Source organism: Aythya fuligula, chromosome 2 (genome assembly GCF_009819795.1).
Source record: "Aythya fuligula isolate bAytFul2 chromosome 2, bAytFul2.pri, whole genome shotgun sequence".
Classification (NCBI taxonomy): Eukaryota; Metazoa; Chordata; class Aves; order Anseriformes; family Anatidae; genus Aythya; species Aythya fuligula.
Genome location: NC_045560.1, coordinates 80,429,317 through 80,482,562, shown reverse-complemented (window position 1 = coordinate 80,482,562; position 53,246 = coordinate 80,429,317). Strand labels below are relative to the sequence as shown.

The window sequence follows — 53,246 nt, the reverse complement described above, 5'->3', positions numbered from 1 at the left end:
AGGAATTCCTTTGCTGATCCTGCTTAGTTTATGTGTTTAAAATCAAATGTGCTGAAATCAAAACTTAGCATGCTTTATGTATAACTTCTGATCATCTTTTGCTATTCTGCTACAAATATTATATCCCCACTAAATGAAGGATGTGGCTCTGCTGACCTCTCTGAGAGGAGAGGTGCCAGAAAGGTACTAAATCCCCTCCTAAAGGTTTACTTACTACAGATTTTTTTATTATACTGAATCTTTTTTTTTCAAATATGTTATATTCACTGAACAATGATTTCTGCTTTATATCATTTGCAGTATTTGACAGTTCTTAAAAACTTTAAATTCAGATACCTAACTCAATTTGTAAATGAAGATTTCATTTTTTAGGGAGGGAGGAAAACTGATACTGAGCTCCTTGCATCTTTCTTGTGCTGCATGTGTGATACAACCCAGCCACCTGCTGGCTGGCTACCTGGTACACACGAGTTGCAGACACTTCTTGACAGTTGAGGTATTTGGTGCTGTATGAAGCTTAGATCAAAAGGGATGCCACGACTGTACATCTGGAGTTCGTTCAGAGCAGCTTTTGCAGACCAGGAGGTTTGTGGTCTGAAGATGTGGTTCCAAGTCAGGAAGCTAACTTTCCTGGAGGAGGAAATCCAGCTGATTGCTCCTATGTTTTAAGATACTTCGCTGGACTCTAGCCTGGATGAAAGTTTTTCAGTACACAACCCAAAAAATCTTTGCTAACAGTTCATGGAAAAAAAATATTACTGTCTTTCCTTGACCAAATGTTACTTGTATTGAAATTGATTTTATTCTGAGGTTCCCAGCCTGGAGGTAGTCATATTAAGTTGTACTCCACGAACAAAGCATAGAACTTAAGCTAAGGATTACAGTAATATAAATGTTTCTGAAATTAAACTGATTAAATGGGTGTTTACTGTTAGAGGATTTGAGTCAGATTCTTTATGCACTTCTATGTGTTCTTACTCAGATAAGTACCTGTATTCATCACAATGGGATGGTTTAGTAGGGTAGAAAATACTTCTGTGAATTTGTCTCTGCCCTTTCAAGATATTTAGATAAATGGGAACAAAGACAAAAACATGGAGAATATGTAAATTCTCTAGAAACTGCAGGATTTTTTGTTTGTTTGTTTAGGTGAGACTTATGAAGGTAATGAAATATTCTTTACCAATAGATGTATGATGTGATGTATGGGGATGGAGATGTGGGGATTGACTTTCATGTAATTTTATAGACAAGTTATGCACTAATAGAAATTTCAGAAGATGGTTCTGTTAAATGCCGACAAAGGATCAATCCTTATTCCTGATATCACAAAGAAAATACTGTAAGTGTAAACCGTGAGCTGTTCAGGTGTCTAGCAGGGACTTTGCATTTTATCTGTTGGAAAACAATGCAGGTGAGTGAAATCATAATATGACAACATTTCTTAATGGATAATTATAGTGTCTGTCCCATAATAAAGAGTAACAACCTTTGGGAAAAAAAACAGATTAAAACATTCAGGGTAGTATTATAATGATAAAATGTATGGGACCAGATGTAGTACTTGAAGGGGAGAAATTTTTCATACTTTGAAAAATCTTTCCATGAGCATTCTTGATATATGTGATAGCCAGAAAATAATTAGCTCTCAACTTCAATGTGAAGTGACTGACCAGGTGCATACACATACTAATGCAGGATGTAAGGCTTGCCATATCTGTGAGGATTTAGATATTAGCATTTACGTTGTTACATGCATGTGAGAAGTGTCATGGTGTAGAACATTATATATTGGTTAGTTAAACATCCATTAGTAGATTTTTATTTCTTTGAGATCGGTTTAACTCAATATTTACTTGAATATGAATGATGAAGACAGTTACAAAAACACAGTTGTGTTTTTCTCTGCTAGGTTAGTATTTGGAAGACGTGTTGCTATTTGGGTCAAATACTAGAGGGTATTCCTGGTGCATGCTTCTGGAGTATGCTGGGCAGGGGATTTAGGGATGAAGAATACCAGTAAAGGGTGAATACAGGTTTAGAATTACTAGGAAGACGTTTTAGACTCATTCCTAGTAATGTTAGTTTTTGTGTATTGCAAGAAGTTGAAACTACCAAAATAATTCAACTTTAAGTCAGGTTTTGGCCAGAGGTTTTGGTCAACAACCTCCCTGTCTGGTCTGAACAGTGGGTTACGAAACTGTCAGTAGGCTGACAGGAGGCCTGAGAAATCTTTGCAGGCCTCAGATGAGGCCTGGAAGTGAATAATGCTGATAGTATGCAAAAGCTTTGAGCAAAATTCTTCCTAAAGACAAGGAAGTCTTCTGACAAGCTTAATTTGCTTGAATTTGCATGGTGGTTTTTCTTTTTTAACCCATCACTTGATTGTTTTTGTGGCTTGGTTTAGGACTTGTTGCTTGGAGTAGTGTACCCGTGAGTGTGGAAGTGGCAGAGGCAATGGGAGAATGCCAGTAGCTCACCTGTTATTTGAGGAGGATGCACACTGTTATTTTTACTTATGACAGAGTGTGCTGTGTGTGCTGGGCGGGATGAGTTGAACCCATCTCTTTCCTCTCCTCCTCTCTTTCCTTGGTTGTCTCTTCCTAGGTCCCTGTTTCAGAACAGGGTTAGTCAGGGTATAGTTTCCAGTGCTGGAGTAGGTCTAAGCAGCATTGTGTTCACCTTCAGGGGGCAGCACAGCTTGGCAAAATGGTCAGAGGTGCTTCTTCAGTATTTCCTCAGTGGGTTTTTCTGTCAGTGCTGCAGGAAAGGAGCTCCTCAGGACAGCTCCAGCAAACATTGATGTCTAGTGGCCTACTAAAATGCTGGCACCAACAATTTAGTTTCAAAGCTGCCATGCCTCATGGCTTCTTTTTCAGCAAAATATTATCTTTTCTCTTCTTCCCTGTGGTAATTAGTGTGATCCTACACTGTAAACAGAGTTGCTTTACTTTGCGCTCTCCCTCCCCATGATGCATATCTCTTACAGCCATTCCCTCTAAATAGGGTCACCTCCACTGTTTGAAGAACTCTGTCCTCTGTTAAGAAATCTTTCAGGACCAGATGTATTCATAAATGGACACTTCACACCATTTTCTCTCTCTCTTAAATGAACCAAAGATAAAATGTCCATTTTCTCTCAGGATGATCTATAAAGTGTTTAATTAGGATTGATACTGCTGTCAACAAGCAGAGACCAAACTCCTACTGAGATTAATTTCAAACTTTCTCCTTATGTTTTAGAATTAAAAAAAAAAAAGTATATTTCTTCATTTTGTGGCTTTTGAGTCCCTTAGGCTTAGCTTTTGAAGCTTGCTCAAGGGCAAGAATAGTCTTCTTAGAAAACACATGCTGATAGACTGGTGTATTTCTTTACCTTCACAGTGTAGAACTCTAAGGAAATACCAATTTCCCCAAAAAATTGATGATTTGTGATCTGAGGTGAAAGTTGCTTCCACTGTGAGGAACTCTATCAAAATATTTTATTTATATTATAACCTAATATTTTAGGTTGGATATTAGGAAGAACTTCTTTACTGAAAGGATTGTTAGGTATTGGAATGGGCTGCCCAGGGAAGTGGTTGAGTCACCATCCCTGGAGATCTTTAAAAGACGTTTAGATGTAGTGCTTAGTGATATGATTTAGTGGAGGACTAGTTAGTGTTAGGTCAGAGGTTGGACTAGGTGATCTTGAAGGTCTCTTCCAACCTAGACAATTCCGTGATTCTGTGAAAATCTGATACCAAGATCTCCTTTTTTCTTTATATCAGTTGTTCCACAAAGAACTGGTGCAGACCACAAGAAAGGTGCTGTAGACCGAGTTTGGGAATTCAGTACATTAGAGAAATAGCTTGTACCAGTACAACTTTTAAAATAGTCAAATTCCCCAATAGTAATATATCAATGTCAGATACAAATAGCAAGACCAGATACAGTGTCTAAATATGTCCTGAATTAGTTACATCGTAGTGTTTTGTTTTGTTTTTAAATAATGTAGTGAATATTGCTTCCATTATTTAACTACTTCAACTCTCATGTATGAAAAACATGAATTAGTAGTTAGTAAGGAGTTGTCCTTGCTTTTACGCTAAATATTAATATGAAATTATTTACTCCTACTTAATTTTTTGTATTATTTTCCATGCACAAAGATTTTAAATCCTCAGTTAACCCTGGGCTGCACTTTCCCTTCTCTGATTTTTCTCTCATGTTGAAAGAAAGGTTCTTCGCCAAAGAGACTGTCTGCCACTTTCCATAACATGGCTTACAAAGAAGCAATTACACAAACTGGTTGTTTCAAGTTCTATTTAACCTGAAAATGCATCATTTTCTGGTTAACGTGAGGAATTTGAGAAGAGGTTGCCTACAGAACTGCCAATAGCCGCTGCACATGTTCAGTGTGTTTCCAGACAGACAGTGCTGCAGGACTTTGGCTGTATTTGCTGTTTTCTGTTATTAAGTAGTGAGGGATTGTATAGGTCCCTTAATGAATATGGATAGGAATATGTATTTAGTTTGTGCCACAAGATGGCATGACGAAGCTAGACAGGTTTGCTAAGAAATAAGAAAAGAAAACAACTAAAAACCAATTTCTGATTTCAATTGCACCTTTTTATCTCTGTAGTCTCAAATGGATTGCAGTTGCTGTATTTCTGTCTAGCCAAGCCACATTGGGGGGAGAAAAAAAAAAAAAACAAAAAACAAAAACAAGCCAAAGATCTGAGGATTTGATCAGGTTTATGTGCTTTACCAGCTTTTTGTTCATGTATAAGTATGTAAAAGATTTAATAATGAAAGTCTGACTAAACATGCTCTGTATAAATTTATCTCTAAGGTAAGGGGACTTAAAACCGAGATGTAGCTCTCTACTTTATCCAGGATACGATATTTACTTTAAAAGAAGAGCAACTTAGATTCTATGAATCAGATAGCAGCCCAATGGTAGAGGGGTTTTGTTTTTATCTTTTTTAATTACTGAGATTAAAGGGTTATCATAAAGAGTCTATGTGAACAGTAATACAAGTCAGTCTTACTCATCACATCGCAGTGAACATATATTGCTCTGAATTTTGAATTGGTATAAAGAACACTGTGCTTAGGGAGAGAACAAAATGGAGGGTGCAGTTTACCTTTTGTAATTCTCTTTTCCGTTGGAGAAGAAACTTGTATGTTGTCTTCATAAATTAGTAGCCCCTTGCAAATTGGTTTTGAACAGGGAAGTTCTTTCCTATGTATTTATCAATCCCCTCCTAGGAAATTCATCTGCAGTCAGTCTGATTTTTTCCTCTTGAATATTACATTTCCTTGGGTTAATATAAAGAAACTTCATATGGAAGTTGTTCTTGTATATTATGCATGCAGAGTTATGATTGCTACTGAAAAACTATAGTTAGGTTCCTGGTTTTTGTGTGGAGACTTATGATATGGCATTTATCTTTTATGTTTTATCTCTGTTTTATCTTTAGCTCATTAAAGTTACAATTTATTCTTTAGCCTTCAGTTAAAGCATACTGAAAGTTACCAGGCTTTGAATGCAGTGAAGCCTGAATTCATTCAGTAGTTCTAAAGCTAAAGTGCATTGTGTGAGCTAGTTGTAGCAGCATTTTTCAATTTATTTTTTGGCCATGTGAATATAATTGATATTCCACTTTTCCCTTATACAGTCAGTCCTTGTCACTTGTTCTGAGGAGCATGTAAAAACACCCACCACTCTGTTATTGTGGGGCATAAAATACAGGAGGAAATTACCAGTTCATAGATTTGCTGGCTCTTTTAAAAATGGCCACATGTGAAGAAAAATGTACTGACATTTATTGAAATTCTTATTGCTGTGATTTGATTTTCTGTAGCCTGCCTGTAGAAAGCCAAATTTGTCTCTGTGTAATACTTCAGCTACTGAATTCTGAAACCAAAGTAATAAATTAAGGTCTCTACATAAAACCTTGCGTGATAGTACGAAGCGGTGTAACTTTGTCTACTTTAATCTCCTGGTACACTCACCTTCAGAGGTCATGTGCTGACTGAGTTGACTGGGTTTAAACAGATTAAGATAAGGATGTAATATAAGTGAGTTTATGGTCCGTCCTTGATCAAAAATCTGTCTGTGGCAGATTTATTTGCCTGGCGGCTACAACCAAAGGCCCAGAAACCTAGAACTAATGCAACACCAAACAGTTTCAAATTTTTACATGGGTTTTGAGCTGGTGTTTTTACCCACTTACAAGACTTTTTACAGGCTTGGTGCAGAGTGGCTTGAAAACTGTGCGGAGGAAAAGGATCTGGGGATGTTGATTGATGCTCACCTGAACATGAGCCAGCAGTGTGCCCAGGTGGCCAAGAAGGCCAATGGCATCCTGGCTTGTATCAGGAATCAGGAACAGGGATTGAGCCCTGTACTCAGCTCTGCTGAGGCTGCACCTTGAGTGTTGTGTTCAGCTTTGGGCCCCTCACTACAAGAAGGACATGGAGGCCCTGGAGCATGTCCAGAGAAGGGCTACGAAGCTGGTGAAGGGCCTGGGACACAAGTCCTGTGAGGAGCAGCTGAGGGAGCTGCGGGTGTTTGGTCTGGAGAAGGAGGCTCAGGGGAGGCCTTATTGCTCTCTACAGCTACCTGAAAGGAAGCTGTGGGGAGCTGGGGGTTAACCTCTTCTCACAAGTAACGAGCAACAGGACTAGAGGGAATGGCCATGTTTACCAATGTGCTCATGTCATTTCACATAAACTGTTATTTTCTTCCTGTTCCTTGTGCTAGCAGATGGTCATTACAATTACAGGGGAAGCAAATGCTTCAGTTATTAATCTATTTTCCAGAGCCAAGGTTGTTTTTTCAATATTTCCACCTACTCTGAACAGGCCAAAAACTTCATATAGCTAAACATGCCTACTGGGCCAGCAATCTTCTTTGGAGCTAGCCTTCCAGCCACATAGATGGTTACTTTTGTACTCTGAAATAATAAGCTGTGTACAAAAATTTCCATTTTGAACACACACTTATAAAGTCTTTATTGGTTACTTAAAGACAAAATTATTATGCAGTTTGCAATTATGTAAGTGATTGTGTGCGCCCCACTTAGAGCTGAGGTTGTAAAGGTAAACATTAGAAACGGTACCCAGCATATACACGAAACAGGTAAATAATATCCAGAAATAAACACAATGTTAACAGTGTAATTACAGTGGTTACCCAGCAAAAGGCTGTTGCACAGTATAAAGAATTAATTAATAAAGAGGTAGTGGAATTGAGAGCTCAATAACTGTTGAATCCTTGTACATAAAGAATAAATGAAGTAACATCGGGTATGTGCTGCAGATTATTGGTAGTCATCCTCTGGAAAGCTGAGGAAGAGTTTTTTCTTTTGGAGATCACACAGGTTCTGGAGAGAAGCTATACTGTACTGAAAGCTTGCAGGAAGGTACCCTTTACCTCCAAGCATTTAAAGCTTCCTAACCCTGACAGGTGTTCACACGTCTTTCAATAACAAAAATGGCACCAAACTATGTATTTGAAAAATTGCCTTTATGTCGCCTGAAGCTATTACTTGTTTCTCCTCCTCCTCCACATTTAAAAGCTGTATTATAAGTTTTCTGGGTAATGTCTGAAAGGGGTTGCTTTTGTTTAAATAGCTTAATCCTTTCTCTATTAATAGATGTCTCCAAACAAATGTCATCTGACCTTCTACTCCGTGACAGAACTGGGTAAACTCAGCTGTTCACGAGCATGCCTTTTGGTGCCTAGAAGTATTTTATTAATGCATCTCTGAAAAGCAAGACTTTAGGCAAGACATAGCTTTTCATGTACATGTGCATAAAGAATGACTGGACAAGTCAACAATGAAGTCAGGGGTTTGTCAGCCTTAAGAGCAAACACAGAAAAACCCATGGAAAGAGAGAGACAGGGTGAATGGGTGTCTTAAAAGTCACAAATTTCTTCTAATAATATTTCTATTTCTCATCCGATTTCAAAAGAAGATTTCTTCTGCCTATGGTTAAGTTTGTCTCAGTTATTTCCTAGTGACTAATGATGTTCTGAATCTCCAGAAGAAGAAAAAAGAAAAAAAAATTACGAATCAGGTTCTCTGGGATTGTTTTCACAGGAAATGCAGAACCTCTATGACAGTTACTAAAAACAAGATAGGAGCCTCAACTTTCTGTGTCAAAATCCAGCTCATTCATGAGCAAAGTATCTGTCAATTGCTGCAGGAATGACTCTGCAAATGATAGGTTATCTTTCACGGAGAAGCATATTTGCCAAAGAAAAGTATGCTTCGAGTTGGGTTGTGGCGAATAAAGAAAAGGAAAGGATGGTCAGCATTGAAATCCTCTTCCATAACCATGCAGAGCATAGCAATGCCAGCAGTGGCAGCTGCAGCTTCTGTGCCTTCCTCATTCACTTCTACAAAAGCCTTGTGGACGATTTTAGAGAGGAAAAGGTCACGTGCCCCTGACATTCCTGACAAGTCAGCCTTGGCACTCTCAAATACATCCAACAAACCCATAGCAACTAAATCCGATCTAAGGTCGTAGCTTTCTTCTAGCTTAAATTTTGGCAAGTGGACGTGAACATCAGTTGAATATAGATGCTCTGGACGCGTCCATTCTTGGAGCTTCTCTAAGGTGAGCTCCTTTTCCAGCTAGAATTAAGAACACAGAAATCATTACCTATCACCAGGGTAGAAATGTGTCACTTTCATTTAAAGCATTTAAAGGGCTTTATATAGTACTATACAACTACAAAATAACTATATAAAAATGACCATACCCTCATTTTTGATAGCTCCACATAGATCAAATGAATGCTAATAAAATTAAGTGGAGTCAGTGCGGTTTTTAGTTGATAAAGTAAAACAAATATTTGCTTCTTGCTGCTATGCAGAGAAGGGAAAAGCATAAAGCATACACTGATGGCAACCAAAACTAATCATTCTTCCTGTTTAATCTAACTGAGTGGAATTACATAGCTAAAATCAGTAACAAAACTAATCATCAGAGAGATTGAAGATGCTGATATGTTACTGGTTATTTAATGGAAAACAGCTTAACTGTCATAAGGCTAAGAAAATAAAGACTTTCAAAGGTAGCAAAAGGAGGGTTCTGTCAGAACAAAACAAACAAACAAACAAACAAACAAAAAGCAAAGCAAGTTAATTTTGTTTTCATAATCTCCCTTGTGGTTCTGTTCAGCAAGCTAAAGGACACAGAAACACAAGCTACAAAACCAGACCACAATTTCTCTCCCTGATTCAGTGTGTGCATGTGTTCCATATTGCAGTGTTAGCAGAGCATTATCTAAACAAAAATGCTTGATAGATTTGGGGCTCTAAGAACTCATTAAGGCTTTAATTTTGAATGGCTGACCTTATCCATTAAATAACTTTAGCTTAGCTTAGGTGGGTCACCTTTTGCAGTCCAGTGGAGTCATCTTCAATATCATCAGGCAACAGGATGATCATACTAAGTTCTCTTCCCTCATAAGGCAGCTCCAAAACACGGATCTTCACGTCAGAGATGTACCCAAAACGAAATTTCTTTTTCTGATACATCATTTTCACTGTTTTTCTTTCATTCTGGATTGTTAAAAGGTACAGAAAATGTTAAAATACTAATTTAAAGATCTGATAGGATACTGACAAGAATTGCATGCTTGCAAAAACCCTCCCTCAAAAAACGCCTCAAAAACCCAACCCCTCCCTCTTCCACCATATCAGGCAATTATAAAACAACCTTCATCAGACTCCTGGCTGCATGTTTAATAACATTTTTTTTCTAAAGATGTAATGAATTTTTGGTTTTCCTTTGGCTTTTATGCCATAGTCATTGCAGAAACTGAAAAAATAAATAAATAAATAAAAGAAAAAAAAAAAGATTTCTTCAAGTTGCTGGACCTTTACATTGCTCTAGCAGCAAAAATGACTGGGGAGAGTGTTAAAAGTCAAAAAAGATCAACCCCGTTCAACATAAATCAGCTGATAGTATCTTGTAGATATAGCATCTATAGCATCTTGTAAAGCTGTTAACATAAGCAGAACATAGAACAAGAAAATGGGGCTCAAACAATATGTGCAATGACTTGAATGCCAGGCACAGTCAGGGTCCTAGCCTACACATAAGAATCACTTCTAATTTTATTCCAATAAGTGATAGAACAAAAAGTTTGCTGAATACAGAAAAATGCTAAAATCCACAAAGAACCTCTTTCAGGTAAACTGAAAACAATCACTATTTGCATTCTTTTATTAAATTACTTGTGAGTAAATCTTGTAAAGCTTCAATTTGAGACCTATATTTTTGGACCGTGTCATTAGATATATAATGCTAAAATGCATCTGTTTTACCTTATTCAATCGAAATGGCATCTCAACGGTGTTGGCTTCTTCGAATTTCTCTGCCCAATTTCCCTTGAAATAAATAGCATTCACCAGAACAAGCTTGGTTGTGCTATCAACTGAGCCTTCAGACAGCAGATCAGGGATTTTACCTTCAGAGGGGACAACAAAAGGAAAGTCACAATAAAACCTCGTAATACATTGATTGCGTACAAATCATCCATAAAATTACAGATGCTATAGAAATACTACAAGTATAAAACTCTAGCCCATTCCCATGATAAACCATTTTTTATTTCAGCACCTGTTGCTTTACTTCACACCATGCTTGTTACTAGTACACACTACTATAACTTTTGATATACCGTTACAAGAAAATGTAATATTTTAGCTTAAACCGTCACATATGACTCAGTATATCTCTCATGATTTGATTCTAGCTACCTAGATGAAAAGAACCCGAAGCAAACCAAGCCACAGAGAGCTCCAGCACATTGCTTCAGAGTCAAATTCCTCTGCAGTACCTGCAGTCAATTCTGCAAGGACTAGAAAATACACAGATTTACCCTTATTGGATTTAGAAATATAGAAGATATGGACTAGGGTGTCATTTTAGTCAAATTTAGACTAATTCACCAATTCATTATTACAAATTTATGTTTATACAACTATCCAGCACCTGCCTGAACACAAAAAATGAAAATTACTTTGGATTTATGTAACTGTCGAAGTACCCTGCTTAGGTATTCTCTGGTTCTGTCAATGAATCAACTGAATACCCTGGGGCAAAACTAATTTACTCCGTAGGTGGCAGGAAACAAAGCCTACTCCTGCTCCTAAAGTATGAAAAAAAAATGTTTGTTACTTTATTAATGAAAGTAGTTTACCTTCAGTTTTCTCCTCTACCCACTGGTTAATTTCCTTCCGGGCTTCATCACATGCCTGAAGAAAATCAACTGTAGCCAGATCAGCTCCATATAATTTCTGAACATTATTCAGGAAATCCTAGATTTTGGAATGATAAGGACAGCTTTTATTTCATGTAGATAAGAAAACATCTCTTTATGGTATAGACAACATGCAAATTGAACGTTATCACCTGCTCTGAGGTGGGGCTCTGACAGTGCACTGTCTGTTTTTTTTTTATTTGTTTGTTTTTTATTGCCATTTCTGATTGAAACACCACTGAGTAAGCCTCGTGGAACATCTGCCACGTATACATCTGTAGTGCTTACTACAGGTGTTCCAGTATTCGTCTGTCATTCTCTTGAAACAGGCTCAAGCATGACTGGGGTGGGAAAAAAAAAAAAAAAAAAAAAAAAAAAAAAAAAAAAAAGTCCCAGAAAGGGATAAAAATAGCAATACCTGGCCATACACGAAGAGGCGTGTTGTTTAGACACACAGGGAATCCCCGTTAAATGTTTTCAAAAATATTTTAAGTAATGTGGTTCTCCTGAACAATGAAAATCCTAAAAAGCTGGTAGCAAAAGACATAGGAGAGGGATGTTGTTATAATTACTGTAAACAACCTAGACTTTTTGACTTTTTGCCTTGAGCCCAAAATGCAGCAGAAGTGAACAAGCAAACAAAAGGCTTGGCTGCCTAATGTCCTGTAGGCGCATCCTTCAGATTGTGCAGATGCCGACATATATGAAAATGCATACACATGTATGCAACACTTTCATTGACTGCCCAGTAACTTTTAGAAATATGCCAAGAAATATTTTTACCCCAAATTCTCAACTGGCTACATTTTCAGTGAAGACAGCAATGCCTACGTTGCACTGCTTACTAAAGCAGAAAGTCACAGGTTTTACATTTGGACTTACTCTAGTGGTGTTTTTGCCATAGGGCATTCTGAAAAGACAGGAAAGCAACTGATGACTGAGTTTCCACCACACAGTTATGATCTGCATAAACGTACCGGCAAAAAGCTGTAGGACTTCTCTCCAAAAAGCCGATTGGCAATCCGTAGGAGATAGAAAGCATCCCTTCTGTTTATATCTGCGGTCAGTCTCCGAAATCCGGAGTGAATGTCTTCAACTTCATCAAAATGAAGTGTCTGAAATAAAAGACACCAACTGCTGCTAATACTGTCTCTAAACAATATGCAAAGTATCTGTACAGTCTGCCTGGTTTGTTGAATTGAAGAAAGAAAGCAAAAGAAGCTTGAAGCTGCTTAAGAGACTTCTGTAGACTCCAAAGAATGAATGAAACTATTGCCTTGGGGCTATGTTGGCCGTGTCAGTCACTTGTGTTAAGCTACTGCTTTATATTTAGCCCCGGATGAAGCTGTTGACTGTAATCCAGAGTCCTACTCAAGTGATGTCTGTGTATTTCCCCTCCCTGGGCCACTGGGTGATAGGCCTTATTCCCAGGTGGGAAACTGAAAAGAAAAATGATGCCACAAAGACACTTTAGGTTTCTTGCCTCTGTCTTTGGCCATAGGGAGCTTGGGTTTTTGGTTTTCAAAAGATATAGTGAAAACTAGGACAGGGCTCATATGAACTCTTGAGGAAGGCGAGGTCTGGAGAAAATTTAGAACAATTATTTTTGATGGTTTCATGAAAATATAAGCACTTTCAAAAAATAACTATCATATTTAAATTAAAAGCAGTTATACTTTATATTATATATATAAACATATACACACACATGTGCATATATGTGTGTGTACGCACATACAGCTACCCCATATGCAAGTATATACCATATTATACACCAGTACATCCTTTCCTAGAGGGAAGCTGGCTAGCCAAGTCTTATAACAGGATCACAAGAGCTACCAGACCTCACTGACAGCAAAGACTAGACCAAAGCAGGGACATCTCACCCGCACTTAAATCAAGTATTTCTCAGTAGGGAAGACTACTGTGGAACAGCCACTGAATCCAAAGCAAAGCCTTATTTCACTTCACTGGGTTTTGGGTCAGGCCTTGCTGCCCGCATGAATTCAAGCTGCATTGCACATACAGACAGATCAGGAAGACCAGTACAAAGACAAATCACAATAGGATTATGACCACAGAAGCAAATTCCTATATGCTTGTAAACCGCCCTTCGTGCTTATCAGTCACTGTCTCCTTAATTAGCTGTGTTTTGATAAATAAAGCATTATGCTATGGGAACATGCATTACTGAAGGTTAGTGTGCCGAAACACACACAAGCTTCTTTTGCGTTATTTCTGATCTCAGTAGATTTATCCTGGGTGGGGCCGACAGTTGAATCATAAGAAATATATGTTCAAAGTCTGTTTGTACAAGTAGTGATTCAATTTTACTGTCTTATTCAGTAAGCACAGCACTGGTTAATAGTATAAAACAGTTCTTCCTAAAGTTCAGAATACAAAGGTGAAATTAATCATAAGCAAATACGTTACGAGGACTGCAGTGGCAATTCTCATACGCCCATTTGCACTAGCAGACATTTGCCTAACAAAGAGAGAAACAGCAGCAACCGAATCCCTTTTGTGCAGGAGACCCAGGGGAAGTTGGTACACTCCTACCTACACCAGCTTTTGTAACTTGCACTCAGAGTTGTGAAACCACCAGCTCTGGAAGACTAACTTAAAATGCAGAAGCTGCTTGCCCCAGCTTTCATGGGGCAGGCTGTCCGACGTGGAAGGGCTGATGAGCTGGGTCTGCAGCAAAACCCAAGGTGAACATGCCAGACCACTGTCTTTTGAGCTCTCCTACCTAACCTAAGGTTACAGTACAAGTAGGCACATGGCCTCAGCTCCTCACAGATATCTGGGTGTCTAGCTGCTACTACGATATTGATGTTTAGGTAGCAGTGTCATGCATTATCATAGTTGTCATGCTTGAAATATAAAACTATATTATTATGTCTTACTTGCAAAATACACTTGGTATTATTAAGCATGCTGTTAGTAGCCATGTATTACAAAGCAGTAGTTCTTGTGGAAATGTCTCATGAAAACTAGCAAGTACTTGCTGCTGGAAACTCCAGTCAATTTAAATGATGACTGATAAATTAGTGCAATTAGTTTACCACCTCAACAATTAACTTAAGTGGAATTAAGTGAGAGAAAGGGGTGATGGCAAAGATGGAAAGACAGCGCTGGAAAAGGACAGACAGATAGCAGAAAGAGACCCAATGAGTGTGACAAAAATTTTGCCCCACGCTCATAAAAATAACGCCCTCCTTTAATTTTTCCTGCCTTTAAAACTTAATGACTTTTGACGTTAATAAAATATAAAACAAGAGAGAAAATGTTGCTAACCTTCAGCACCTGTGCCTCAGTATTACCTTTGGCCCCTAAAAGGACCATAGCCAGGGCTGCAGAAACACTGACGGGTGAGAAGAAAACATTTGCTGTTGGGTTGGTCTCATTAACCCTCCTGAAGAGATCGAGTGCGAATCTGCTGTTTGCATTACTCAGGCTCTCCATGGCTATAGCTGAAAAATAAAGCATTTGGTAAGGGCTCCAGGAAGCACTCCTGAAGGACCTAACGCGACTTGGTGAGTCACAAAGGCTGGATTCATCTGGGTGCATCTGGGTGCAGAACCAGCAAAAAGTTCACTCTCAATTCACCTTAATAAAAAAAAAAAAAGAAAAAAAAAAAAAAAAGAAATGGAATCTGTCACATTGAAAAAGCATTTTTTTCTCCCCTATTTGCATTTGTACACCCCACCCTTCCTCAGCATGCCAACTTTAAGGACACTATTTAACAACGTGAGAAGAGCTGCATGCCTCGGTAGCACAAATTACGCTGCAAAAAGGTGCCGAGCCCACCAGAGGCATACTCACGCTTACCTCCTGGGACGTGTACAGCACCACTGCTTTCACCTGCTGGCTCTGCCGAGGCCAAGCTCGCACCGGGGCACAGAAGTACCTGAGCAGCCCCACGGGTGCAGGCGGGGAGCCCGGGACTGCTGTGAGCTGCTGAGAGCAGGAGCAACCCACAGAAGAGGTGCAGCTCCAGGGCGGGCACTGCACGGCCGGAGCCGTGACTCGTTTTAGCTACATCCCCACCAGGAGCCCTTAGGAAGCGGGGTGAAAGGTGTGAGGGCTGGGTCAGGTGTGAAAACGTGTTGAAAGGCAGGTGGTGGTACCGGTTAGTACTGTAAAACCTTCCTGCTGGAGCAGGAAGACTTCTCCTTCTCTTTGATTTTAGATTTGGTGGTTTCTAGCTTCTCTTTTCTATCAGGTTTCACTTCGCCGTGAGCATGTTGTGCTCCTTCCCCCCCACATCCAGGGCAGCAGCGCTACCGCCCAGACCCAGCTACGTGGAAAAGCTCGAGCTGAAATCTGGGGATTTCTAGCCCAGGTTTTCTGTACAAATTCTAAAAAAAAAAAAAAAAAAAAGAAAAAAAAGAAAATACTGCTTCAGCTGCCAGACAGTCATGATTTTATTTTATTTTTTTTTAAGAAAAAGCCTAGATAAAAGGCAGACGGAAAAGCGTACTTTTACTTTCACTTAACAGCACCACACAGCGACCGTGCTTCAGTGGCGCCGAGTGTCTGCAGCCCACCAGCAGCACCCTACAGGGCGAAGCAAAAATTCCTCTTTTCCTTCCGTTATGGCCCTGTTCCTGCAGAAAACACCCTGGGGTGGGGGCTGCCCCGTCCCCCTCCTGCTGCCTGCCCACCTACCTGCGCCGAAGCCCCGCTGTGGTCCAGCAGCCTCAGGGCGGGGAGAGAGCAAAGGCCAGGGCTGCAAGCAGCGATGTGCAGCCCACGCCTGCTGGTGGCTGCTGCTTCCCCCAGACACTAAATTATGGTTTCGTCCTCATCACCTGACGTGGCTGATGCACTGTGCCCACCCTGACAAGCAAGCACCCTTTAAATGCACTCCAAGGTACACGCAGCACTAGTATCCTGGCCAGAAATGACTGCTTGGCTTCGGAGCCCCTGCCTTAAAAGCTCTTTATAATGAATCCCAAGGCTGACCCCAAACTTGGCAGTAATTCCAGTCAGCACCTAGGGTTTGCAGCATTTGGCAAAGCCCATGGTAAGGAATGAGTTCCTAATGTTAGGTGAAAGCTGATTGCCCTCCATCAAGCAGTAGTTGTTTTCTTCCTACTACAGGTGAAAAGAATTGCGTAACTTATGGTCACAAAAGAAAGGAACTCCCACGGCACTCACAAATTCATTTATTATTTCAGGAATAGCAAAACAAATCACTGTTAGCAAAGTCACTTCAGTTTTTGTCTTTGGCATTCAGTTAAAGTAAGAGGTTTAACAAACCATGAAGAGGAAAAATATATAGATAGAAAAAAATAAAACTTTAGCATTTAAATACCACAGAGGAACCATATGCTTTTTTATTACATTCTTTGTTAAAGGACTGATAAACTAGGTGATAGCTAATATACCCATCTGTCACATAGTGGTAAGACAACAATCTTTACCCCATGAAAACTTGCAAGGTCACTTGTTACAGAGACATACTTTTATTCCCACTCTTGTATAAGAGATATCCAGTTATCATCCAAAAAAACAAATCTAGTCAGGATGCTTAACAACATATAAAAGGTTGCCAAAGCCTCCTTTCACCTCCCTTCACCTTTATGAAAGTGTTAAATGTTCTGGAAGAACGATAAAAGACAAAAAATACTGGGGATTGGAAAAAAAAAAAGAACACACACAACAGGGAACACAGCATGAGATGTCTTCCAATCTGTCAAACAAAATCTACTTCTTCCTTTTCTATGAGATGTCACTATCTGATTACTGTCTGGTGGCCACAAAAAGGAAAGTGTGATGGGAACTGTAAGCACAGATTCAAGTGTTCACTGAGCTTATTTCTTGTCAGTAAGAAGTTACAAAACTCTCTACTCAGGTGCACAGGATAGCAAACCTGTTTTAAACAGCAGCTGCTGTGTATGTCTAAGTGTCTCTGGTACTCTATTGAAGCTCAAATGAATGACCAGAGAAGCAGATTCAGGCACAGTTGAAAGAGGCAGTTAGTGCAAAAGAGTAATCCTATCCTAAAGGAACAAAGTTACTGTGTTAATGGCAGCACTTCTGTCGAGACATCTTTTTAGGGAGAGCAGTATCTGCCACAAAACAGAATGCTGGAAGTTTTGTTGTGCCGGATGAAGAAGAGGAATGGATGATCAGCAGTGAAATCTGGAACGATCATAGCACAGCGCATTAACATCACTCCTGCTGTGGCAGCTGCTGCTTCAGTGCCTTCTTCATTGACTTCCACAAAGGACTTGTGAACCACTTCAGAAAGCACTAGCTCGTTACCAGCTGAGATGGCTGAGAAGTTTGCCTTCCTTACGTCAAACGCATCAGGCATTCCCATGTTGCTCAAAAGAGGTTTGAGAGTGTAGTTTTCTTCCAATTTAAATCTGGGTAAAGACACTCTCACCTCTGTTATATCCATCATTTCTGGATTAATCCACTCTGACAGCTTCTCAGATGTAAGTTCTCTTTCCAGCTAAAAAAAAAACAAACAAACAAGTTACATAATTAAAATAAGAAGAATCACAATTTTATGCAGGCATAAGTGATGATTACTCTATCTGTTTATATAATGCATAACATGCATCTTTTTCTGGAGCTTACAGGGTCTTAAGCCAAAATACAAGCTTTATTACCTACCAGAGACTATGGCTTCAGCTGAGATCAATCCTGTATGCTCTCTGTGGTAGATACATTACTATGAGATAGTATCTCAAAGTTTACTTTTATAAAACACATTAGACTGTAAAAAACATTTTTACATATGAGAAGTAAAAGCACAGAAGAACTGACGACAAGGTCCCAAAGAAACCAAACCCAGTTCTTCCTTTTAACCAAAAGATCCTATTTCAGTATCTTCCAGCTGACAGGCTGGTGAAAAAGCCTGCTTACAACACACTTTGTAGTCAGTGTTAGAAAAACTTATTAATTGCTTGGCTAGAGCAAGAAGCAACCAAAACTTGTATCTCTACGACAGAAGAGACCACAGACTTCCCTGTGAGCATGCTTCTAAGTAGAGGGCCAGTGACAATGTGCCAGCTGTTCAGTAAGGAAGACCTATGGGACAAGCTATAGGAAGTCATAATTGCTCCCCCAAATCTCTCATCCGCTGCTTCCCCTACTAGGGCTTCACCATAACCACAGCTAACTCCTGCTCCTGATGAGGGCTACATCTTCTTCCAGAGCCTCTGACTTCGGGGGCAGGTGAAAAGAATACATGCCACTTTGGGGGCAGGGAGATATGGGACGTATTTCAGCCAATCCTGAGCACCAGTGGTATCCTAGCTTTGGGACTGAACTGCAGGTTCGCATGCAGTACCAAGCTCGCTTCCCTGGCCAGATACAAACTGTCTGGATTTAGCTCAACAGCTTACCTTTTCCAAGCCAGTAGATTCATCCTGGATTGCATCAGGGAGCAGGATGATCATGCTGAGTTCATTGCCAACATATGGGAGCTCAAGGACTTTGGTCTCCAGGTCTCCAATATAGGTCATTGGAAATTTATCTTTTTTGAACATCATCTGCACAGGTTTGGTCTCATTCTGAAATAAAGACATCAACGGTTACTACTGAGCTAGTATGCTGGTCTTAAAATACAAAGCAGGTAACCAGTTACTTAAAGCTTTTTAGAATTTGACTGTACAGAAACCTGAGCACACTGCAGTGTACAGCCTTGTCACTCTTCCATAAAGAGAAAGATAAAAATTAAATCTCAGGACTCCTTAATTTCTAATGGGGAAATATATGTGAAATTTGCTTTAAGGCAAAGAAGCAAGAACACATATTTGTTCACTAAGCAGAGCTGGCAAGAAGCAGGACCTAGGTTCCTTGCTTTAAATTAATAAAAAATAATTTCCATTTAGGTATTTTCATTTCACTCCATGTGGCTCTAGGCACTATAACAAAACAACTGAAATATCTTAATATGCTACTAAAATGCTAAGGCACTGAGAACATCGTTTTGAATTCTTAAAAGTCACAGGGGTAGTAAGAAGGTGTAAGATTTTTCTGTTTTATTTTTCACCATCTCCATTTACATACGGAGCAGCTACTTTTGCTTACATTTTCCTCCTTTTTAGTTAAATTTAATCACTTTTCCCCTTGCCTTCACAAGATAACCATGCAATGTGTTGCTTTCTTTTTTTTTTTTAAAAAAAAAAAAGGAAAGTCCATTGAAACAATGCCCTTAGATTATGCCAGAAGTGATTTTGCAACAGCAATCAATGACGCATGAAAAGGATGAATAAGCAAAGAAAAGGCCACACAGCATGCCAAAAATGATCCAGCAAGTCATAAGAAGTGCAAAAGTCCAAGATTTACTATCATAGGATTCTGAGAAGACTACTGGGATGTTAAAGTAACTCTAATCCTGGACAGACTGTAAAATAACTAGCTTAAAGCTTCAGGTTAGCACCTGGGATTTCCAACTGCTCATTTGAGCCTACTCATTGACTTCTGCAGACCATCAGCAGCAAGTCATTATCAGGATAAAATTATAAATTTAAGCCATTTGTTTGTAACAAGGGAAGAGGTTTGCAGTTGTTTGCATATCTAAAAGTGAGTTCCTTGTCTGAGCCAAGGCAGCAATACTCAATCTCACTGTTACTTGGAAAAAGTTGTATCTCGATCTCAAAGACTAGAATCTTCAAAACCAAGCAAATAAAACTGTTTGCAAAGAAAAAGGTAATCTAAGAGCTAGGCTGGGCCTCACCCCCAGATACATCACTGGATCTGTCTTTGCAGAAGGGAGAGGAAAGAGCCCTAAGCAAATACATAAGCTTGGGCTTTGTTTCGTCTCTGGGGGGAAACTGATGGCAAGCCTTCCTTCCAAACAGGAACCAAGTCAGTCTGGTGGTTTCTAAAATGCTACAGTATGTAAATTGGGAGAGTAATATAATGCCCTATATGAGAAGTGGAGCAGTTTCAAGCATTTTTGGATACATTTCATCACTGTGAGAGTAACGGTTTGAAATCAAGCATGAGGGCTTTAATTAAACATAGTGCTTGTTTTAAGCAGGTGATTTCTTACAGAATTCACATTACCAGTTCATTTTCATCCTGGAGAAATACTTGCGTGACACTAAAAATCCTAGTAATTACACAAAACTTAACAGAAACTATGAAAGTTCTTTGCCTATCAAGGGGACAGGCAGTAAGAAGCTCCATGCAGCCAGGTAACACTGCCTGAATGATTTTTTTTCCTTCTAAGTTAGATGTATCATTGTATTGTCAGCATGTTAGTACATCATACCTTGTTAATTTTAAATAGCCTCTCGTTTGTATTCTCTTTGTCAAACCTTTTTTCCCAGTTGCCTTTGAAATAGATGGCATTCACCAACACAAGTCTGGTCATTGAATCAATAATTCCCTCTGCCAGCAGGTTTTTAATTTTACCTTTAGGATACATTGAAAGAAAACACAATTATATACACGTCAATGTTAAAAATTATCACATAATATCCAATGTGTATTAATTACTGGCTAATTAAAGGAATTACGTACCAATCAGAGAGAGTTCAATAATTGTGATTTTTTTTTTTTTTAAAAGCATCACAATATGACATCTTGAAGTAGCTGTTTATGCAAGTCCTGACTGCCACTAAACACAGCAGGGAGCTCTGCAAAACACTCACCTTCAGTCTTTTCTTCTACCCAGCCATTTATTTGCTTTCTGGAATCCTCTGAAGCATTCTTGAAGTCAGTCTGTTCTAGTCCAGCGTGATAGAATTTCTGACTTGATTCTACAAATGACTGCCAGAAACATTCAAAACAGCTTTTCACCACTATACTTTTACTGACATTCAGTCACAGATTATTTTTAAATACACAGAATAATCTATTCCCTCTCCTCCCCCAGCTTCACATAAAGCCATTAATGTTTTGTATGACATATTCCTATTAATTGTTGTATCACCTGTTGGAGCTAGCAATTATTTCCCCATTTAAGTCAAATGGCTTCTTTTATATGCTACAAAGTTCTACAGACTCAACTGAGAAACGATGTGCCTAAGATGTCTGTTCTTTTTGCTTGAGTGAGAAAACATATTATAAGCTTGTCTCTACATAAACTTCATTGTCAGACTTCCCAGGCTAATGAAAACTTTTAGGGTAGAGGGGAAACAGATTTTTCTTAGAGAATAGAAAAATTCTCTCAGAGTTAAATAGTTAGATCTTTATTCACAGATGCAAAATTCAGAGTATAATCCACGTAATTCTAATCTGATATAGAACAAAACTAACATTCTTCATTAAAAAACACCTGTAAATTAGGAAGTACTATAGTGACAACATAACAGCATTTGTTTTTCTGCAGAAGTTCTTAGACATAGAACTTCATCACTCCCAGGAAAAAAAAAAAAAAAAAAACACACAAAAAAACTAGATGCATACCTTTATTTCTAGGAAAGCACCTAAAGAACCATACATAACAGTACCTATTATTCTTATTTACATATTCTGATAAGAAAAATATTAAGTCATGTACTCCTTTTAGTATGTTCTCTGGATGACTTACTTATCAGAGAAAAGAAACTCCAAATACTTTCCATGCTGGACAGCAGTAACAGTTATTTTTCACCATATTTACATATGATCAAAGGAAAAGAGATTCATAAACCATTTGGCCCATAGCACCCCCAAAAAGAATGGATGATGAAATCCAGAAGATTTAGAGTCTGCTGGATTTTATAGTGCTTTGCATCAGTTATGCATTCAGATCACAGGGTCACCTAAAAGGATCTGCTCCACCTAGTTCAGAACCCAGTCTTCTGCATTAACTTTCAGGTTGGTAGGTCTCAACCTAGAAAAACTTTAATTTAATGTTTACTTACTGAGAGAAACTCAAATGTCTTCTCTCCATAAAGTCGGTTAGCGGTTCTGAGAATATATTTGGTGTCTGGATCGTTAATTTCAGAGAGAAGTGACTGATACCCATTGTGAGCATCCTCAGCTCTGTTCAGAGAAAGCACCTGTAGAAAGACAAATATCCTCGGTGTGGTCCATGTCTTCTTTGAAGCAATTTCTTCACCACAACTGCGTTGTGGTGTGTTTTTTGTTGTTGTTGTTTTTTTTAAATGAGTTTTGGGCTTAAACACTGTGACTTGAAAACAGGTTTTTCATCGTATCTCCTATTTGGAGTTCATCATTGAAGTCACATATGATGTACCCACTCAAAAGTTGTGCAAGTAATAAATAAGGTTGCAGAAAAGAGGGCAGCATTAGGTTCCTTCACTCCGTCCGAGCATTAGAAGACCACTGAGTGGTTGAGGTTGGAAGGGACCTCTGGAGGCCATCTGGTCCAACCTCCCTGCTTTCTAAGGAATCCACCCAGTCCCCAAAGAAGTCTGAGTCTAGATACATCCTGCCTTTTTCTTAATGCTGCACAAAGTTCTTCTTGGAAAAATGGGTATTTATAATCCCTATCCTAGAAAACCTAGCAAAAACTCTGTTAAAATCCAGAGACCAAATGAACCTGAAGTTAAAACAAAGCAAAACTTTTTCTTTTTTTTTTTTTTTTTTTTTTTTTTTAAATGCCTGGCTACATGTTTGAAACATGCACAGTCTGATAGTCTGATATTAAGCCCAAAAAAAGATGATAGAGGAAAAAAATATTTTATGTAGCTGGAGATTCACCTTTAGCTATACAAATATAAACCTACAAGAAAAAAAAATCCCAGATACCTCTTAATGACATATTAAGGAAGATTTCTATCTCCAAAACAAAACCCCACACACAACATAAGAACAGGAACCTCTTAATCTGCCCCCCTAGTACACAAGCACAATAAAACACATGTACTGATTACGTACATACCAAAGGATGACCTCTGCTCTCCAAGACCAGAATGATTATAACAATTTAACGTAAGTGGAGGCCACAGACTATAATACAGGTTTATTGTTCATATGTCTGTATTGTTCATCAAATTCAGTGCACTAAGTTTATAGAGACATACCTTTGCTATTTGGGCTTCAGTGTTACCTTTTGAACCCAGCAAAATCATAGACAAAGCAGAAGAAATACTAAAAGGAGAAAAGAATAGATTCTGTGCGCCGTTTTTCTCACTCAGCTGTCTTAAGAGGTCCAACGCAAAAGTGGTATTTGCTGCACTGAGGCTATCCATGATTCAGAGCCTAGTAGATAAAACACAAAAAGAAAAGAACGGCTCAAATTTATTTGAATGCAAACTGATAATCTATTTCTGTGTTTTACGTTTCCCAATATAAACGATTCACAAAATATCTTGGTTAGGGTATAATATTATGAAAAACTGGTTTGGTGGAATAAACATCTTAAATCCCATACTAGGCACTAGGTGGATTTATTGCTTTTATATTTCAATCCAGCACTTGTAGTAGAGGGAACAATTCTCATTGGCATCATTGGGCTTATTCTCTGGCTAAATAATACTACATACATACTACTTTTGAGATATGCATTCATGACAGTAATTTGTTTAGCATTTGTTAGAACAACTCTCCTTTGACTCTGCAATGACAATTATTTGCTTTACAGAATAACCAATGCAAAATGACATTAAAATGGCAGAATTCCAAACTTACCTTCTCCAAGTCTGTGTATCTTCAGTAATACCTTTAGTGTACTTGTTTGTGCAAAAGCTGTATTCTATACCTAACAGCAAGCCTGGCAGAAGTCAGCTGAATGACTTGACCTACAAGATTCAAATGAAATTTATCTGCTCAGCATGACAGATTAGTGCAATTTCCTGCTGCAGTACAAAGAAAAAAAAAATCAAAGTCCACTGCAGCTTGGCTTTTATTGTCTACAACACGGAAATACGTGCGATAAAATAGACTGGTCATAGAGAACTTGATGGTACCTGCATGCTCCAACACATGCAACTCAATACCTGTCAGACTTTACATACATCAGCTGCACAGACTGATAACTAACCTGACATTAGATCACACACCTATAGAAGGAGCATTAAATGCCAGAAGTCTGGGTTAACTACAGGTACGTACCACCAGACTTTGTAAGATATCAACTGATAGTAAATTGCATGCGCATATGTGTTTTTATTGTTATTGAGGCAGTGCCTAGTGTTGGTATGTTGCTACAAAATACAAAACCAACCCCTAATCCATATTCCTGATTCGTCGCATCAAATAAATAGGACAAGTTTGTGTATGTGTTCTCTTCCTTCTATAAAAATATCCTTGCTAGCAGCTTTACTACAGACAACAACAGGAACTTTCTGGTCTCTCTCTTCTCCCACAAATGGAAAAAAAAAAAAAAAAAAAAAAGGAAAAAAACAACTTGGATTGAAACAATCCTCTGATTCTGCCTGAAACAGAAGTGATGTAACCACATGCGCTTTACAGCGTGTAGGAGGCACTCTGCATTTTCAGTTCACATTGGTTATTCCCGGGACCAGAAGTTTCACTGTCAGACTGCCAGCAATGAGGTTTTCAGCCTGCAGGCGCCAGAAGTTTGTGCAGGCTTTCCACGACAGGCAACCCTTTACAGACAAAATGCTGCATCTCACACCCTTTGCCTCAAAATCTGTGCTTTTATCCAAACTGCAAGGAACAGTGCAACAGCTGTTCCTTGCAGTTTGTGCAACAGCAGGGCAAGCTTTAGTTATCCATACTCTCCCCACAGCTCAGGAACTGTAACATAACCCAACAAAGGGCTTTTGGAGACGATGCAGACAGGGTAAGGAACAAGAACATCCAAGAGACAAGCGCGCACTGTCTATTTCCACCTGCCTGCCACAACCCCCTCACACACCATGCCATTGACAGGCGGCTGGGCACACAGCACCGTGCCGGCAGCGGCGATTTTGGTGTGTCCTAACCCCAAATCGTGTCTCCTGTGCTTTGGGAAAGGCTGCTCTGAGCTGACAGGGCTCCCCAGGGCGCCCAGCCCCAGCAAGCTGCGGCTCTGCCCCGGCCACCGCCCTGTGGCCGCACCCCGGCGACACCACGGCACGGCCACCGGTACACAGCCGGCCGCCCAGCCGCAGCTCCCCGGCTGACACAGGCATCCATGAGAGGAAAGAAGCTTCGTGGAGGCGCCAAAAAATCCCCTTTTCCCCTCAAAAAAACAATCCAACGCACGCTGCCCGTAGCAAGCAGTACAGCGCAGCAGCCGCCCCACTCACCCAGCCGGCCGGCCACCGGCGTTTCCCCAGCCTCCGCTCCGCCCTTCCCCCGGAAGCCTTGCCCGGCCACGGGCCGCCCATCGCCGGGGAAAGGGGCTGGGGCTTGGCCCCTCCATGGCTGCCTCCATGGCCCCCTTCATGGCCCCCTTCATGGTTGCTGCTGGGGGCTGCGCCGCTGCGCCCCTTCCCCGCTATGGCCGCGGGCGGGCGGCGGCCATTTTGGCCGCAGCCCCCCTACATCTCCGCAGGCTTTGCCTTGCTACTTATTTCCTACCTCCTCTTCCCCTTCTCCTCGTATAACTGACAGAAAACACCATCAGGCTATGAGCATTATGCGATATTACTATTATTATTATTAATAATAATAATAAAGGTGTGCTGTTGCTGTAGCCAGAGGCTGAGCGTGGTTCTGGCACGCCCATAGCTCTAAGTGAGGCAAACAGCCCTTACAGGGGTGTGGTTTTTTGTAATTATTTTTCGAGGCAATCTGTGGAAGAATGTGTTGATGCAAAATTCAGAGATGACGAAGACTTAAGTCTGGGGGTGTGTGTAAGAAGCAAGAGGGGTGGCTAGCTTTTTTGGGGGAGGGGTGCCCATAGCTGCAATGCAGGGACCTAATCAAGGGCTAAATGGGCTAATTATAGCAAGGTGGAAGTAAGTGCAGACCACATCTGAATCAGGATGTAGTCATGAGGGCGAGGACTGGGCCTCACGTTTGCATGCACTACAGTGAGGGAAAGGGGGATGGCAATGCCACGGCTGATAGTGGCTGGGGGACAGAGCTACCCCAGCGGGCTAACCTGGCTGAGTGCTAACCAGGGTTGCTCGGTCAACACGAGGCATTGTGTGCTCCCCTAGACACTGTCATGGCTATCATTTTGGTGTAGGAGAAGCAAAAGGAGAAGCTTTGCTTCAGGCTGTGGGGTGTGTGGTCTGATAGAGGAAGTCCAGGTCCAGGTATCCCTCCAGCTGCAGCAGAAGTATCAGGTTTTACCCTGAGTTGGCAAACCACTATCTGCTGCTCTGCAGGGCAGGGAGTAATGCTGACTAGGGTGAGCAGAATCTGCCAAAGAAGAGGATGGTTTGGGACTTGTTGTGCCTAATAAAGAAGAGGAAGGGGTGGTCAGCTTTAAAAGTTACTTTAGGTGTTCTTGTTCTCATCACCAAGACACCTGTGGCAGCTGCTGCCTCAGTACCTTCTTCATTGACCTCCACGAAAGCTTTGTGAATAACTTTTGAGATGAAGAGGTCCTTCTTCACTGACATCCCTGTGAAATCAGCCTGAACTGGATCAAAAGCGTTTCGTATGCCCATGCTGCTCAAAGTGGATTTAAGATCATAATTTTCTTCCAGCTTCAGTTTGGGCAGGTACAGTTCTACTTCAGCTTTCATCATATAGTCTGAGTTGGACCATTCAACCAGTTTCTCGTAGGTCAGCTCTCTTTCCACCTGCAATGAATTTGGGAAGAAAATAGTCATAATGCAAAGGACAAAGAGAAGACATGCACACCAGGGTGTAACACTCATCAAGATGTAAAATAAAGTCCAGCTACCAGCTGTGTACGCAGCTGGGATGCTCTCTGTATTCTTAGGACATGATCCTGCAAAGTGCTGCATGACGTACAGTTTTGTCTGTTTCCTTAAAGGTGGTAAGGTGTAGCAGTGAACCTGCAGAATAGTTCCTTATTTTTTACGGATGTGAAAAGCACTACTTTTTTACGATGTCATGGTGATACTAATAGGCTCTTGGTATATTCTCTTGGTGCTAAGTAAGTAGGATGCATGGGACCTTGGGTACAAATAAAAATGTTTGCTCTGATCTCTTTAGAGTCTGAAACCGATCCTGGCATGACCATGAGTGGCTGCTGATACCTAGTGGGTCAGGATGGTCAGTGCTTAGTTTGAGAATCCTCACCACAAAGTATCAGGTGCAAATCCGGACTGCAAATGACATAAAATGATTAATGCAGCTTTCAGAAGATTAATTCTATGGCATGACGTTTCAGATCTGTTTTTCCCTTTCCTTGTTCTGCTATTCTGGCAATAGAAAAGAGGATACAAAATAGGCTAAGACAGTAGTGTGGATGTACTTTTTGAGGTGTATCAAGTATAATATTATGTTTGCATCATTAACAGATGCCCTGAATCCTAGGCTGAGAAATCATTGTATTATAGCTTATGAAACAAAGTATATACACAGCAAATCCCTTTCTGCCATAATTTTGAAGCTCATTCTTCCTCGCTATTTTCATCTGTTTCCATTAATGTCTCATAGTGTATGTGATGCAACAGTATGTCAATTTTACCAGCTCCAGACCAGTAGTGTTGTCACTGATGTCATCTGGTAGGAGAATGAACATGCTGACTTCATTTTCCACATATGGCAGCTCAATGACTTGGAATTTCATGGTTGTCTCTTGAAAGATTAAAAATGTATCTCTCAGAAACATCATCTGTACTGGCTTAGTCCTGGTCTGTGAAACAATTAAGATTAAAAAATCAGTAGTACTACCTCATTCCTTAGAAGTAATGAAGAAGATTACTTGCTTCTTTGAACTGAAAGCAAAGATTTGGAAACAAGTGTAAGACTCAGCAACATTTGAATATTTTTCCAGTACCGTTTCCTTCAGACAGTATCACATATGCCCCTGTTCCAAAATCAATGGAATCTTTGAAAAAAAAATCCATATAGACACATATGCTAACAACGTTCTAACTTAATTGCATGTAATGTATTTCTCACTCTTAAAAACAAGGAGTGAGCTTTGATAAGCAAATAATTACTCTGTATTTCAGGTTTCCTCACAGACTGTACACTGTTGGAGTGAATGTGTTGATTGAGGGTAAGGGGTGAAATGTTGACTTCCTTTCCTTGGATGCCATCAACTCTTTTGCATACTCCCAAACAATACTGATTTTCTTAATTTGCCTCTAAACTGTATCTGTGACCTGTGCTGGCTATTCCTCTTCCTCAAACCACAGAGGGTTTGATTAGCAAATGGAATAAAATTACCCAGCAATTTTCTGCATTTCCAAGCTGTGGTTATGTTCACAGACCTTTGCTGATACATCCACTCTCTCCTTTCCATTGTTACACAAGTGCAAAAGTTCATCTGTTTGCAGGCTTTTCCATCAGATACGCTGTGAATTAAACCCTCTGTGCGCTGTGTACCATGAGTAATCCTAAAACCACATGTGTAGTGTAGTAGCTGTCAGATACACAGCCACAGTATCGACACGATTGCTTCAAATCACCTGGTATACAAAAGATATTTGCACTCATAATCTATGTCAAACAAGGTATGTGTTTCGATTGACAAATCCTTTTGCTCACCTTTGACATAATCCAGAAATACTCATGCATGAGCTACCGTGAATTGTCAGTGCATGAATGTTTAAACAGTTAGCTCAATCATATCCTCAGTGTATACCAAACACATCGTCCACACACACTTGGCTAAAATGTTGAACCCTCATGAAACTTCCACATCAGGTTTTGCGCAACCACAAGGGTACATTAGGAAAGAACAGTTGGTTCAGATTGCTTGAACTCAGACTATAGACTATCTGTCTCAAAAGCATAAAAGAGACCTAGGTGTCTAAACACTGCTCTCCGAAGTAGCTCAGTCCCTTTTGAAAATGGCACCTCAACACTTAACAGAAATTTCTTCTTATGCTTAAGTTACTTAACTATAGTGTTTTGGCAGCAAGGAGCTACTGATTAGAGAGAAAATCTTATTCTCATGCATCTGTGTAAGTAATTCTGACTTCTTTTTACAATTGCTCTTCTCACTGCGTTTATACCATGTGCCTATCTACAGGTAGAGTTGCAGTGGCGTATGAAATGCAGGTGAAATATTTAGAGGTTTGTCGCTCTTCAGTAATAGATAGATTGAAGGAATTTACCTTGCTTAATCTGAATGGTGTCTCAGAAGTATCTTTTTCAGGAAATCTCTTTTCCCAGTTTCCTTTGAAATAAATGGCATTTACTAAGACCAGTATGGTGTGAGAATCAAGAGATCCTGCAGGCAGCAGATTCTGGATCTTCCCTTCAAAATCAGACAAATAGGACTGTTATTTCAGTGTGACAGTGTGAATTACTAGTTTTAGTTGTGCTTTCTCTGTGCCTATGTATTTAACAAAAGTGCACCTGGGAGACTTTTTTCCTGTACATTTTTCATAGTACACATATGGTAAAAAGTATCTTATTTTTAAATATATTAACGGCAGTTTTTATAGTAGCTGACATTGGAAATTGGTTAAAGTTTGGACATTCTGTGAAGCTGGTTGCATGCAGTTTAAAACATTCAGGAGAGAAGACTTCATTAATCAGGGTGGAGCCATTCAGTATCTATTTCTGCCTCCAATGAACAAAAATAATTCAGAAGAGGCCATGGCTGGAAGGATGAAAGGAAGGACCTTGTAAAGAGCAGCAGTTAGGTTTGGAGGGAGCCATTCTTCAAGCCATTTAACTGCACTTAGCTTGTCACCTCCCCTGAGTTTCCATCTCTTATGGATCCCTGGCTGCAGGAGAAATACAAGTGGAAATGCAAATGATTTGGAAATGAGAAAAGAAAAAGCCATTAGAGTGGTACTTAACTTACTCTCTGTTTCATTTTCAACCCAGGAATTGATCTGTGCTCTGGCTTGTTCCGCAGCTGTCTTAAAGTTTACAGTTTGTGGTTTTACTTTGTAATACCTTGTGATGAGTTCTAAGAATTTCTGAAAGATAGAATTGGAAAATTAATGCTTAGGTAGTAAAATTTAAGCTACAAAAGTGGTGGAAATAATCACTTCAACAGGTTATACAATCTGCTAATACACAGTTGGTGAAAATATGTTTAATTTGAAATTACATAACCCTTAAAATAAGGTCTGATACATTCTGTGCTAAATATTAATTAAGGACGGATCAAAATTCAGTACTTCTGTCTCATGGAGAGTGATAAGTCATGTTTTTGTACTTGAAATTCAAAATGGAAATTTGTAATTTTGAAATATCAAATGAAATAAACATTCTTCACCTTTTTTATCATTGTTATTTCTCAGAATGACCTTTTCATATCATTGAAGTATTTTCTGCTTTGTGATGTAGAGTTCAGTACAAGAGGAAAGAGTAGCCTCATACAAAGTTAAAATAACATTTTTAGATTTACTTCAGACTCAAGGAACCTGCCAAGAGTTTGTGAGGACAATAGAGGGTCAGGCATAAAAGGAACGTTCTGGTAGGATAACATTGTGGCAGAAAACTAGAATTGACTTTTACATTGCTGTCTTCTCTGAGACAGTTCAGGGAGATTCCCAGCAGGAAATTCTCTAATTAGTCTTAAAGGGTAGATACATGAGATTGTGGAGAAAATGAGCAATATGCATTCATCAGGATTTATTTAGTTTAATGACTGAGTAATTGCTAATTACTCAGGAGGTGGAAGCAAACTCCAAGATCAAAGAACCGTAATCTCATTTAAAACCACCTTCCAAGAAACTGGATGATGATTAATGCAATGTCAGTTCTTAAAAGGATGTCAAAGATACAGGGAACTGCAAACTCATGAGCCCACAGGGCACATGAATAAATAGGTTTAGTGGGCATGTGGATAAGCATGATGTATCGGATCAGCATTTTGTAATAGGAAGTTCTACATTACAAATCTGTTGGAGTTTTTTTGAAGGTGTCAGAAAGCCTGTGGGTAAGAAGGTTAAGCTATGACAGCCTAATTGGATTAAAGAAAGTCATTTCAGAAGATTTCCCACCAAAGGCTTTTGAAGAAGCTGAGTATCCATGGGACTACAGAGAAAGATCTCATCCATTTAAAAAAATGGAAACCAACAGGAGGAGGAAATAGTGTTCATGGTAAATGGATATTGCTATTGGAGCTCTATAGGGATAAGTGATGAGATTTGTGCTAAAATATTTAATTTATAGAACATAGATCTAAATATTTGCATTCCAATATACACGTTGAAACATCTGTAAATAATGCAGTGGAGGGTAGTATATAGGGCATGATTACACTTCAGGAATGAGGTGTTGAAGCTGTAATGGACAGTTATGTGAAAAATACCTGCCCAATAATGGTCAAAATGGCAAATATAATTTGAAGACTTAGAAAGAAAGAAGTAATAAAAGGACAAACATTAATATGCTGCTCCGTAAGGCCATGGTGTGCCTATGGTTTGAATTCTCTGTGCAGTTCTGGCCTCCCCATCTCAGAAATGCTGGAGTATAAGTACCACTGACAAGGGGAACAAGGATGACCAGGGATACAGAGAAGCTTCCTTTAGAGGAAAAACAAACCAACAGCGATGCTAACAAGAAGCAGGCTGAAAAGAGACAAGGTGGACCTCTTGTCCATGTAAGACTAGCCCAGTACGGCTGTCCTCACCTTCTTCCTAGAACCACAGTGCTATCATTTGGAAAATTTTGATTTCCTTTATTATTAATACCTTTTAAACTCAGAATATTTTTTAAGCAAAAATGTTCAACTCACCGGCAGTAATGGGTAGGTCTTCTCTTCAAACAGTTGGTTGGCACTTTTCAGCAAGTAGGTGTTTCTGGGCTTCTTGATGGCAGACAGGAGCTCTTTGAAGCCTGCATGGATGTCTTCAGCTTCCTCATGCTCAGGACCCTTGGAAAGAGACATCAATTAGTATGGAAATATTTTTTCTCTCTGGAGCATTGCACCTTCCGTGGTCATTTGAAAAGCCTCAGGTCATTTTAATTTAAAAGGAATGCCAAGGGCTGGAGCTCTTTTTTGAGTATCTAGCATATTTGCAGCACTATGTACAACTGGACAAATTGTTTCTGTCTGTGGGGTGAAGGTTTGATTCTCCAGAGCTGCCTAGACCTTTGGGGTCATCTGCTGATGGTGCAGCAAGGAGGTTGGATCATCTGTTTTCAGTCATAGGCCTAATTTTGAGTGTCACGAGGACCACTTAAGGCAGCCTTGCAGCTTTTGAGCTTTTTGAGCTTTTGACAATGGGAATCTATGCAACTGGTGCACGGTGACTTAACCTTAGGTTGGTGAGGCAGCATTCCTTGCTCTGGTCTTCTTTCACTCGTGCTGAGACGTGGGCTTCTAGGAAGGACACACGGAAAAGAACTTGGTGATCAGAGGATAGAAGATGTTGAGTTTTGCAAAGGAATGGGGACAGGCTGAAGAGGTAACAGAGAGAGATGTCTGGAGGACCGCATCAGGCAGACCTTGCTACAACTTAGAAAGTCAGTGAATTACTAAAATGAACGCAGACATAATGATTTATCCTGAGGATTCATCCTGGGCCAGCTAAAAGGAGAATGATATTTATTCCTCTGAGTCTTTTGTTGTAATACATACCATTTCTCTGTTCTTTGGTCTCCCCAGAGAAGGCCTTGTTGTCTCAGAAGAATCTTCTTCTCTTCCAGTCTGGTTAAAATGAAGCACCTGTGACAATGACAAATTTTCATAAAGACAGCTTGTTTTAAGAAGATAAATGTGCTCAAGTATATGTATTTGTATTAGTTTTCTACTTAGGAAAATTCACCGGTCATGCACAATATTAGTTAGTCTACTGAAGTTAATGAGGACAAGACCTTACTCTCGATTATACTCTATAATTATATCATAATTATATCTATTTTAGTCATATTTACTACTTAATAACAGAGCAATATCATGGCTCAGACATGAATTTATTTGGAACAATGGTCAATTCATGCTTAGTTATGTGGAATTTATTTTCAGATCGTGACTAAGCAGAACAAACAACATAGTGCAGTTCAGAGTCTTACTACTGGGATGCCAATGTAAAACTCTAAAGTTAACGTATGTACATAAATAAAATAATGTATGTACATAAATAAAACAGTACAAGACCAACAAGTTCTGTAAAAGTGATCATGAGATCATTTTTTCGCTTCTAGTGTGTCCCCATTATGCATGGGAGGAACATTACCTGATTTGTGGGCTTACCATGTTACAAGCAAAGACATTTGTACTGCTCCTGTGCAGTCAGGCTTGGAATCAGGAGAGCTCACTGGTTTGGGTTTGCAGAATGAGAACACAGATACACCACTTTCAGGAATACCTGGGGTCTAGAAGCAGTGATAGTATCTCTGGCTTTCCTTTCTCTGGAGTGTCTTAGTTGCATATTAATTTTGTTAATAAAGATGTCTCTTTATTACTACTTGAGCACAACGTCAGGTGAATTATTCTCTTCAAGGGCAATTTAAATAGAAGGTAGATTTCCCAACAAGAGTGCAGTAGTCTCTAATGTCAATAACTTCCCTCTGGCAACTGTTAAGTGTAAGCTAAATGTAGGGGTAGTAGTAGAGCAGGGAGCTCTTGGAAATAAACTGGAAGAACAGTGGCCTGCAGGACTGCAGGCGGCGTGGATGAGATTATTTCTTGTACCCAACACAATGACAAATCACTGTTTTCCCCATGTTGCTCCTTTCTGTTTCACATAGGCAGGTAGGTAATGCAATTCATGTGGGAACCAGCTTTAATACTGCTAATTTCACAGTTTACCTTAGCCATCTGTGCTGCAGTGTCACCTTTTGCACCCAGATAGACCATGGCGAGAGCAGTTGCAATACTCCAAGGAGCAAAGAAAATGTTCTGGCCTTTGGAAGTTTCATTCAGCTTTTTGTAAAGGTCCAGAGCAAAGCTGTTGGTTGACGCTGAGAAAGACTCCATCGATACAGCCTAAGGTAAATGATTGGCAGACAGAGGTGATGACTGCTTCTTTATGATTAAAAATAAGAAGAAGAAAATAAAAAATAAACACAAAAAATAATAAAAAGTTAATGGTCAAAATACTGCATAGATACCAAATACAGTCAGATAGCAGGTCTCTTTTCAAGACCTGCATTATTTCTCCCTTTCCCGTCACTCCTAAATATATATAGTCTTGTTTCAACCCTTTTACTTAGCCATCGTCAGATAAGCACTATTTTAGCTAGGAATGTTTTCACAACCGAAAATATTAAAAAAAAAATAAAAAGAAAGCATTTGCTTAAGTTTCATATAATTATTCTTTGGTTCTGATGTTGTGAAACAGAAGCATTTCCCACTGTGCTTCTTTGAGCTCTTCTCCTTATTTCTTTAAACTTCCTTAACTGTTATTTTCCACTGAAAGAAGCGTAGTGAATTCATGCAATTCCTTACTCGTATCTAAAAGGGTTCTAGAGATCTGTACATTGTTAAATGTTCTTTGTAGAGATAGATCTACGTTTGGTACCTGTAGCTGGATTTGTTAATTACTGTTTTTCAAGTAAACTCCTGTATTTTACAATCCCAGAAATTCAGAAATCTCCATTGCCTTCAACAGTATGAGGACTGCTCATACCAAAGACAGTGCACGGTTGCATCAGGTGCAAGACTAAGCATTAGATCAACAAAAACAACGAGATGTTTTAATCCATCTTCACCCACAATTTTCATGCTTAAATCAAAACCAGCAGTCCTTAAAGACAGTTGCCATGCAGTGTTAGAGATACCTGGAGCCTCCAGGATCCTTGAATTTGGATTTCAAAGCTTCCCAAGGCTCCAAAACAGCTTCCAAGCCTTCTCAGGAGTGTTTCAGAGGTGGACACCCTGCAGCCTTGCTCATACCTTGTCCTAAATATGCTGAGGTGTCTCTTACTACTGTGCCTGGAGGAGCTGATCAACTAGATACTCTCAGAGCATATCTAGTGAACAGGGATGGGATGAATGTTTTTGCCTGAAGAATTTCAAACCAATCTCTCTGCTATTTCCAGCATGTGCCTGAACTGAATCTGCACGCAGCAATCAGACATTTCTCAGGCTTGAGAGAGAGAACAAGTGCAGGTTTGTGTGAAGTTCATCAATCCACTAGACAATTTGGTCATCTGGGAAAGAAAAAATCTGGATGCCTGATCTAGTAGCTTTTTTTATATGAATGAAGCAGAGGCTTGAGCCAATACACCCAATACTGTGTTACAGAGTCATGCTGTCATGTGTCTCTAAGAGAGCATTCTGTCCTTCAGTCTATACTCACTCCCCTGATCCTAAACCAACTCATAGCCTGGTGATTAAGGCAGGCACCCTGCACACTGTGAGGAAACTTTCTGCCCTCTCAGGCTGCACAGGTTTTGCACAGTCTGGGTTTGCATCCTGATCACTGCGCCCTTTGCATGGTGTTTTCCAAAGCGCTGCAGTTTGTACTAAAAAACGAACAGCCCCTACCCCTGCATGACATTTATGCCATCATTTAACTGCTCAGTTCCAAGGAATTTATACAAATTTTTAAGACTTCCAAAATAAAGCTGGTTATATAGATATGAATGTTTACACTACCTGAATCCTGCGAGAGAGGGAAGAGTTAAGATGTCCTCAGTCAGGATCTGTTGGTGGTATGTGAGGCAACGAATACTTTTGGAAATGTAGAAATGGTTGCACCTCCCTTTTCTTCCCTACATCCTCCTCTTGTATTAACGTGCCCGTTCCCTCATTTATTCCCATTTCTTCTCTCCATCACCAGCTTGCAGAATTTACAGAGAGGGACAGAAGGAGGGTGAGGTTCAAAACCACTGTTAGTTGGTGTGCGTCCTGAAACATGAAGGCCAGTATGCCTTTCTCCCAGTGGTGTCTGGCCTGCAAAACTATGGGAATTGCAGAAGAGAATAGAGACACACTGCATTGATAAGGGACACGCTGAAATAATTTTATAGCTTCATTTTCTTCTTACTCTGCGAAATTGTGAAATTAATATAAACTAATCTAAAAGATTTGACTGAAATGGAGTACTGAAGTAGGTTGTTATTGCTGTTGTCAGATGGCAAAGTGTGACTGTTGTCAAATTTCAGAGGAGAAAGGTTTGAATACTTGTGGCTGTCAGGTCACATAAAATCCTTATTTTGTGACGTTTTACACTTGTCCTCTTATGTCTCAGAAATCAGATCCTCAAGGGAGCTCAGAAGGTGCTACCACAGTCACCTAAAATAAATGATGAGGTGTAAGTGAACACTGGGGTCACTTGAACTGTTGGATGGTGCTTTAACAGAATGTGGCTCCTAGCAGAGGAGGTGAAGGTGGTTTAGATAACTAAAGGCCCTGCACCATACCAAGCTCCTTATTCCTCTGTTACAAATGAAGGGCGTTTGGATCATCCACAAAAAACTGCTTGGAAGCTCTGCTTGTAATGACTTGTTTTACTGAAGCTGTTTGTTGTGTTGGAGTAGAGAGTGAAAACAGCAAAATGTGTAAAGTCAGAGATCAGTAAAGACGTAATACAAGGCAGTTATCTGTATACAAATATTTTACTTTAACCAACGTAATTAGCAATTCCAGTTTTCCTCTGCTCTTATCTGTGTGGCTTAGATTAACTGCATTGATCCATTTCCTTCGCGATTGTTATTTATCTGTTGTGCTACATGTATGGTTACTTAGGAGTGCTCCCTGCCCACAAGTATGACAAATGCAGAACAAACAGATTACCAGCATGCGGTCAACCTATATGGAAAAATCATCAGTATAAAGAGTTCAAACGCATATTTAGAACTAGAAATACAATTTTGTGTTTATATCCACTTTGAATCTGACTGATATGTATGCCGTACAAGGTTTCAGGAGCGATACATGTGCCTCTCTTTTTTTATATTTTATTTCTAAGTGTCTGCATTTTTCATAGGAATATCCATCTTGTTTTCTTTCTTCAGAAATATAGCAGACACTATTATGTTTAGTTATGTGCTTAAGAAATGTTCTTGCTACATATCTGAAACTGCTGTTACCTATTTTTTAGCTAAATGTATAGGAGAAGGAAAAAAAAAAAAAACCTGTTAGTGATGATAATTACTGTACTACACGCTACAAAGATTGGTCAAAAATACAGGAAGATTAAGAAAGGTTGCCCAAATTGTGTAGACACCCTTTGTGGTATCCACTGCAAGATCCTGTTAAGTAAGAGAGAGCAGAGTTTCCAAGGGGAGCAAACACGTGAAAGAGAAGGTGCCCTTGGTTTCTCCATGCCACGTAGAGGAAATAGTGACTTGCTGCAAACAATGCTGGAAACAGTGTTTTGCAGCATCAAACTCCTGACATGTTGTCTGCAAATACATCGACCTCTGACAAATGGTCATAAGAAGTCTTCTGATAAAACTAGTCATTTTCCTCAGGCAATCCGATGAAGTGATTTTAGACTTTTTGAAGCCATCTTTCATCCCCAGCTTGCTCAATGTGAATGTGAGGTTGCGTCTTTCTACCTGTAATTGGCTTACTCAGTAATTTGAGTGGACTCTTTGGGCATTTTTTTTTTTTTTTTTTTTTGACAATCAGTTCTCTTGTGGTTGCATCTGTTTAAAAGCAGCACAATTTAAAATCAGTCCTAGACTAAGTCTGGTTATGTTTTGTTGTTGTTGTTGTTGTTTTAACACTGTGGGAAATCCCATTCAACTGGTGGAGATACTCAAAACCCAACTAGACAGAGTCCTGACCCCACCTGAGCAGGGGAGTAGGACCAGATGACCTCAGGTGGTCACTTCTAGCCTGAACGATTCTGTAAGGGTTAGCCTCAACTGTGGGCCAGACCCTGGTTACCATGAAAGCAGTACAGAGAGTCACAAACAAAACTCTTCCAACTCCCCTTTTCCCCTTTACTTGTGGTATGAGTGAAGGGATGCACAACATTCAGCATGGAAAGACCTTTCATTGGGTTTGGCATGGGACTCTTCCCATCTTTCTTTGGGCAACTTCTGCTATTACACAGCATGACTCTGCAAACAGGGTTAGTCTAAGACAAGTTTAGTCTTTCCCAGTAACTTTTTACTGTTGAATACGCACAGCATAGACCTTGAACTAACATGCCATAAGGCCAAGAATTTATATGCTTACCACTCTGAGGAGCCTTTGCTGGCCAGGCATTACTCAATAGAGGGAGGTCTTTGTTGCTCCCCAGAAGACGCTGAGCCTTGATGGTGCAGGTTGTTGCCTTCCAATTACTGAATTTTTTTAATTGAGGTTTCAAAACCTCTCTGTGTTAGTGTTTCTCCTTTTAAATCCTTGCTATGCTAACTATTCAATCCTGACAATAGCTCCTCTATTTGTGGTTTTACTTGACTTAGTGTGTGTGGCCATTACTTACAAGCTTTTTTGACACCTTAATGATACATTTCTTAATAAAGCTGAGTCAATAGTATGCAGTTGGGCTGCACCACGGCAGGTCCGTGATGACAGACAGCTGAACCCTGTTCTGGGGGTTACAGGTAAGGGAGGGCACTGATTTTAGAAGCAGCACTTTGTACAGGGAAGATGATGCAGGTGTACTTTGTTGGGTGGAGGCATATTTCCAAACAGACTGCCTTTTGTCGAGGTGGAGGGTGAGCTGTAATTATAGGTGGAATTTTGCTGAGAGTGTATGTTTTTACAGTACTTTCCTCCTCAAACCTGGTTGCCTGATATAATGTTCTCTGATGTGTGGTTGCTTTGTACTATAATGGCTACAAAGCTTTGTGCAGTTACTTATAGGCATAGGAAAGCACAGAAAGAGATATTTGGAAGCTGCTTTTGAGGGCTATAGGCTCAGGTTGGACTTCTTATTTCTAGTGTATTGTGACAGGCAGATGAGCCTTCTTGGTAGGTTCAAATGGAGGCAGGTAGTGCAATAAGCTGTGGTCAAAAAGGGAAAAGGAATGCTTACCATGAAAGAAAATTCAGATGCTTTGAGTCTCTGAGCAAAAAATTGCTCACCAGAGTTTGATTTGATTTGTTTTGTCTAGTAAATGTGTAGAATAATATGTTCAGTGTAAAATAACATTTTACACTGTGTATGTGTAAAATAACATTTTCAGTGCTGTTTGATGCCTAGAGGAATTAAGACACTGGTGTATTAAGACACTGACCCAGCTCTTTGTCTTTTGGGGTGATGTGGTGGTTGGTTTGGAATGGCATGGGTAGAAATGTGTGTCAGCCATGCATTGTAAAGGATGCTCTAAGAGAGCCGGGTAAGTCAGTACCTTGAGTAGCACAAACACAACTCCGAGTTCATTTATTGATTAAATGCAGATCACGGCAAAATTATGAAGTAAAGCATCAATCAAATTCTCACTGGTGTTTCTCTCAGAACCAGAACGATCTTGGCTGAAACGCACTCTTAACTTACAAATTGTACATTTATCAATGCATGATATCTGATATCAGGAAACTGTGCAGGTATTACCAAGAAAACAGGTATAATTACATTAAATTAAAAAGAGGAAGCAGATTTGGATTCTGGAGTTTTTTGATTGCATATCAATAAGAGGCAGCAAGCAATAAGACATGTTGCTTGTAGTTTTCTTAGCCTTTATGTTGGTTGGAACTCTTAGCAACCTTATCCTTCAAAGTTTAGAGAAATTAGGATGTACTACAAAACGAACAGAAGTCGGCAATTAAATGTTAAAGGCTGGACTGTTTTCCCTCACTGCCTCATTTTTTCATGAAGCTGCAAGGGCGATATAGAGAATGCGTGTGATGTACCTGTGTATATGTGGTGAGATGGGGAGATAAGGGGCATTTTGAGATGAATTTGGGTTTGTATTAAGTATTTCATTAACTTCCAACAATCTTTAAAACAGTGAAGATAAGGAAACTATTTTAATGCAAATGCAGGTTTCCCAGTAAGGAAAAGAGAGTATAGTGTATAGATTTCTAAATACTTTTTATTATTATTATTATTTCTCTTCCTTAGGGGATTTTTTCCTCTTTGAGAGGTCTAAAAGTATAGGCTGCATTTCCCTTGAAGTCAGCACCAGGCACGGGGCTAGATGATGGGCTGCATGCAAAAAGCCTTTATGACTCCTCCTTACTCTTGAACAACAAAGCCAGAAAAGCAGGTTTGATGCAAGGGAGCAAAATTCAGCATTCTGCTTTCTGTGAAAAGCTGTCTCATTAGCACAATGGAAAGCAGCTGTGGAATGACAGTCTTTGAGGCACAGGGTGGTCTCTGGGTGCTGCCTTAGTTGGGGGCGTGTGGAAAGAAAAAGGACATAAACTTTCAGTACCTATGGCTATATGGCTTAAGGCTGAGCTTTGAATGCTGCAGTTCACATTTTTCTATTGATAAGTGAACTTTAGATGCTGCCTGGGAGCAAGGAATAACTCATTCTAAGGGGAGCAGAATCTGCCAAAAAAGAGAATGCTCTTGGATTTGTTGTGTCTGATGAAAAAGTGGAAAGGGTGATCAGCCTTGAATGTCAGAACATTGCTGATAAGTGAAGTTGTGGCTATGACAACAGCAGTAGCGGCAGCTGCCTCAGTGCCTTCCTCATCAACTGCAACAAAAGACTGGTGAATAACTTTGGAGATAGCCAAATCCTTCTTAGCACCCATTCCACTGAAATCAGCGTTGCTGGTGAAGGCAAGGCGCATTCCCATGATGCTCAGATAATCACTGAGGTCGCATTTCTCCTCCAGCTTGAACTTAGGCAGCTGCAGATCCACAAGAGTATTTGTCATCTTCTTTGAATCAGCCCACTCAGACAGCTTCTCATATGTCAGTTCTCTTTCTAGCTGTTGTTCAAGAAAGAGGAGAAATTTGATAATTGCAAGGGAAAAGCAATTGATTATAAAATATTTTTTTCACCAATTGAATGAGATTTTAAGTGGCAAACTTAACATTTAGGTGAAAGCACGAAATACAAATTGGTTTCACTGATGATCAGAGACAGAGTGTAAAGCAAACAAGGGACACAGCGTTGCAAGTTTTTGAGCACCACCTCTGCCAAATTCATTGCAGAAAAAAGACAGGGCACCCAACGCCTGCAGCTGCCATCCTCTGAGGTACTTCTGTCCTCTCTTTTATTTCAGTCATTACATGAAAGAAGTTGCTGGAAGATTCCCAGCTGTGTGCCAAATGGCTTGGTCCAGTTACGTACAGATGTCAAGAGCAGGATGAGATAGGTATTAAAAGAAATTAATTCAGTTAACGGGGGAGATCAAACGGCATGTCCTCAGAGGGGGAGATATGGTCACTGGTCTGTCCTTTTTGTTTTAACATCTGGGTGGTGATACAAAACGGATATAGCTTTTTTTTTTTTTACCTGTTCCAGACCTGTAGTACCATCTTTGATGTCATCGGGAAGTAGGATGAACATACTGAGTTCACGTTTCACGTACGGTAGCTCAATCATTTTGAAGTTCATTGTTTCCATGATAAGAACTGGAAATACATGTCTCATATACATCATCTTCACAGGCTTAGACTTGTTCTGTAAAGTATTTATTTATGGGTTACAAATTATGCCTTGAAAAGAAGAATGAAGATGACTTATAAAGCAATTTGTCATAATTTTTCCACAGCTCTTCTTGACTGGGAAATATTGTAGATCTTGGCATTTGCCCCAGAACATTTTTCTGGGGACTGAGTTGACTGATTTTCTCTTTGCCCCAGAACATACACAGCAGCCCACAGAAGGAGGAAGAGAGAAATGTCTGCAAAGATTAAGGGGGACAGAGCAGGCATGGCATACAGCCACCCAACACTACAGCAGAGAAACAGCTTATGGTTTAAGAGAGCAAGTGTTGTGCAGTTTTTCTTCACATCACAACCCTTAGAAGACAACACTCGTTTCTGTACCAAAGGGCTCATGATGAGGGGAATTTTAACCCTGTTTTGCAAAAAGGCCTTACGTGACTCTAGTTAGTTTTTGGAAACTGCATAATCTATCTGGATCTAGTTATCCTTTGCCTGAGCAGTGTCTTGACGTTGCATAAATGTTGGTGAGCTGACCACTGCCACGTTTTGCTGTAACCAGCTTTTCAGAGAGTCTGTTTAGTGCAGGGATACGTAAGGACTGATGAATGGAGATAGTGCAGCAGGAGGTGCTGTCACCAGGCTGTTCGCTGCAAGGAAGGCAAAGAAGAACTCACCTTGCTCAGTCGGAAGGGTTGCGTGTTTGTTATTCCTCCGTTAAATTTCTCTTCCCATTCTGCCTTGAAGTAGATGGCATTTACCAGGATCAGCTTGGTGTAGCTTTGCACATCTTGTGAATTCAGCAAATTCTTGATTTTACCTTTTGAAATCAGAAAAGTCAGGTTTTATTCCAGTGTAGCATGGTGAGGGCGTTTTGTTTGTCTTTCCTTCAGTTCAGCTCCGTAGTGAGAAAGTCCATGCCTCAGTTCCCTACCCCCTAATTCGCTTCCCTGGCACAAATCAATGAGTCTGTTTGCTGTTTCCAAAGCTGCCACAGCTTCATGGCAAGCAGCAGGGAGCAGAAAGCTGTGTGCTGCCTCTGCCAGCGGGTTAGGCCAGGCATGAGGAGGCTCACACCTCTGGGCAGTGAAGGAAAGTTCCTCTAGGCAGGCACCCATCCCCACCTGCCTTGGAGGAAGTTCCCCAAAGACCTCACTGAGGTCTGCATCAGGTATTTCGGGCTGTCCCAGTGCTGCTCTTGCTCTGCCTTCCCACTGCATCTCTGCTTGCTGCCCATTCAAGGGCACCTGCCCAAAGGGAGCGTCAGGCTGACTTATTAGCAGAGGGAAGATGTTGGGGTCAAGCTCAACTTACCCTCAGTTTCCTTTTCCACCCAGGTGTTGATTTCCTTCCTGCATTGTTCAGGTGCTGTTTTAAAGTTAACCTTTTGTGGCTCTGCCTTGTAGTATTTCTTGCTGAGCTGTATGTATGTCTGGAAATTGACAATAACAAGAAAAAAAAAGAAAGAAGTTCTATAATGTACTGTATATTTTCAGCCCCAAAAAGGAAGTTGTTAGCTCTTGGACTTCATGTTAACTTCTTGTGCATAGAGGGCTGTGGGATCTAGTTTTTTGCTCTCTATTGGATTGTGAGTTAACAGTTAAGAAATAAGGACAGAAAATTCCCTGTTCTTCTTCCCAGTTTAATTTGGAGAAGGGAGAAAGACAGTGCATATCCCATGGATGTGCTTATTTTAATGTCCCATTTGCAATTGCATGTGTTGCAAATCCTAATAATAAATTTCCTAATAATAAAGCCATACTGCATGAAAAGAAATCCTGCATTACTGTCAGAAGATCCTTATATACTGGGAGAAGGCAACTGGTATTTTCCAGTGAAGCTTATCACTGGAAGTCAGGGCTTTTTATGTGAAGTACTGGGGGACAGCTTCAAACCTGTTCTATTAATGACAAGTAAATACAATGAAAAACTTTTATTTTATTTTATTTTTTTTTACAGCTTTTCTTAATCCTCTCTGAGATAAAACTGTTCAACTTACAGGCAGCAATGGGTAGGTTTTTTCCACATAGATACGGTTGGCACTTCTCAGTGAGTAGGTGTTTCTGGGTTTGTTCATGGCAGCCAGGAGCTCCTTGAAGCCAGAGTGGATATTTTCAGCTTGCTCATGCTCAGGGTCCTTGGAAAGAGAAACCATACATTTAACAATTACATTTTTAATGAAATTTTAAGTGATGCATGTGGGAAGAGATTTGTGTTCCTCTCTCTTATATTTTCTCTCTCCAAATTTACCACCACTGCAGTTTGCAGGGCTCTGTTAATGACTGATTTACCATACAGTAAACCTTCCAAAATATCCCAGCGGCTTGTCCTTCTTTTGAGTCTGAGTGAAGAGAACTGAACTTGAATGTGTTGTGAAGCATGTTGGGTTTTGTACTTCAAATATAATGAGAGATACAGGTGAGAAATACTGGACTGCCAAAGCTATATCTGGACATTTTGATTCTGGAGATTCTTTATCTTATCTATTATCTCTAATAGATACCATTTTTCTTCTTTTTGGTCTCCCCCGAGAAGGTCTGGCCACAGAAGATGACCCAGCAGCTCCCGCAGCTTTAGTGAAATGAAGAACCTGCAGACAGAGTTTCCAAAGGTAAGAAACAGGCATGAAGGGACTTGCATGACCTAAAGCTTAATGGAGATAAAATGGTTGTTTTGTTTTACTCCTTACGATAATTCATTCTGCTTGGGTGACTAATCAAAGGGATGCTGAAGTTGTAGAATGTGTAAATCCCACAGAGTAACAAAGGACAGCACTGCTCCCCTCCCAGAACATCAGCGTTCATGCAGGCATGCCACAAAGCTGAACTCCCTTCCACAGCAGTTGCACTCAGCAGTAGCAATGCATTTGTGTAAAGCCCAATGGTTTTCCCCAAAGAGGAACACTGGGCATTTCCCCGAGTCTGAACAGGAGTGCTGGGCAATGCTGAGCACCACAGCAACCTACCTCTCCTATCTCTCTTGCTGTATTGCCTTTTGCACCCAGGTATGTCAGGGCCAGAGCAGATGATATACTCCAGGGGGAAAAGAAAATGTTTTTGTCCTTGTTGGTCTCATTCAGCTTCTTGAAAAGATCAATTGTAAACTTGCCAACTGCTTCTGAGACCTGTTCCATTGCTACAATCTGGAAAGAGGCAACAGAAGGAATTTTACTGTTTGAATGTTTAAAATGATGCATGCAATGCATGTTAGTGAGACATGTTACATGTGCCACACAATGCGTGGGCACCTACTAAAACTAATAGCCTAGTAATATATTTTATCTTCCATGCAGATACTGTTTGCCACCTGTTAGAAGCAGAAATTTGTTAGGTTTTTGTTATTCAGCTGATAATTCTCTGTAATTATAGATATATCCCCTTTTACAGAGCTGCGTTTTTCTTTGTGTTTCTTTCTGGCTTTGGTTTTCAAAAGGGTACAGATTTTTAAGCTGCATATTTTTGTTTCATTTCATTCTTAAGTTATTCATCAAAGCAATGTTCTCAGGGGAATCTAAATATTTCTGTGGTTTTAGTACATGGAGTCATAACACATCTAAGCTTCCTGCTACCTCATTTTTGATCTATATAGAATTAAGAGCTGATACTGAGAACGTATTTATGCATAATTCTTAGGCTTATCGGCTTTCCCTGTCTAGCTACCCATTTCAACTAGTATCATGTATGGCTAAGTTGTTATTTGCTTTTAGATTGTAGTATTTTATTCATGAAGTCTAACTGACACCTCTTCTGTACGTTCTGACAATTTTATTTTCCCCAGAAATTGGTGGATTCCTTGAAGCTGGAAGTATTCCAGACTTTGGGATATTTGCCCAGTAGTACCTGCTTCATGTTTTCCAATCAAGAGACCAGAAAATGTCATTGTTGTTATTGTTGTCATCATTATGTAAAGAAAGATTGATACCTATGGAATGGCACTGCAGAAATATCTCAAGTCTACAGGTAATTATGGAGTGGTTGCTTACTAAACCACTACAGCTCTTCTGGCAGTCACTGTGAAATCTATACCAAATCTGTACCACAGTGTGATTTCCTTTGAGAACTTGGCCAAATAAGCATCAGGATAGAAATCTCTCTGCTTATCTCTAATGTATACTCCTCTGAGTCCCTGGCCTGATAATGCACAGTGCTGTGCTGTTGCAGAATGAAAATGGCCTTTACTTCACCTGAAGTATGGGACTCCTTTATCAAACTAAAGATTTTAATTAATAAGACAGTTACTGCCCTGAGAAAATCTTCCTTCTTGTGATTAATTCTGCCCTCAACTAACTCTTTTCCTTAGCCAGACAAGTTAATTTTCTCTAAAACTTGACACCTAGAAAAGCATATATCAAGAGTAACGATTGCAGTATAACACTGGTATGTTACAATTTACTTATACAGCCATACAAGGTACAGACCACCTTTTAAAAGCATCAGAAAAGTTACTTAAATTGGTTTAAATATTTACCTGTGATCCTGTGAGAGAGAAGACTTAAGCCTTGTCCTCAGCCAGGTTCTGTGCCCGTGTGTTAAGCAATGAATAAATTTAGAAACATGGTATGGCTTGCACCTCCCTTTCCTTCTCCCCTACATCCAGGCTGTTCCCGCCTACACAAAGCTGCTCTCTACTGAACCCCCAAAAGTTGTCATGCAGTTTTGTCCTCCTTGTTGACCTTGTCACATTTTAATTTTAGGCATTTCAAACAGACAATGTAGATTATAATCTCAGTTTTGCTATTCCACGGCAGTAGTCTACTGATAGGATAGCAAAACTGTTCATCTACTCCAATGGTCTCCTGATGTTGTGTAGACAGCTTGTCTATTTTTAAAATAAATGAACCTAGTAAAAGGGTTATGGAACCAGAATATATGATTTTAGTTTCTGAATGTAAGAAGTTATGGTAGGCCTGATTCACCTCTCCAGCTTTGCCCAGCTGTTACTCTTGGGTTTTGAATAAGGTACATCAGCATTAAATGGCAAGAGATCAGTGACTGAATTAGACTCTGAGAGTCCAGCTTCAGAGTCAAGATCATTAGGAGCACAGGCAGAGGCAAAGCCGTGAAAGAGGTAAGGCTGGGCACCCCAGCTTCTTGTGTTGGTGAAGAAATCTTGTTGCCTTCTTGGCTGGGAAACAGCTATGAGAAACACTGCAAAACATTGAGCTGGTGCGCCGTAGTTGCATGTCCTTGAAGAACAAGGACTGAAACAACCCCAGTGGCAGGTCTCGAGCAAAGATGGAGTGAAAGAATACAAGAGGGGCAAATATGGCATAGTGGTCATCACTCTGCTGTCCCAGGAGAGAGCAGGGCTGGTGTTGGGTGGTGGGAGAAGAGGAAGGTGGTGGCAACATCTGTAAGAGTCTGGGGGATAGGGGAAGGGGAATGGAGGAAGGGAAGGAAACTGTACTGTGTGCTAAGCATTTTGCTGCAAGCCTGATTACAGGAACAGAATGGGTCAAGCCTTCTGAAAAGTAGCAGAAATCAGTGTTGTGCAAGGCAATGAAGAAATGCCAGAAATTAAACAAGTGGTGGTTTTAGTACGATGAGCAGAGTCATCAAGAAATCAGGATAAGATAAAGGCTCACTGAATGGTTAGGTGGTGAGAAAGGCCACGCTGGAGAGACTCCAAGTTCCAAAGAAGTATGCTGACAGCAAGCAAGCTGGCTCCCTCTGCTAGTCAAGACACAAGAATGCCAGAGAGGATGAGAAATGGAGATGAGAAGGCAAAAGGGGTGTTGACAGCAAAGGAACAAGAGAGAGAATCACACAGGTTGGTTGACAGGGATTTCCAGAGGCCAACTCCCACTGAGAGCAGACCCATCAGTAGATAAGGTCAGCCACAGTCCTTCCAAGGGTGGAGTTTCCCCAGCTTTCCTGGGCAACCTGCTCCAGTGCTGTGCTGCTCACCAGGGGAAAATGTTGTTCCTCAGCATGCAACTCACCCTCCAAGTTTTGTTGCCATTTGCCTTTGGTAAGGATCCAGCACCGCCAAGAGGACATTAACTCTGTCATCTTTGCAACTGTGCTTAAAATAGAAAAGGTGACTGATATTTCCAATGACTTTAAAGGCCTGTGCCTGAGTTTGGATGCATGTTGTCAATGTTTTGTTTCTCCTTGGCCTCCTAGACATGGCTTTTATATGTTCCCGAGGAACACCAGAAAGTGCTTGAGAGGCTTGTCCATGGAGACATGAAGCCATTCCATTGGGCAAAGCACAACATTTTGGAAATGACACACAGAGATCCTGTGACATGTTTCACAGCTGAGACAGAATGCAGCACTTGTGAGGCTGGATGGGGATGGAATAAAGCACTTGCTTTACAACACTGTCCCTGTGCTCCTTCCCATTTGGGAAGCAGAGCCAGAAGAAAGCAGAAAGGACTCGCTGACAGCCGCCAGTCTAATCTCTGCAAGGAAAATGGGGTCCTGCCTTCCCAAGAAGGGATATTTCTAGTGAGATCCTGTTGGTATGTGCATGTGCTCTAACAAGACCCAGTCCTTCCCTCTCTGTTCTAAATTCAGAGAGCTAGGAGTATCCTCTACAGATGTGCAAGACTGTTTAGGATGCTCTCCTTTTTAGGAGAAAGAGCTATGGCAACAGTGAACACCTAGAGGGGGATTTGCGTGTAATCTTCCAGAAGGTGCTTAGAGAGTTAGCATTACAGACTGAATTCTCCAGTTTGATCTTGCCTGCAAACAGTGAAATAAGTGCCAAAGGGAAAAGAAAATAAAGCAGTGCCGTGCTGGGCTGGCAACCGATGAGTGAAGGAAAGGTTATGACAAAGGAGAGGTTTTCAAGGCACATGTTTTATTTTCCTCCAGTTCTGTGTTGTTGTTTCAGTATTTGCCAATTGATGTAGGGCAGAGATTAGAAAGTCCATGTGTTAGTCCACACAAGAACAAATCACCAGTATCAGGAACACAGAGGAATTTGCAGTTTTATTTCATTACCAGCTGTGCTAGGCTGTGAAGTTCTTACAAAACTGAGGAGGAGAAGGGCTGTGGTTGAGGTGACCCTCCTGGGTCAACCAGCTTAGCAGAGATGTAGCAGCTTTCTGCAGGAAGGAGTTTTTCCTGTTTCTTTCCTTCTTATGTGCCAAAGCAAGTGTGTTGGGAAGTACTCTTTTAGATCAACCTGGTCTGTTGTGCATAGTGACAATTCTGGTTTGGAAAGCACTGAAAAGACACATCAATGTTGTTCTGCCACATTTTGGTGCTTAGAGTACCATTCTACAATTTTGGGGTTCTTTGTCCAGGAAAGTGAGCCAGAGGCTTTAATTTATTTTAAATATGTGCTCTCTTCTAACAGAGATTGTCAACAGTACAGGAAAATGGTAAAGTGCACAGGCTGTTAAGAAGCTCTTCATGCTGTGGATTGTGTTTGTTATTGTTGTTGCAGGGGCTGGTTTAGTAACAGTCAGTCTTTTAGGGGGAGCAGAACCTTCCCAAGAAGAGGATGCACTTGGTGCTGTTGTGTCTGATAAAGAAAAGGAAAGGGTGATCTGCTACAAAAATAATAGCAGCACCAAGGCTTCGTGATGTCAGAGCTGCTGAACTGGCAGCTGCTGCCTCTGTACCTTCTTCATTGACTTCCACATAACACTTGTGAAAAACTTGTGACAAAACCAGATCATCTTTCTCTGACATTCCTGTGAAATCAGCTTGACCTTCAATGAAGGCATCTTGTATCCCCATTTTGCTCAAAGCAGATTTGAGGTTATATTTCTCTTCTACAGTGAACCTGGGCAGATACAGCTCCACTTTCATTTTCTCCATTAATTCCGGGCTGGTCCACGCAGACAAGTTTTCAAAAGTCAATTCTCTTATTAGCTGCAGTTAGTTAAGAAGAGAATCAGAAAATTAGACAGTGTTCAAAAACCTGGGCCCTAAAGCTTATTTCTTCTTTTTTTTTTTTTTTTCTTTTTTTCTTAAATTGAGAGCTTTTCAAGCTGTTACAAGAATATAGAAAACAGTAGTGAAATACCAACTGTGAGATCTTTTCTACTAGAAGGGAGTATATTGCTTTATAGTAGGTCAACGCAATATTTGAACAGTTCTCAGTAATTGTCAGGGAATATAGCAGGGTTATATGTTTATAAAACAACAGTGTTAACAATAGCCTGGTTGATTTACAGCTCACATTTCTGTCTTTTGTACAGCTTAGAATTTACTGAAAACATTTTTTTTTCCACTCTATGAACACCCACTAACATAAATGAGAATTTAATGAGTTTACTATCTGGAGGCAGGATCAGTGTCTTTACAGAAGGTGGCAGTGTATATATATGTTAGCTCTGGACATACTTAAAAGTAATGGAGGCCGTTCAGTTTGGGCTTTTCTTTTTGAATGAAATCACAGGTCTGAATTGGTACAGACAGTGAATCTCAGCCCGGCTGGCTTTCTGTCCTCATTGCTCTTCATCTGGAATTAGAGCCAGTCTTGTTGGGTTTGGGCTGCCTCTTTCCAGAGGCCATGAGCAACGTTAGGAACCACACAAATGCCATATGCCAAGAGCTAAAAAGATCTCCAAGAGGTCCAATTTCACAGCGTTGGGCAAAGTTTGGGGTTTGCTTTTCCTTGAGTCTGATCAGTGCCCTCCTTCTTATAAATAAGACTGCAGCCCAATCTTTTACCTCGGATGTGCATAAAATAAGTAAATAATGGCATTCTTGTTTCTCACATTATTTGAGTTCTCTGCCCCTTACCTTTTGTAGGCCAGCGATGTCACGCGGTAGGAGGATAAACATGCTGAGGTCATTATTGACATATGGAAGCTCAACAACATCAGTCTGGACTGATTCTATGTAGGTAAAATTAAATTTACCACTCAGGAACATCATTGGCACTGGTTTAGTTGTATGCTGCAACAAATCAAATGAAATGTTTGAAATTCGTACTCTGAACAGCAAAGCACTAAGTTGAAATAGCACAGTGAAGGTACATCCTTGTAGCTCTTGGAGGTGGGACACAGGATCTACAGACAGCCCCTGGTCTTCTGGGAAGGTGCTTGGAGGCTAAGCAGGCTACCTGAGCTGTCTAGGATGACACATATTTATGGGAAGTTGTGTTCCACTCTGATTTATTGTATAGTTAAAAATGAAAATGTATAGAACTAGTCTGTACGGTTTTGTTCACCTTGTTTTTCCTGCCTTAAGAGGAAAATAGAAGTTTGTTTCAGGTCAGCTTCTGACAATTATACTTGTGCTTCTGGTGCTAGTATGTGTGTGCAGTCTTTGTACTGAAGATATAGTAAGGAAATTATACCATATGATTTAAAAGAACTAATTTTAATGCTCTTTGAATTTAAAGAATGACAGGAAATTCTTTCCTCCATCTTTTTCACTGTTTTTTCCACATGCAGTCTAATATATAAGGCATTATATTCACATACCGTGTTTATTCTGAAAGGCCTTTGCCTGGTAGCTTCAGCTTCAAACTTTGTTGCCCAAGTTCCTTTGAAGTAGAGTGCATTTACCAGGACTAGCCTGGTGAGTGAATCTATGGATCCAGGAGGCAACAGATTTTGAATTTTACCTAGAGAAAACCAAAAGACATTTACATGTTTATGCAGCTTTACTGTTTCAGAGTAAATGTTGGAACAATTTCTGCAGATGTAAGCCAGGGAAATTATAATTGCTGATATGGCATGCTTTTAACTTGAGATTATTTGTAAATACACGCTAACCTTGATTTATAAAGAAGAGTAAGCCTCGTTCCTCTCCCTTTCAGATAGAGGAAGAATTTTAGTAAGGGCTTTCCAGCAGATGACTACTTTAGGAAAAATAGTGATTGATTTACATTTCTGAGATGAGTTGTTTATCTGCCTTGGGCCCCTGGGGTGCAGACACATTGTTCAATAGTGAAATTGCCTCCTTTAGGACTAGGAGAGGAGAGGCTGGAGCTTACCTTCAGTCTGCTCTTCAACCCTGGAGTTGATCTCTCTTCTGATTTCATTTGCTGCTCCCATGAAGTCAACTGCTTGTGGCTCTGCATTGTAGTATTTCTTGGCTAACTGTAAGTATTCCTGCATTGCAAGAGAGACATCTGTTTGTTGCCTGCCAATGTGAATGCCAATAAATAACTAGCCAAGTGAAAACACCATAAAAATGACATGGGCTACAAGCAACAGCATTTTGTCAAAAGAACAAATTATTCTTTTTAGTGGAAAAATGCAATTTAAGTGTTTTCACCTAACCACATCTGTGAATCATATTGAAATTAGATACACACCCCATAAAAGTAAAATTATAGTGTCTGAATTCTCAGGAAGAGTCTCACAGGAAGTATGTATGTTACCGATAATAATGCAATTGGCATATGTAATGAAAATATTTAAAATTATATTCTTTATGGTTTGTTGTCATAGATAGAACATAAACGTTGATTAGCACTTTATATTATGAATAAATGGCGTACATACCTTACTGAAAGGCAGTGATTTTTCTCCATATAACTGATTGACACTTTTAAGCATGTAATTTTTATTGGGTTTGTTGATTTCCAAGTTGAGTGCTTTAAACCCAGTGTGGATATTGCCTGATTTGCCAATTTCTGTCTTTGAGAGAAGGGAAAAAAAATGTTATTCATTTGTTCTGTAAAGCTGTTCAGATTTCTAATTTCTCTCCTCTTGCAGCTCGGTATAAAGTATTGCCTGTACTGCAATGCAAAAGGTGTACTAAATTGGACAGCTATGAAAAGAATCATTTGAAATTACTAAAAGTTTTAGGTATGCTATAGGCTCTGTAAGAGCCTTGGAATGCAAGTGGTAAGAGCCTGAACTATGTAAAACATTAAAGGGTTTCTAAATGGAGGTTGCAAAACTAAGTATATGCAGAGAGTGAGAGACAGAATGTAATTGCTAAACTATGCATGCAGATTTGGCTGTGTGACTCCTGATAAGATTTATGAAAGTCGAGTTGCATGGGAAGTTTGCCCCTACCTTTCTTAGCCTTCCTCTCAATGTTAATATTTTGTAAGTTCTTTATGTTGTAGCAATTGTGGTAAATTGTTTATATGGAAATAACAGGATTAAATGAATGTGGACTCAAACTCTCAAACCACCTCAAGGAAATCAAGCTGTGAAATAGTAAACTAAACCTCTGAGTCTGTACTGTATTCATCTTGTCATTACATCAGAGTAAGAGGCATGAACAGACATTTAAATTTCTAAGCTGTTAGAATGGTCCCTTTGCCCTGCCTCCAGTGCTCCCTATTTTTTACAGTTTGGATGAGCATTAATCATGAGGAACAATCCCTCCCTCCCCTGTACATGTAGAATAAATAGGTTGTTGACATAGGCCCCAGAATAAGACTTCCCACTGTGGGATTTGAGTGTGGGATGCAGATTCAAGTTCCCATTCATCAAAACTCACTGCCACTAGGGTTTTGTGGGCAGACTTCAGGGAAATGGCTCACTCCATGAAGAATAAGTATGACGGGAAATAGCAGGGAGAACTTTAGACCACCATGGCTGAATTGTCAGTGAGGAAAAACTGCTTTTACTGACTCAGAGGAATTATGCTTGATTTCCAGATTTTTCCATTTTCTTAAATTATAGTTAATTTGATAAAAGATGCCTGCTATTCTATCAAAGAAATGTCTCAGGAATACGTCAGTTTCCATTTCTCTAAGATTTATGGCAACTATTGGTCTACCTTGGGAAATTCCAATATGCCAATTTATTTTGC

The 53,246-nt window shown here is 40.0% G+C and overlaps 5 protein-coding genes across 7 annotated transcripts in view; all 5 read right to left on the bottom strand.

Moving 5' to 3' along the window:
* Window positions 1–6,999: 6,999 nt before the first annotated feature.
* Window positions 7,000–16,070, bottom strand: LOC116485370 (leukocyte elastase inhibitor-like). The gene is made up of 7 exons (XM_032180672.1): window positions 15,941–16,070; window positions 14,567–14,742; window positions 12,247–12,384; window positions 11,210–11,327; window positions 10,332–10,474; window positions 9,396–9,563; window positions 7,000–8,630 (listed from the first exon to the last, which is right to left on the bottom strand). Exons 2-7 carry the CDS (start codon window positions 14,732–14,734, stop codon window positions 8,229–8,231), a joined length of 1,137 nt encoding a protein of 378 aa, XP_032036563.1. The 5' UTR covers window positions 14,735–14,742; window positions 15,941–16,070; the 3' UTR covers window positions 7,000–8,228.
* A 354-nt stretch (window positions 16,071–16,424) lies between these two features.
* LOC116485368 (serpin B6-like) lies at window positions 16,425–25,778 on the bottom strand. 3 transcript variants are annotated; one of them, XM_032180669.1, is made up of 8 exons: window positions 25,661–25,778; window positions 23,822–23,931; window positions 23,215–23,392; window positions 22,090–22,227; window positions 20,893–21,010; window positions 20,511–20,653; window positions 18,634–18,801; window positions 16,425–17,735 (listed from the first exon to the last, which is right to left on the bottom strand). In XM_032180669.1, the coding sequence occupies exons 3-8, from the start codon at window positions 23,380–23,382 to the stop codon at window positions 17,331–17,333; spliced, it is 1,140 nt and encodes a 379-aa protein (XP_032036560.1). In that variant the 5' UTR covers window positions 23,383–23,392; window positions 23,822–23,931; window positions 25,661–25,778; the 3' UTR covers window positions 16,425–17,330. The 3 variants fall into 3 exon arrangements, with proteins under 3 accessions (XP_032036560.1, XP_032036559.1, XP_032036561.1); XM_032180668.1 differs by lacking the exon at window positions 25,661–25,778 and adding an exon at window positions 25,387–25,460; XM_032180670.1 differs by lacking the exons at window positions 23,822–23,931; window positions 25,661–25,778 and adding an exon at window positions 25,387–25,452.
* Window positions 25,779–26,433: 655 nt separating this feature from the next.
* LOC116485369 (heterochromatin-associated protein MENT-like) lies at window positions 26,434–34,103 on the bottom strand. Its single transcript, XM_032180671.1, has 7 exons — window positions 33,897–34,103; window positions 32,724–32,810; window positions 31,878–32,015; window positions 29,991–30,108; window positions 29,293–29,435; window positions 27,693–27,860; window positions 26,434–26,835 (listed from the first exon to the last, which is right to left on the bottom strand). Exons 1-7 carry the CDS (start codon window positions 34,062–34,064, stop codon window positions 26,434–26,436), a joined length of 1,224 nt encoding a protein of 407 aa, XP_032036562.1. The 5' UTR covers window positions 34,065–34,103.
* A 6,369-nt stretch (window positions 34,104–40,472) lies between these two features.
* Window positions 40,473–46,089, bottom strand: LOC116485367 (heterochromatin-associated protein MENT-like). The gene is made up of 8 exons (XM_032180667.1): window positions 46,027–46,089; window positions 44,525–44,701; window positions 44,063–44,149; window positions 43,559–43,696; window positions 42,874–42,991; window positions 42,237–42,379; window positions 41,408–41,575; window positions 40,473–40,877 (listed from the first exon to the last, which is right to left on the bottom strand). Exons 2-8 carry the CDS (start codon window positions 44,690–44,692, stop codon window positions 40,473–40,475), a joined length of 1,227 nt encoding a protein of 408 aa, XP_032036558.1. The 5' UTR covers window positions 44,693–44,701; window positions 46,027–46,089.
* A 2,894-nt stretch (window positions 46,090–48,983) lies between these two features.
* LOC116486163 (serpin B10-like) overlaps window positions 48,984–53,246 on the bottom strand; it is a 6,939-nt gene continuing 2,676 nt past the window's right edge. The window contains exons 4-8 of the mRNA XM_032182176.1: window positions 51,980–52,114; window positions 51,466–51,583; window positions 50,951–51,093; window positions 50,265–50,420; window positions 48,984–49,388 (exon numbers count right to left, since the gene is read on the bottom strand). Of these exons, the coding sequence (XP_032038067.1) occupies window positions 48,984–49,388; window positions 50,265–50,420; window positions 50,951–51,093; window positions 51,466–51,583; window positions 51,980–52,114 (957 nt within the window). The remainder of the gene's footprint in view (window positions 49,389–50,264; window positions 50,421–50,950; window positions 51,094–51,465; window positions 51,584–51,979; window positions 52,115–53,246) is intronic.

Excerpts from the sequence above, each read along its gene's own strand:
- LOC116485367 (XM_032180667.1), bottom strand. The coding sequence starts at position 44,692 with ATGGAACAGGTCTCAGAAGCAGTTGGCAAGTTTACAATTGATCTTTTC. Across the intron at positions 42,992-43,558 it reads AAACCTACCCATTGCTGCCT|ACATACATACAGCTCAGCAA; the intron begins GTAAGTTGAACA and ends GTCAATTTCCAG. Across the intron at positions 42,380-42,873 it reads GGTGGAAAAGGAAACTGAGG|GTAAAATCAAGAATTTGCTG; the intron begins GTAAGTTGAGCT and ends TGATTTCAAAAG.
- LOC116485368 (XM_032180669.1), bottom strand. The coding sequence starts at position 23,382 with ATGGATAGCCTCAGTGCAGCAAATACCACTTTTGCGTTGGACCTCTTA. Across the intron at positions 20,654-20,892 it reads GGTAGAAGAAAAGACTGAAG|GTAAAATTAAAAACCTGCTG; the intron begins GTGAGTGTTTTG and ends TGTATCCTAAAG. Across the intron at positions 17,736-18,633 it reads AATCTACTGGCTTGGAAAAG|CTGGAAAGAGAACTTACATC; the intron begins GTAAGCTGTTGA and ends TTTTTTTTTTAG.
- LOC116485369 (XM_032180671.1), bottom strand. The coding sequence starts at position 34,064 with ATGGAGTCTTTCTCAGCGTCAACCAACAGCTTTGCTCTGGACCTTTAC. Across the intron at positions 32,811-33,896 it reads CTGCAGCACAGATGGCTAAG|GTGCTTCATTTTAACCAGAC; the intron begins GTAAACTGTGAA and ends TCATTGTCACAG. Across the intron at positions 29,436-29,990 it reads GGTTGAAAATGAAACAGAGA|GGAAGATCCAGAATCTGCTG; the intron begins GTAAGTTAAGTA and ends CTGATTTTGAAG.
- LOC116485370 (XM_032180672.1), bottom strand. The coding sequence starts at position 14,734 with ATGGAGAGCCTGAGTAATGCAAACAGCAGATTCGCACTCGATCTCTTC. Across the intron at positions 11,328-12,246 it reads AGTCCTACAGCTTTTTGCCG|GATTTCCTGAATAATGTTCA; the intron begins GTACGTTTATGC and ends TCCAAAATCTAG. Across the intron at positions 10,475-11,209 it reads GGTAGAGGAGAAAACTGAAG|GTAAAATCCCTGATCTGCTG; the intron begins GTAAACTACTTT and ends TCCCCTCTGAAG.